Genomic DNA, 60,948 nt, shown 5'->3' on the forward strand with positions numbered 1-60,948 from the left:
AGTGACAGTGATGGACTGAGCTGCTGCAGTGGGCATCAGAAATCCCGTAGGACCTCACAGAACATGCTTGTACCTGCAATGGGAGCCTTGGGGGCTCAGCTCTGGAGCGTGTGCTGCCTGAAATCTAGTAAAAATTTAAAGCTCATAGAGTGGAAACTGGGGAAGATCTGGTGGCGGGCTGCTGGAAGTGGCTACAAAGAAGAAGGAGGTTAAGGAGGGGACACATGGGTGTCTGAGTCCCCACCACGGAGATGGACCACCTACTCCAAGTCAGTGGCATTAGTCAGGTAGAAGGGGCGGATGACCACATGGAAGCTGCTGAAGGCCCCTGAGGTGCAGGGAAAGAGGGAGGAGATCTTGGAACTGTTGGTGTCCAGGGCACTGGGGATAGGGGCCTTGGAGCCTTCAAAGTTGGTGACATCCACCACACTGTACCCTCCACACAGCATCAGCACCTTGTTTTCGTAGTCAATGCTGGAATCGGAGTAGCCGGACTTGGTGAGGCCCAGCACAGGGAGCTCGTCAGGGGTGCAAGAGAAGCCATAGTTCCAGCAGCTCTGGACGGTGGGGAGGTAGTTGGCTGACCAGGAGATCAGCCTGTCCCTAAAGAGAAAGCTGGGGTGCTGTGGGGTCTGGAAAGACTGGTAGGGGCTGTACTGGCCTCTTGAGCCATAACCGTAGGAGTAGTACTGACCGTAGTTATACATTTGGACGTCCCGTGACCTTGAGGACCGGGCTGTCACGAAGGCACTCCAGGTTGAGGAGGTATAAAGCCGGGGCTTGTAGATGTCCTCGGTGAGATTGAAGCCTCTGTACCTGATCAGCACTGAGAAAGGCACGGTGTGGAACTCCAGGGCCTGCATGATCTTCCTTTGGAACAGCGCCTGGTGACCCTGGTACAAGGACAGGTTGAACTGCAGCTCAAACAGCTCCTGGGGCAGCATCATAGGGAATCGGACCTTCTCCACCAGGCGCTCTATGTCCGCGTGGGAGACACCACTCTCTCTGCTCCACTGATCCACTGCCTTCAGCAAGTCCAGCTCGCTAGACACGGCCAGCTCACTGTTGGAGAGGAGATCCTGGAGCAAGGCGGTGGGAACGGTCAACCAGGCCTCAGCCTGCGTCAGAGGCTCAAAGTTCCAGGCCAGGAACTGTACACACAGTTCTTCCAGCACAGAGTCTCGGGTGGCTTGTGCATAGGCATAGAGGTCTAGGGGCGTGTGGAAACTGGGGTCCTGGGGGAGGAGCGTGGCGAAGAGCCGTCCGCAGTAGTCCCGAAGCTGTGTGGCCTCATAAGCTGAGGCTAGCTTGTGCAAGCACTTGACAGAGGACATGGTGACCTCGATTCTTCGGGTGTAAAAGTACCTGGGAGTGGGAGGTAAGTTAGGAGTTTGAAGCCTGCCCCGAAAGACAGCAGGTGTGTTTGACCTGCTCTCCAACACAGCTACCTGTTACAGCTTCCCCGCTGACCTTACTCCAGGATGCTCCCACTGGGGGGCTCTGTCCTCCGCAATCTCACACTGACAGCAACTTTAGGGTGTCAGGCCTCGGGGTGGATGATTGTTGGCAGGCACACTCACAGCCACTTTCTTCCTCATCTGTGAACGCCCTCCCCCGAGGGGCTCCCACCTGCATCCCCTGCTCTCTCTGATGTCACCATGAGCCTTGGTCAGTAGAGGTTCAGGCATGGGTCCCTGCTGCGTTCCTGTGGGTACCTCTTTTCCCCAAGCATCTGCTCCCTGACAGGTGACAATGGCTCCTTGGTCACCTTTTATCTGCTTCCCTGGGACTCTGAGCCATGCAAGGGTCTGAGTCCACCGTGCCCAGAGTGACATCCTCCCCCTTTGTGCACAAGTGTTCAAGTAGAGCTGAGGGTCCCTGCCGTTGTCTTCACAGCACCCCAGAGGTTGTGAGGGCCACTTTTTCCTCCGGACTGACCTCTCACACACAGCCTGAGATAGACCCTTCCTGAAATCATCTCATAAGGAGAACATGGGACAGAAGGGTGCTGCCACCACTCCCCCTGCTGTTGAAGGAGGGAGGACCAGGAAAAAGGATTCACACCAGTTTTTAATTCTGGTCCCACACCAGAGTGGTCCCTCGGGCTGCTGGCAGCTCTAAGTGCTACGGGAGGCTGAGATGTGCCCGAGTTCTTGTGAGTGTCTGTCTTCATGCCTCCCTCATGCCCACATGGCCCAGTCTTAGGTTCCGGAAATCAGAGTGGGTCTCCCAGCCCTGCCCATCCTTTTCAAGAAAAAAAAATCACATATCCAGAGAGGGGAAAGGCCCAATGCTAGCAGCAAGAAGTGGCTTGAGGGACTGCAGGAGGAGCCTAGGGGACTCCTGTGTCTCCTGCAACTGAGCCCAGGTGTGTGTGTGTGTGTGTGTGTGTGAGAGAGAGAGAGAGAGAGAGAGAGAGAGAGAGAGAGAGAGAGAGACTTCAGAGGGAAGCTGGGGGTGGGGGGGATGGGAGAGGAAGAGAGACAGAGAGAGAGAGAGAGAGGGAGGGAGGGAGGGAGGGAGGGAGGGAGGGAGGGAGGGAGAGACAGAGAGACAGAGAGACAGAGAGACAGAGAGACAGAGAGAGAGAGACAGAGAGAACAAGAGCCCAGACCCCAGGCCACAGCTGGGGCGGAGGGAGGAGCAGGTAGGCAGAGATAGCATCTGCTCCACCCTCCACTGTGTCTTAGACACAGAATTCACCAGGAGGACACAGGATCCCTGCCAGGTTTGCATACTAGGCTGGGAGCGAACGGTTCTAATCTGGGCTTAATCGCCAGTATTGTTCTCATAAATGTCACGTTCTGTTATATAAAGCCTCGTGTCATAAGGACAAGAGAGAATCCTTTTTAATAAACGCTCTGTTTTAAAGTCCTAGGTGGGGACCCTGCGTGATCTTGACAATACAGCAGGGAGGTGTGCAGAAAAGGGTTGTGGCAGAGGCCGGGGACGGATGTGGACCCCACTAATTGTCTCTCCTCTCATCCTGAGAATCCTGACCTGACCCGACAGGAGCCAGGGGTAGTCTGTGAGGACTCCCCAGAGGAGCGCGTTTTTCCTCCTCCCTTCACAGACAATTCTGAAGTCATGCTTCCTGCCATGGGAAGGGAAGAGTCTTAGCTGAAGCTGGCAAGATGGTTCAGCAGCCAGTCGATCACTACCAAGTCTGATGATGGTGGAGGGAGAGAAGCTACTCTGAACTCCACATATGCCCTGTGGGGCCCACACAAACAAGCACACAAGAACCTAGGTGTGTGTGTATGTGTTTGTACATGTGTGTGTAGGTGTGTGTATGTGCGTGTGCGTAGGGGTATGTGTGTGTATGTGTGTGACTTCTTTTTTTTTTTTTTAAAGATTTATTTATTTATTATGTACACAGTGTTCAGCCTCCATGCAGGCCAGAAGAGGCCCCAGATCTCATTTCAGATGGTTGTGAGCCACCATGTGGTTGCCGGGAATTGAACTCAGGACCTTTGGAAGAACAGGTAATGCTCTTAGCCATTGAGCCATCTCTCCAGCCCGTGTGTGACTTCTAACGCGTCTTAGATACATGACAGAGAGAAGAGTGTGTCTTACTTGCACTATCTGTGCCTTCCTAACGGCCCGGGCAGGAAGCCTTTCTAGCCTTGCTGTAGGAAATCTTTGCTGCCCAGTGCCCTCACAGGTGGCTCACACACAAGCTCCAGGTCTGGTACTCCATGCTAAGTCATAACCTCAGAATATCAAAAAAAAAAAAAAAAAAAAAAAAGTTCTTACACGAGCACATGATGGTTTGGAGAGAGCATTTAGAGCTGCATGGTGAAAATGCACGTATCTGTGTGCGCTGGATGTGGGTGAGAGCACACGTGTGCACACTAATTCAGTGTGCATGGATGCTTGCACACTAGAGTGCAGTGGTGGGCTGAATCAGAACAGCCCCATAGGCCATGCTTGGTCACCAGGGGGCGACACTGTTAGAAAGGATGGGAAGGGCTGTGAGGTGTGGCCTTGCTGGAGGAGCTGTGTTACTGGGGTTACATGCTTTTAGCTGCAAGCAAGCCCTTGGTTAAACGCTTTTATCTGAAGAGTCACCTTGGTCATGGTGTCTCTTCACAGCAAAAGAACAGTAACTAAGACGAGCAGACAAACAGGCACACGGAAAAGCGAGGCTCAGATGCATGAGCATGTGTTTCTACAAGTGCAGGATGCATTTGGACGCATACGTGCACGTATGTGCGCACGCGCATGCACTCACGCACATGCGCACGTGCGTAGGCAGTTGAGTATTCGGACGTATGAACATTCGATGCTTCCATGCAAGTGCAGGGAGCATCTGGGTGTGACTGTGTTTACACAAGTGCAGCAAGCATTCAGATGTGTCTCCATGTGACTGCAGGTAGATGGGAGAGTTTGCTACTGCTTGTTGCTGTCCCTCTTTTTAATGGTTGATAGCTACGGCTATCCTAGCCAGCAACTGCAACTCCACCGCTACTAGCAGCGGTTAGCCTGCAAGAGCGGTTAGCCTGCAAGAGCCACAGCCCGAGGGTATTCCCTCAGCACCAACTCCTTCAAAATTACAAAGGGAACTTATCTAAATCTCTGTCCCTCTAAAGAACTAAAGATCCAAGGGTTGAGGTAGAATCCAGCTTCCCAGAGAAGCGGAATAGCAAACGGCTCACCTAGTTCATCTTCTTACTGCTTGTACTTCTCACCCCGCCTTATAAACCCTTCTCCACCTGGTTCCTCCTATAACTTCCTGTCAGCTAGTTACTGACGCAGCCTCCTGACCGCAGGTGAATTTTACTTAACCAAACACATCTTTGCATTAGTAAACAAATGTTCCGGAGCACAAACAAAAGCAACACACCTCAAAATAATATTCTACAAAATTTGCCTGTGAGTACAGCCGTGTGCAGTGGGAAGAAGCATGCACACGGCTGCATGGCTGCGTGATGTGCAGGTACATGTGTATGGGTGTTGCACGAGCACATGATCAGATGTGCAGGGCCCATCTACTCACCTTGCTGCCCCACCCTAGCACAGTGGACGCTCCAGCGACTAGGAGGCGCGGCGCGTGCAGCCCAAGCACGACCGGAGCTGAAGGTGTGGCTTACCTGAGGAAGTCTCTGACCACAGGCATGCACTCCGCATCCACTCTCATGAGGACACTTCTGCCCACCGCCTGCTGCAGGGCCTGGGCCTCCGGGTTGGTGTTCAGGATCAGCTTGTGGACACAGAGGGTCAGATCTCCATGCCCCTGCCCTGTCACCTGGATGAACAGGTCGCAGTCCTGCTGACTGTCAAAGATCTGGCCCAGCGCATCTGGGAGATCTCCAGAGAGGTCCAGGACGTGGACACCACTGGTTTCTGGGAGAGACAGAGGGAATTGCTGTGTGAGGCTTTGGGCTCTGTAAACCATTTTCTTTGACTCAAAACTGCATTTGACCCTTGGGAGTCAGGTTCTTCATCTGTGCCAGCCATCCTGGTACCTGGCTTTGCTCAGAAGGGCTTATGGGAAGATGCAGGATGGAACAGGCTGTGAGGAAGGGTGCAGCTGCCCTCTGAACTTCATGCAACAGGAGTAGGCCCTCCTGGCCTCTCTGGCTACGTGTGGCCCTGTGCCCTGATACACCCAGAGGCTGCTCCCTGGACCCCACTCAGGCACTGTGTTCCGTTTGTGGCGAGCGCTCTGGAGTATGAGAACGGCCCCCATAGGCTCATATATTTGAATGCTTGTCACAGTGAAGTGGCATTGTTAGAAAGGATGAGAAGGGCTATGAAGTGCGGCCTTGCTGGAGGAGCTGGGTTAGTAGGAGTGGACTTTGAGGTTTCAGAGGGAGAGAGACGGAGCATTAAGTCTATCTCCTACACCCAGTGAACAGCCTGAGAAGCCAGCGTTCCATAATCCCACACTAGAACTTGGGCCTCCCCATTCCCGAGGAGACAAGTCCTTGAGGGGCTATGGCATGCCTCTGGGAACCCCCACTTTTCCCTGCCTCCCAAGGCCTAATCCAGAACCACATGGAACATCACTGGTTTCCTAGGAGCGTTGGCTTGATTTTTACGTTTAGACTGGGTGGGCTGGCTCCTTGGTGTCTCCTCTCACTGTGGACCCTAGTGTCCACCTCCATCTTCCTGTCCACATTGTTCCCCAGCCGGAGGGGCCTCCTGCCCTCCCAGAAGCCTGCACAGCTTAGTCCACTCATGAGGCCCCTCCAGTCTGAGCCCTCCACCCCCGATCAAATTCTCCCATGCTTGTCTGACCTTGTGGGAGTCAATACCCTCGTGCCTCAGATTCCAAACTCGGGACAGAGGGGAGTCTCCAGAAACCCCACGGGCTAGCCCAGGCGGGAGCCACAGGTGGCAGCCAGGAATAAAAGCTCTCACTGCGCCTCAGACACAGGAGGTGAAGAGCTAGAATGGGGTCAGAGTTCGGCAGGTAGGGCGCTCTGGGCACCAGTGCCCTTGACCCCAGCCATTCAGAACTGCTGCAACCTGTGCCCGGGGTGCTAGGCAACGCAACAGAGCACATAATAACCTAAGACTCTGTGCCTTAGAGAGCCAACACCCTCACACAGGTGTCATCCATAAATGGGATACAGTCCCTGACACATAGCCCACTGCCCAGCTACAGAAACTTCCCTAACACAGGAAACACAATGGGCTCTCCCGGAGGAAGTGAACTTGTCATACGTCCCAGCCACACCCAGGGCACCACTCTCAACGTCTGTGTACACGGCGGGGGGGGGGGCACGGGCATAACCCTTGCTTCACCCAGGTGCTGGGCGGGCAAGAGCGGCTCACCGTTAGAGCAGATGACGCCTGCATCCTTCTCATGCCCGCAGCGGCTCTTCAGCCAACCCAGGGAGCTGCAGTTGGCCAGCGAGGGCTCTGTCCCTGTGCACTCCACCTCGTCCAGCATGACGGGCCCCCTTCCTGTGGGCACAAGAGGAAGTCAGGGGCCACACTGGAGGAGGAGCTGGACCCTTGGTGGAGAGCAGGTCCTGCAACAGTGCTGCTCACTAGCACAGCGGGGATGTTTGAGGGGCATTACTAAGCGACCTCAGCTTTGCGGGGGGGGGGGGTATAGCAGCCCACACCTGGCCCAAAAGCAGCTCTGCCCAGCGCCCGAGTGGCATTCTCATAGCCCAGGGCCCGGCAGACGACGTTGGCATCTAAAATGTTCCAGAGGTTGTCGCACACTGTTCCCCACTGCCCTCTGTAGAAGATCTCCACGCGGCCCTCGTTGGCTGAGGCCCCGTTAACCAGACGCATGTCCCCATCTTCTGTACCTGTTGGGAAAGTGGGGGTCAGCTGGAAGGAGGGTTGGCCTGTTTTGGTGCCCATCCCCATGACCTCGATGCTCTGGGCTGTCCTGTTGGGTGAAGGTTATCCCAACTAGGGTGCAGTGGGGTTGCTCTCAAACCACTTCAGAGCCCCTTCTCCATGTGTGAAATGCTATCTACTGAGGAGCCGAGAACGCTCTCTGAGGACCCCATGGAGGCCATGGCCTTTCGGTTTCTCAGCTTTGGGCCTTTTGCGCCAAAAGAGCACCTTGGCTCTCCAGCCTGCAGAGTAGATGGAGGTGGTTGTTGCTGGAAGGTCTGGGAGAGGAAGAGGCCTCTTGCTGGCTCTCTGGAATGCTGGCCTGAGGGGACAGGTGGCCCCTGGGCCCCTAGACACAGGCAGAGAGCAGATGCCCCTTGTCCCTGCAGTGTTGGTCTAAAGTAGACAATCTAAACCAGAGACAGTTTGCAATCAGGCAAGGCAGTCAAGGGGCTCCCATCTCTGTCAATGCTCAGAGGGTCAGCAAGTAGCTGGGTGCTTGAATTTGGGGCTCATTCATGCCAAAGAGGGCATCCAGCTGAGGGTGCAGGATGACCGCCCCCAGGGGCTCTCTGAATTCTAACCTGTGTCCCAAGGCCACCCACTCCAGGGCAGCACAGGCTCGGCACCCCCTCCTTGGCCACAGTTAAGATGGGAAGGTTTCACCTGAGTGCCCCCCGGGCCCAGGGGAACCCCAGCCACACACTACCATCATTTGGGATTGACTGGGGATCCACATGGAGAGACTTCCGAGATATGGTACCTCGCAGAATGACACCTGGGTTTTCTGTGAGGAGGTGACCCACAGGGCAAGGTGTAGCAGCCTTGAAGACTTCTGTTTTGGGCATTTGGCAGTGGGCATGACTCACCTTGAGTCCCTGGAACCAGCAACCACACAGAGAGGAGCCATAGGAAAGCCATGGCCTGGTCTAGAAGCCCAACCCTACAGCAGAAGGGACAGCACAATGAGTTTGGTTACAGTTCTCCACTGCAGACTGATGTGGGATCCCCTCTGTGTGTTGTGAATATCATTGGTTAATAAGGAAACTGCTTTGGGCCTATAGCAGAGCTATAGGGGAACAGAGATGGGGAGGGGGGCTAAACTGAATGCTGGGGGAGAGGAGGCAGAGTCAGAGAGATGCCATGTAGCCCCGCGGGAGACAGATGCTGAAACTTTACCCAGTAAGCCACTGCCGCGTGGCAATACATAGATTAATAGAGATGGGTTAAATTAAGATGTAAGAGTTAGCCAATAAGAAGCTAGAGCTAAGGGGCCAAGCAGTGATTTAATTAATACAATTTCTGTGTGGTTATTTCGGGTCAGAGCTACTGAGCAGCCGGGAACCAAGAAGCCTGTTTCAACAGCAGACCAGCAGTCCCACGGTCTCTCAGTCCTGCTGGTGGAGGACAGGGCAGTTTTGTGGGTAGTCTCTCTTCTGCAGGGCTCATATGGCCATGTGATGGCTCTCATGCAGGCCTCTCACATGCTCTGGGGAACAATCTTCAGGTCAGTAAGAGGGTGGAGCAGGTGGGTGAGGGCTCTGGGCAATGAGGACCCAGGAAGCACAAGGGCTGTGCCTTGGAGACAGACAGGGTTTAAGCCTGCTAACAGTTGGCCTTAAGTGACAGAGACAGTGCAGAAGGGTCTGGGCCTCCATGGTGTGAAGTGGGGGTGAGTGGGAGATGTGAAGTGGGAGGTGGGTGGGAGGTTTGAAGTAAGGATGGATGGGAGGTGTGAAGTGGGGGTGGGTAAAATGTGTGAAATGGGGATGGGAGGGAGGTGTGAGGTGGGGATGAGTGGGAGGTGGGAGGTGGGGTGTTAGGGTGTGCGGAAATGGGGATGGGTGGGAAGTATGAAGTGGGGATGAGTGGGAGGTAGGAGGTGGGGATGAGTGGGAGGTGAGGATGAGTGGGAGGTGTGAAGTGGGGATGAGTGGGAGGTGGGAATGAGTGGGAGGTGGGGATGAGCGGGAGGTGGGTAAAGGTCAACTCCCAAGAAGCTGCCAGCTCTAAGAAGCGGGGCAGAGGACTCAGTATTAGGCTATGACCTAAGCTCTTGCCTGTCTGTGCTCTACCCAGGCACTGTCCCTCAGTCCCTGCAAGGACAGGGATGACCCACAGAGCGGGCAACACCCACTCTACTCCTAAGGACAGGAATGACCCACAGAGCAGGCAACACCCACTCTACTCCCAGGCTTGGTTCTGGCTAGTAAGTTGGTAACCTCAAGTTGTTTCTTTGTTACTTAGACCAGAGGCCCAGGGACAGGCAAGAGAGATATCCCAGGGCCAGCAGAAACACCAGGATTGCCCCTCACCCCCACCCCAGTCCCCCTCCCACCACCCCATCCAACCCTGTTCCTGACACTTCTGTACTAGACCAGCATGAAGGACCTCTGCATCCCAGCCCAATTGTAGCCGTCCTGGAGGGTGAAGATGATCTCAAGAGACTTGTGCCCCGCCTACTTTGGCTATCAAATTACTGAAACAAGGCCCTCCAAGGAGCTGGAATTTTCCGAGGCATCTCATGCTGAGTGCGGTGACAGCTTTACCAGGGGGAGCTTGTCTCCAGGATAGAGATTTACAGCCCATGCAACGACAAGGCCAGCCCATTTATACATACCTGTAGCCCCCCATTTAAATCTAAACCTCATGTCAATACCCCAAGGGGCTCGAGGGGGAGGCCGATCTGTTCATCTTCTCAACGTAGCATGAGATAAAGCTCCATTTTATGGTTTTCCCTATATTGTATCTTTAACTGGACTACGGTAGATGGGTGGCTGAGCCTGGTTATCAAGGGAGCTGTCTGGGCATAGGCTCTGACCATTGCATCCTGTACCGCATCACTGGGTGGGAAACTTGGCCCTTGCTGCTGTGCACCCTCCCCACCCCACTCAGCAGGTTCCTGCCGGCGCTCTGAAGCCAGCCATACAATAAACAAGACCCCAGAGCAGTAAGCCAGTTCACATCCCAAGTGAACACGCTGAAGTGGGAGTCAAAGGACTCCAGATCGCACAGCTAGCGAGCTCTAGGTGGGGGTCTGCCCAGGGGTGCCCTGGCTTCCGGGAAACCTGAGTCCCACAGCAGACTACACCGGGTGCTCATTCTCTCCATTCATAAGCTGTGGCCAATAGGTTTGTGCGTGCTGAATCAGGAACTCGATGCCTCGGGAACATTGCGGGTATGTAGATGAGGCTGTCCTCTGCCTGACTCCTTCATGTGGGAAGTTGAGACAAGTCTGCCTATGCTGGCTCATACAGTAGCCCTGCAGGTAGGCACAGCCCTGGGTGAGAGTCCACAGACCCAGGAGAGGGCCGAGGGCTCAATTCCAAGCCACTTCTCCCTTCAGCTGATGCTTGTTCAGCAAACATCCCGCCCAACTGTACAGCAGCCCTGCAGGTGGAGGAGGAGCACAATGGGTCCCGTGCTCAGTGGCCGGCTAAGGATCATGCCGCGTGGACTGGGGACTCACCTGGAAGTGAGAGACAGTAGTTACCTGTCTGTAGGGGCAGCTGCTGAAAGGGGTCCCGGAGCCTCCCTGCTGGCTGCAATCAACAAAAAGACTGCTGTAGACTGTCCGCCGGAGAGAGGCACCACCATGCGGTTTTTCTCAGCCTCGTCTCAGGAAATGCTTTATAAACCTAGTCTGCTTTCGATTTCCAGAAAACACATGACAGAAGCCTCTCCTGGGGTTGGCTGCTGACAAGGCTAGCAGCCCTCTGCTTGTTCACTGCTCTGCTTGGGGGGGGGGGGGGTGGCAGGCACCCAAGTGCCCTGTGGCTGAGCAGATAAAACAGCCATGCTCAGGCAACTAGGCTACGCTGTGTTTGACCAGCCAGATGCACGTCCAGGCAGGCACCCTGGGTGGGGTGGGGGTGGGGACAGCATGGAGGTGCTGGGAAGGTAATTCATGTGGGCTTGGGAGCAGAGGCTCAGGAACAGACTGTGTCTATGAGCATGGATGTGGGCTGCCCAATCCTTGCCTGGACCTGGGGAGGCGGCTGTGATCATGCACAAAGCTACTGTGCTGGTGTGTGGACCAGAGTGCATCACACCTGAGGGTCAGGTATAGAGACAAAAAGCCAAAGGTAGAAAGCAAGGCTGGGATCTTGGGGTGGACTAGTGGTTAAGAGTATGGCCTGCCCTTACATGGGACCTGAATTCAATTCCCAGCACCCATGTTGGTTGGCTCAGAACAGCCTGTAACTCAACTCCAGGGAGATCTGACACTTGTGGTCTCTGTGGGCACCCACACTCAAGTGTACACACACAATACACACATTTTTAAAAATTAAATCTTAGAAGGCTCCTACAATACCTAGTTTAAAGGGGAAAAACGGCTAATCAGGCATGGCGGCACCCACTTTTAATTGGGGGGCAGAGTTTGCATAGCAAGTGGGTAAGGGCACTTGCAGCCAGTCCTGGTGATATAAGTTTGATACCTGGAACTCACCACAGGGGAAAACTGACTTATTTAAGTCGTCTTTGGATCTCTGCATGTGTACCATGGCATGTATGTCCACACATGTGGGCACAGATGGTAAATAAGTGTAAAAAGTTAAATAAAAATCAGAGAGGACTGGGGAGACGGCTCAGTGGCTAAAAACACTAGTTGCTCTTGCAGAGGATCTAGGTTCAGGTCACAGCACCCACACGGTGGCTCACGACCACCCATAACTCCAGTTCTAAAGGACACAACGCCCTCTCCTGATCTCCATGGAGCACCAGGCACACTTGTGGGGCTGACAAAAACAACTGTACGCATAAAACACATTAAAATAAAAACATTAAAAAGGCTAACTTCCCCAGACTTATGATAACGCTATGCCTCACCCTTGCCTCTAGAGTTACGACCTCAAGACACTGAGCTGTCCTGGTGAACTCTGCCCTAAGGATCTGTCACTGACAGCCCAGGAGGCAAGACCAGGTGACTTCTAATTGGTATACAATCACCTGCTCCTTTTCAGCTGTATGATTCTTTTACAGTTCACTTGCTGTTTCTGTCCTCAGCGTCCACTGTTTTCTAAGGTTCACTGATTTCACGTGTGTGCGCATTTTGTCTGTATTTAGCACACCACGTGCGTCAGATGCCGTGGAACTGGAGCTACAGATGATTGAGCTGTGGGTGCTGGGAATGGAACCCGGGTTCTGTAAGGACTCAACAGCTGAGCGTTCTCTCCAGCGCCATCTCCAAGTGTTATTCTTTACTAAACCTTTTACACCAATTCTAAATCCTTTCATCCCTGTGCCCTGGGCTCTGTGACCCAGGCATGACAACAGGGAGGCCCTGAGACCTGGGAGCACCAAGCCCAGACAGGAAGTGGTGAGCAGACATGCTGAGTTCCCAAACATGCCTGACAGTACTGTAGTCTCCTGAGGGCCCCGTGCAGCTGGGTATAGAACACCAACTGGGGCTGGTCAGAATTACCTGTGACAGACACCAATGTCCACATCAGTCTGTGGGAGAGAGGCACTGGTGTTTTGGAAACCCCAGGAAATTCTGGAAAGCACTTTGGATTTACCCCAAAGTTTTGAGCCCCAGAGGTCAGAACTCAATGACTGGCTGAGATGCTGTTTCCAGGGTCTATGGCGTAGCAGTCCTGGAAAAACCATGCAGAGAGCTATAGGCAGAGACAGGCCTGACCCTACAGAGATGTCCAAGCTTGATGAACTGGGGGCTAACTCGTGGCTTCTGTCACCTTGGATCAGACTGTGAAAAGGAGGAAGGGGGTGCTGGCCTGCCTGATGTCTCCATCCCTGGTCAGCCCCATCAGACAGCGGGGGCCCAGAGCCCTATGCTTCCCATGGAGGGAAGGATGCTAGGTCATAGGGGTAGGGTCATCACAAGATGTGTGGTCTGCAGCAGGTCCAGCTGCTCTGTGGCCACTCCAAAGTCAAAGGATGGGTCTTGCATAGGCCCAGACATTGCAACACGGGGATTTCCAGGAGGCCAGGCTCCAGGAACTTGAGCTCCCTCCAGCCACTCCGTGATGCATCTGGAGTCCCAGAGTAAATGTAGGGAAGAACAAGCTGAGGGACAAGTGGCCCTGCTTCCAGTTCGGGGGCTGTGGACCCCCAGACCCTGAATTCCCTGTGAACGGCTTGTTTTTCCTGTGCTTGCAGCTGCTCTGAACAAAACAACTTGTTTTCCTCTGCTCTGAGCAGCACGCAGAGAGCTGGGGCGTGGCCAGATCCCTATGTAAGCTTCCTCTGACCACAATAAACTTGACATTCTTGTATCAAGGATGACCCATGTTCCTCTGTCTGTGACTGCGTTTTTAAGTCTTCAGCATAGTTCCTGGCCGCGTGCCGACCTGTAGCAGCCACAGGCGTAGTACCATATAGCGAGTAGTACAGACGTTGAGTTTTACAGCCCAGGGTCTCCCCCCAAACTGCTCATCTTTAACAGGGGCCTGGAGGTTACAATGGCCTCTTCGGGATAATGTCCTGAAGAGATTGGGGGCACAGTGAGTGAATTCTAGCATATCCCAAGTCCCCTCCCAATACTGGATGCACAGTAAGAGACAAGAGCCTCAGTGCCAAGACAGCTGTCAATCCCAGAGACCCTGGCAGAAGAGAAGCCTCCAAAAGAAATGCCCAATTCCCGGAAGACACGGGGCCCCCTGGCTTCCCGTTTCTTTTGCTTTGCATTTGTGGCCTCCCACGCCCAGCCTTGGAAGCCAGGCCCCACTTCTCCATTCTCTGGCCACAGAATAAACCTGTGATTTTCTTTGCTTTTTAACACTAAATGGAAAATGGTCTCTTAAGGTAATAGGGTGAAGTATGACCAAACAGTCTTTGTTTAGGGGAGTCTCTCGTGAAAAGGGGTGGTACACTGGTAACTTCCTCACTCCTTTGGGGTGTTCTTGGCCTCAGCCTGGGGAATTGTGTGCATCCTCGGAGGGACACGTCTCCACAAGCTCCGGGGTCATCTGTCAGCAAACTCCAGGCCTGATGCCCTCACACAAATGACCGGCATGTGAACATCATTTGTGTGCACGCTGGTCCCTGCAGCCCAGGGCAGTGGTTCCAGGATGATCTGCATAGAAGTTGGACCACAGGGAGGACAGAGACAGATACCCATATCCCTCCCTCTGCCAACCAGAAAACTGAGGTAGTGGATTACAAGAAACTGTAATTTCCCCAGGGGCTGAGGAAGGAAAAGCTGAGGCCTGGTGCCAGTTAGAGACCCTTATCTCCTGGAAGGAGTCCACATGGTCTGGCCGGACAGCCCAGGAGCCAGGGCCAGACACAATGATGGGTCAGTGATGGGCAGGACCACACCATGACCAGGCGTAACTCTTGCCCTCTATTTAAACCTAACTGTATGCCAGGAACCCAAAGACGAACTTGAAGAGCCACTGTATCTCTCTCTCTCTCTCTCTCTCTCTGTGTGTGTGTGTGTGTGTGTGTGTGTGTGAGCACAGGTGCCACAGGGAGGCATGTGAATATTAGAGAACAGGTTTTGGCAATCAGTTCCAAGGGGCAATCTGTCAGGTTCGTACGGCAGGCACTGTCCACGCTGAGCTGCTTTACTGGCCCACACTGGGTCTTTTCCTTGTCTCTCTGCCCAAGGTGACCACACTGAGCAAACCCTTCTCTGCTATTGTCTGTGGAGGTTGGGACACCAAGCCTGGCTTGTGACTGCTGTGGTCCAGTCTCCAGCACTTCAGGATCTGTCCAGACTCCAGTAACAGGCAGAGTGGGGAGATGTTGGAAGCTATTGGGGGCTGTGGACCCCAGGACCCTGAAGTCCCTGTGAGCTGCTTGTTTTTCCTATGCTTGCAGCTGCTCTGAGCAAAACAACTTGTTTTCCTCTGCTCTGAGCAGCACGCAGCTGTTCTGAGCACGGGACCGTGATGGCAGGCTGGTGGGTCTGTAGCTGAAAGATCCCGAGAGCTGGGGCGTGGCCAGAGCCCTATATAAGCTTCTCCTGAGCACAATAAACTTGGCATTCTTGTATCAAGAGTGACCCATGTCTCGAGTCTCTCTCTGTGCATGTGATTTTTTTAAAGTCTCTCAGCTGGGTTCCCTGGCTAGCATACTACAGGATGGTCAGGAGCTACAGGCGTAGTAATGTATAGCACATAGTACAGACACCGGGGTTTAACAGGGAGAGGTGGGGTGGGACAGAGCCTGAAGTGCTGGAGACAGCCTTACACATTGCTCTTGCCATGAGATCCGAGATCCAAGCCTGGAGCTGTGAGGAGCTTATCATGACCCCAAAGCTTGCAACCCCACCTGTTTAGACACAGCGGGACAGAGCCCTTGGCAACAGCCAACACAGACAGACAAGAGAAGCACAGTCCCCTGACACTTTATTGTTTAGAAAACAAATGGAGGGAGGGAAGGACACAATCACTCTGCTTCCGTCAGGGAAAGGAAGGTGAAGGCTGTGCTGTGTTGCCTCAGGGCCACACTGACTCCACAGGGTCCATTTTCTCCCTTTCAGTTTAGAAGCACACTCTAACACAGTTGACACACATCGAAGAGGTATGGCTTAGCTCTCAGCAACACACAGACAGTACACAAAGATGTCACCATCACCAGTCAACATGCTGCCATGTGGGTAGTGAGAGTCCCAGTGGCAGTGGTCTGCCTCGCTTCCCAGTGGAAGGGGCTTATGAGGGCTATCAGAGCCCTGTGCCCTCGGCAGTACCCGTGTCCTAGCCTAAGGGTGTTGCAGGATGACTAAGGTGGCTGCTACCTACAGGGCAACCTCTGACCCTGACTCTGTAGCCTTTGCTCTTGAGCACGAACAGGAAGTGACAGAAAACAGGAGAAGGCTGCTAAATGCTCACTGGGAGCCAGCAAAAAATGCAGGGGACAACAGGGACAGGTCTCTAGAGCCCTCCCTCAGCCACTGCTGGGAAGGGAAGACATGGCGGCTTCTGAAGTTGCTAGAAGGCAGAGGCCAAGGATCCAGAGACCCTTTCTGTAAAAGATAATTTCGCCATTGCGGCTATGCTGATGATTCTGTTGCTGCAGGGAGTAGACGTGGGAACTCCACCTTCACTGTGTGATAAGACTTGGTGACTGTTCTGTAGAAAAGGAAATTACCTTAATAAAAATAAGTTAATAATTCAAAGGCCTGCACAGCCCCAGATCCTCCCGAGGGCCATGGGAAGCAGCAATCCTGCGCTAGAATGGTTTCGGCAGTGTGGGCAGGTGTGTCCCAAGGGGTGGGGCCCTCGCCCTGCCGTGTAAACATTTACTTTCCAAGGGTCTGCACACAGGAGGAAGAGGGGTGCCTTGGAGTGCCTATCTGGCAGTCCCACCCTCAAACTGCCTTGTGCTCCCAGGGCGAGGCTGAGACTCAGCACACCTGTTGCCTCAGATACTTACTGGCCAGAGAACTCGGAAAGGCAAGAGACCTAGGCAAGAGATGGAGGAAAGGAGAGGCGTGGCTGGATTTTGAAGGCCAGTGCTCAAAAGGTACCTGCAGCAGTGACCAATCCCTACCACAAGGTGGCAGTGCAGAGTGAGGCATGGGTAGGCAGAGACCCTGCCTTTCCTGTACAGGACTCCTGCCTGCCCTTGCTCCCAGCTTCAGGACGTCTCCTGAAGCTGTGTCACATGGCCTGGGACTCAGTTTCCTATTCTGGAAACCTCCATCCAGGCATACAGCTCAGTTAAAAAAGAAAACAACAAACAAGTCAAAGTGTGTTCCTCTGGTTTTTATGAAATTGAGTCCTGGCGATGCCTCAGGCGATTTGCCCATGCCTTGCCGGGCATGGGAACTTACTCATCTAGATGAACTCTATCCCTTCATACTTGACACTGCCGATCTTAGTCTCTGGAAGCAGGAAGCGGCCATCTAGCGTGAAGGCCATGATGTAGGTGGCAATCCTGCCGCTGTCCTCTTCTGACTTGAGAGCCACGATGATCTGGTCGTCAGTGTTAGGGATGAATTTGAAAGATGAGAAGCCGTGTGTGGGGACCAGCTCCCCCACACGCCTCACGGATATGTCCTTGAAGTCTGGGGCTGCGCTCAGCAGGAGGTTGCTGCCCTTGCGCTCATCGGCCCTCTCGCTGTAGCGTTCGTGGCTGGCCCGGCGTGGCAGGAAGAACCAGCGCTGCAGCGTGTCACTCCAGCAGGCGGATTCGTGGATGAGGTAGCCTGGGGTCACAGCACAGACCCACAGTCACCACACATCACCAGTCTTTCCATCCCAGGGACGACATTTGATGGTCTCACTCCACCCTTTGCAATAATCCCCAGCCCTTTGGAGGATAGCCTACAGCTGATCTGGGTTATCTAGGGCAGCCATGTGCAGACACAGCACGGCAAGAGCCTAACGCTGAGTGGGCAGGGCTTCATGTCCCCACTAGCTGCCCTCAGGTCCCCATAGGGGCTGCAGCCTTCACCAGTTCTTTTTTTCCCTTGGTGCTGATCACAGGGCACACAGGAGGTCAGAGAGTCAAAAGGGGAAACACAGCAAGCAGAGCAGCAGCCATGAAGCTGAGGGGAAGCACCCACCGAAGAGTTCTCTGGGTCTTGGCTCCCTGCTGCACTTTGCCCCACACCTGACTCAGCCTCCTTCAGACAAAGGTCACACTCAGAGCCCAGGGGAAGGCACCTCAGTCCCTACCCATCTCCTCCTCTGCTTATGAGGGCCGTGACCCCCAAACAAAGAACACTTTATGTGGATGAGGGGACGTTAGTGGGCAGTGGGCAGAGGCCATCTGTTGAACTAGTAAGGAACAGAAACAGAAATGGCTTCTCTGCCTCAGAATCTACCCCCACGAGGAGTGACCTTTGGATACAGCGAATGACTGTCACCAACACACCTGTGCCAGCTGTGAAGTCTTTATACTTGGGACCTCTTAGGGAGAAGCCTTACCTGGCGGCTGGATCCCAGCGGCGGCTCTCAAAGCATTGTAGCTGGACACCCAGTTCTCGTGGTCCACGCTGCCCCTGTGGCCTACCACCTTCACCCACTCGGGGTTCTCGTTCATCACCTCCCCTGTGGTGGTGGTCCACTCCTTGCCCAGGCCACCAACATACAGGTGCTCATCCTTCACAGCAAGCCACTCAGCTTTGAATCCTGGGGCAACAAGAGGGGTGAGCCTGAGACCCTGGTCCCCGTGTCCCATGCCCAGCCTGGCTCTTGCCTGTGCTACTGTCAACTGCATCCAGAGTGGTGCCAAGCCTCTTGGAAATCACAAGTTACCACCCTTGAGGTTCACTGCAGGCTGGGATAAGAGGCCCTGAAGGGAGCCTGGCAGAGCCAGAGTGGGTCCCCGAGTCCACATCCTCTTCTTTTTTACTCCCTTCCTTCCAAGGAGCCTGTCTCCTGGGCGACAACTCAAGACCTGCATTAGACCATCCCAGACCTCCTGTGCTGCAGCAATCCGAGCTTCCAAGTGCTCTGTGGAGCCAGTTACCTGCCACTGAGGGCCACCCATTGCTGGCCTCTCACCTGCCACCACTGTGTGGGTCTGTTCTTTCCACAGCCAGGGAAGGAAGTAGAAAGAAAGGGTCTTTAGGCAGCAACCCTCACCATCCTCACCTTCACCTCAGAGCATTTACTCCAGAGCTGCCTTCCCTTTCAATCAAGTAGGCGGTGAAGCCTGCTCTGTGTCAGAGCTCTCCTTCCTGACGTTCCCACAGGCTTGCTCTCTAACTCCTGCACGCTCCCTAGCCCCTGGGAGGCCAATGCTGCACCTGCCTCCCCACTGTAGAAGGACAGAGGCCCGACACCCCCCGGAGTGACTCTGGAGGGACTGGCATGATTCCTGTAGCCCTAGTGATCGCATGAGTCTTCTGAGCTGCCTCCATGAGAAGCTGCTCCATCTGCCAGACTTGGGACCCTTCTGGATCAACAACCACAGATCAGCGCCCAGTACCCCATTATCCGGCATTCTTCCCACTCAGGGGAAAGCCACCCTACACCCCGAAGGTTACAGGCAGGAAATGGTGAGCAACACCTCACTGTACCCAGGTGGAGACGGCCTCTCCCGAGAGCCCAGCCTTGGACAAACACTAGTGATTTCCTCACCCAGGCCAGGCCTGGCAGGCAGTGAGAGGGCCAACGAAGGCAGCAGCCCTCCTTCCACCCAAGGAGTCTGCTGAGGGGCAGCAGCTCCTCTCTGCTACACATGGGGCTAACATCAGAGTCTATCCTCAGGTGTCACTGCTGCTCCACACAGAGACCCTTGGACTGGGCTCACAGCAGCCTGGGTAGCAGCACTGACCTGTGGCCCCAATAAATTGATTAGAGCCTGAGATCACGGTGAATCACTGAGTATCCAGTTTGAAGGTGAGTACCTGCCGAGAGTGATACTATCTATGACACATGTGTCTTAGGAGCACACAGATCCTCTCAAGACACGATGAAGACTAGGGTCCCAGAAGAAGCAAGGGGGCAATGGACATAGCCTTGGCTCTACTTACCCTTCTCCACAGTTCCGTCACCATCAGAAAGGATCACCCAGGGCACTGCTTTGGTGCCTTCGATCTGGTAGATGACCCCTGTACGGTCGTCCACGGAGTAGAGTTTCCCATTGAAGACAATCAGGTCAGAGAGCTCCATGCCCCTCCCCTTTTCTGCCAGGTGGGACTCCAGGACTCCATGGTCTTTATCCCACTCCACAGTCACCTTGTCCCCACTGTCTGACAGGGTCAGGTGGCCTTTCTTAAGGTAACTAAACCAAGTGTTCTCCTCCTGGGCCCTGGACCCTGTGTCCAAGTCAGCAATGACTGCGATCCGGTAGCGAGTCCCACCTGGAGTCCTCTGTGGCGGGGACAGGGGGTAGGTGTCATTGTAGCGAGACACATGATCGGGGCTGAACCTCCGGCTGTGTGCATTGTGGGCGGAGGATCTGCCCGGTACTGGGGCCTGATGATGGGAGTACAGAAGCCAGAGGAGGGCAGCACCCACAAAGGAAGTCAGGATCACCCTCCAGCGGGGGCGGAAGCGAGGGTCTGTGGCCTTGGTCATGGAAGCCAGCACAGGAAGGCCCCCTACAGTGATCCGGAGGGAGTGCATAGGCTCATTCCATTCCCGGTGGTCAAAGGGCTGGATGGGCATCAGACTGCGCGCTAGGCAGGACCTAGATCAGGGAGAGGAGAGCAGCAGTGAGCTCCGGAGGACACTTCTCCAGTCCTGAGTCAGACTCATTCAGCAGAGACAGCACTTCATGGCGGTAGTGTACTGGCCAAACCCTGACCCCAGCACAGAGGTCAGCTGTTCTTTAGCAGGATGACAAGTGTTTCCAAAGTAATAAAGCAGCGAGGGCTAGTGCCTGCAGGCTGGCAGATGCTCTAACAGACATGCACATATGAGCCTGATTTGTCTCTTGCAATCTTCTCTAACCACCCTGCTCTCTAGGCTAGTGCCCCGGCAGGGCCTCCCCCGTATCAGACTGGGGTCACTGAGCCTTTACTTCGTGGGCAGGTTCTGTAATGTTCAACACAAAGAAGATGTGTAGGCAGCACAAATGCTCTGCTACTGTTTTTGGTGCTGTCTCTCAGCACTGCCTACCGTACAACTTGGGGCATGCTTTTGGCTCCAGGTCCAAGCTGGACTCTATACCATGGCACAGCTACAGGTCCAGAGCACTGGAGGAAGCTGGGAATACTACCTCCTCGCAGCTGCCTGCCCTGCCTGCTCCTAGCAGACCACAACAGTTCAGTGCCACAAAGCCTCCACACCAGTGCTGACTGTGGTGGAGAGGTGTGTCTCCTGCCCAGAAGGTATGGCCGCCACTGCTCTTAGTCCTTCAGTCCTTCATCTGACATTTGTGGGTGCCACTGTACTCCAATCACAAGATCCTCTTGTCCAGGGGCTGCAGAGGTGCTCTCCCCATGCTGTAGGCTGCTCAGCAAGAGCAGAAGGCTCTCTGGCCTTTGGGACCGCTGTGCCATCAAAGTGTCCCAACCCCATGCTGGCAGTGCCTCCTCGGGACTCCCTCAGGCTCTCCTCACACACTCCCTATTGCCATGGCTTCGGCGGCTAGACCCAGCGTATCAGTATTATATCCTTATCCCGGATGTGGTACTGAGCTCTGCCAAGTGACAAATACTGCCACATTCCAATCCCCACTTGCACCTTAGACACTATTTCAAAATACAAGCCTGAGTTCCCCAGCCTCAAGCCAATTAACCCACAAGCACGACCACCAAGTCAAAATTCCCATAAAACCCACAGAAAAGGTGCAGCTTTTATGTAGATGTCATGCTTCAAACTGCCACAGTGACAAGAAGTGGCCTCCGCACCTTCCTCTGCCTTCCCCAATTGCGGCGGTTTTCCATCCAAAGCCTCTGACTCACGAGTCATCCTGCCATGCCAACAGTCTCCCTGGTCCTCTACAGCCACTCTCCTCCTCAGAGCCCTTTGCCACCCAGCAGCCAGCCCTACTTGCTATGCAACCTCTGAGGGCTCCCTGGTCCTCCCTGGCATCCTCTTGGTCCCAACCACTAAGCACGAGGGTCCTCATTTCCAGGGCAAACCTCACCACCCCCTTGCCCAGACCTGCTCTGTTCTGCATAGCTGATTCACTCGCACCCCCAGGGTTCCTGGGAGGCTCCTGACATCTGCTCTCTTTCTGTTGAGAATTCCATAGGGTCAGGGCTTCCTGCTCCATCTCTGGCACCCAGCTCAGAGCTTGCAGCCAAGAGAAAATTGGCACACATCTTCCGAAGGGGTCAAAGATCAACACCATGGTGAGGTTCCCTCCAGTCATTCTGAAAGTGCACTCCTTCAGATCAAGGCCCCGATAAACAAGCCACTCAGCTGCCCAGCGTGAGCCACAGGCCCAACAGATATGATCGCTATACAGAGTGCTATGCACTATGAACCGTCATCATCCTCAGTCTCTGCAACCCGCAAACTTGCCTGTGTTCAACACTCTGCATTCCTGTGAGCCACCACACCTTTACTTCTCAAGTCACCAGCCTGCCTGCTCCAAGAGGCCCCTGGAGCAGCTGAGACAGGACACAGCCCATAGCCCCACAACTCTGTTCAGGGAAAGGGACCCTTTGGGCTACCCCAGTGGGCTGACACGGGTTCCTCAGCTCCTGCTTTGGTCTGCAGACATCTTGTCCACCTGGCTGGCTCATGTGTGCTCCTGGACTGTCTTCTCTGGGACATGAACGGAGAGAGGAATGCAAGTCCATGTAGGAGCAGGGCTCCCCGGCCGCTCTAGTGCCTTGCTCAGCATCTCAAGAGCACCACACTCAATGTGCTCTCTTCCACCGTGCTGCCCTGGCCCGAGTCTGCACTCCTGAGCTACACTGTCCCTCCTATAGCCAGGGAGACTTCTCTGCTGGCCCTGGGGCTGGCAGGTGTCTTTATAGCCTAGACACCTCCCCTGACTGCAGACAAGCTTCTTGGCAGAACACAGGCCATGCAGGAGCCCTGGAAAGTGCCCTAATAGCCATGCTGTCACTGTGTGACCCTCTCTGGCCATGTGCTCTTGCCCAGCAAGTCATCCCTCCCGCGGGGGCTGCTACCATCACTATCCCCTACCCAGGAGCCTTCCATGCTAGTTCAGACTTTGAGGGAGCGATTAAGGACCTCAATGAGAAGGCTGTCCAGGAGGACAAAAATGCAATCATAGGTATTTCTTTTCTCTTTGTAGAGACAGAGTCTGGCCTTGAACTCGAGACAATTCTTCTGCCTCAGCCTTCTGTAGGATGAGCTTTTGTGTGTGTGTGTGTATGTGTGTGTGTGTATAAAAGGCAGGGAGGAATGGGTAGAGAGAAGGTCACATGACACAGAGACAGAGGTTGGGGTGTTGATATTGCCCCAAACCCAAAAATGCATGAGAAGCTGTAGGACAAAGAAAGAGTTCCTCCCTAGAACCTTTGGAAAGAGCTCTAAGACACCCTAATTTCTGCCCTGTAGCAATGACAATGACACCGAGAATTCTGGGTCACTGAGTCTCCAGACCTGTAACATGCGGGTCACCTCCGACTACTGTATATGTCATTCTCTATAGGACACTAGGAACCCAGACCCCTCTGGACAGTGGCCCAAGGACCACCTGCACTCAGCCAACCCATACCTCCCTTGAGAAGGGACTGTCCGAGAACGAGAGGCAGGAAACCAATGGGGCTCAGGCACCCTTGATTAAAGGGGAGGGGGTGCTGCTCTCCACAATATCAGGCTTCTAGAAACAGCTCCTGCCTTCCAGAAGCCTCTGTGAATATCCCCATCAGATGGCCTTCCGCTGGTCTTCCTTTCCTTCTCTAGGAAGACAGTTTCAGGTCAGTTCCCTTTCCACCGGTGTCCTTGGACCCCAGCTGCTTAGTGCTCAAGACTGACTGTGTCCTGTGGCTGTAGATGCTGACAAGGCCACAAGACAGGAGCCAGTAGATGCAAGGGACCAGACAGACCACAGTCCCAGGAAAGGACAGGTTTGGGGTTGTCTCCTGCCGCCCCCCACAGGAACCCTGAGGTCATTATGGAGTCTGCATGGTCGCAACAAGAAAGTTTGTCCATCTGACCTGAGCACTGTAAAGTCACAGTTCCTTCAGGACAGCCAGGGGCACTGGACCATGGCCTGCAGACGGGGTCTCCCCAGGCTCTGAGCCAGAGCCAACCCTACTCCAGCAGACATGACCAGAAAGAGCCATCAGAAGTGCCTAGCATCCAAAGGTCCCCTTCATCCCCACCCCTCTTATGCAGTGAGTCTTGAAGAGCTGACTTCAACAGAAAACACAAGGCCATATCTCACATTAGACACATGCATCTGTCCACTCCAAAGGACGTTTCTAGATGACCAAAGGAAAAGCCACAGCCAGAGGGCACCTACCTCCATGGGCAACCTTAGGTCTGTACAGCACTCTGCGGACTATAGCCAAGGTGGCCTGTTCCTCCCTCTTGCTTCCTTCACAAGAGGCCTGTGTGTATAAGAGGTGGCAGCTCAAACAGGTTTAAGGCGGCTGCCAGAGCTGACTCCTCCCCTCCAGGATCAAGGAAGGGCCGTTCTTAGTGTGATTTTCTTGCCTCTCTCCTCACTCCTGCAGAAAGGGCTTCCCACTCCTTCCACACCAGAGAGGGAACAGGCCTCATGTACATGTCTATTCAATCTGAAGCTCATTTCTTTACCACATGGTACCGCACAAAGCTCCTGACCAGCAGACTGCTGGGGAAGGAGGTGGCAGACACCCAGGGCTTCCCAGCAGTCTCTGATGGCAGGTCCCTAGGAAACACACCTGTGTACAGCCACCGCTTAGACACTTGGACGTGGAGGCTGGCTCCAGGTTTTGGGCTTTGCCAAGCTCAGCACTGTACCTAAGAATTCCATGCCCGATTTAGGGCAGGTGGACAGTCCAGGGAAACGGGAAGAAAGAAAATGTGTGTTCCAGGGACTACGGAGGCCACTCAGCTCCTCCTCAAAGACCACGTGTGGGATCTCTGACATCTGCACCCCACCCCACAGTGTCATGCACACAAGGCAGTGGGAATTCTCTCCTGAGTCAACTTCTGTGCTACTGGTGTAGGACTTTTTCCAGCCTGTTTTTAGGGCAGCTTCTCAGCAGGAGTGTTGGTTTCCTGGGCTGTAACTAGTTACTGGGGGCATAGTAGCAGAAACATCACACACCATTACTTCCCAGGCCTGCAGCAGTCTGGATTGGCCTCACCGGGCTACACCCAAAGGCTGATTTCCTTTCCAAGACTTCTGGGGAAGATCCACTTCCTGGTCTCTGCCAGCACCCAAAGGCTGACCTCACTCCAGCCTGTGGCTTCTTCCTCCCCATTTAGGGCCAGCAATACTGACACCCACCAGTGGCTTTTTGCAGCCTTTCCCTCTTGCTCTCCTGCCTCCCTTACAGTCTGAGGGGCCCTGAGGTCACATTTGCCCTTGAGAAAACCTCCCCGGTTTCAGGTGAGGCATTTCCCCCTTGATTCCCTTTTATACTCAATGTAGCATTCGCAGGGACAACATGGCTGACTTGAGGCTCACTACAGTTCACACCAGGCCTTTCCTAGGGTGGGCAGAGAAGCTTCAGGACCCTTCCTGGTTTGCATCTGTGGCATCACAACACCGTCCCATCCGCTTCATCTGTATCCCCAGTGCCCTGTCTGGGTCAAAGGGACACCCCACACACTGGATGCCAGGGTGCCTGAAACCAGGGCTATGACAGTCCCAGACCAACTGAGCCCAGCACTCAATTCCAGAATGCACGCTTGTACCCTGGGGGCACAAGCTGCACTGTTCTTCCAGAGCTTCTCTCCGTGCAGGCTCTGGGGACTGGATCCACTGATGGGCCATGCTCACCTGTTCCTCACTGCGCACAGTTGCCCAGTTGCTCACTCTTGATGCGCTGGCACTGACCTGAGCTTCTACCTCATTTCCTGTCCCTGCCCATACCGGTCACAGGTGAAGCACTCAATGGCTGTGCCTACTGGAGAGAAACTGGGATTCAAGAGAGAAATGTCCACCAAGAGGAGCCCTAACGCTGCTCCATGCAGACTTATTAATAATGAGTATCTGTGCCGGGTTATTATTTTTTTCCTAGCCAACTATCTTGTGTTGGTAAAAAGGAAAATAAGTTATGTGAAATCAGTATATAGGGCTCTAATTCCTTCGATGCTGGCATTTAAGACAAGCTTGCCAGGAATTCTCCACACACCCTGGCTTCCACTCTGCAGAAAGGAAGGCGTGTAGACGACAGCCCCGCATCCTGCAAGAGCACATGCTAACGCGCTGGACCACATACCTGCACAGCCACCTTGAGGACAGTCACACTGCTGTGAAGGACGGTTGGAGACTCAGATGACAGGGTCACACGTGTCTGTGGGAGCTCCACGGGCACACATGCCACGTTCAGGCGGAGGGTGAAAAGGGGGCACCTGCCGCCTGCACACTCTAGACCTTTCTTTCTACGCCCTCTGCTCCGCGGGCACAGCAGATGGGGTGTGCTGTTGGGCAGCTGGGTGAAAATGCTCTCACGTACTCTGTAGAGCAGCTGCAGGCTGTGGAAGCAAGGTCACAACTGTAAAGGGAAGGAGAGTTAGCTGCTCTCTGTGACACAAATCCCTTGTCTTATCCAGAAAGAACTAAGCTGGCTCCCCCAATGTACCTTCCACCAGGCCTCGGGGCACACAGAAGGTGGAGGTCAGCAGCAAGGGCCTGTGGACAGCAGGACTGCCACGTTGAGATCTGGGGAGCAGCTAAAAACGGTCTGTGGCTCAGTCCAGAAAGATGGTCCTCAGTCAAGCTCCACAGAGGGGCAGGGAGGAGGAGCTACCAACATAGCTCTGCATGCACGTCCCCTTGTTAAGTCTTAGAGGCTTGCCAGTTCTGGCCAACCAGATGCCACTGACATCATGAGACCAGGTTCCCAGGTCTCTGCTTCCTCAAGTCTATAGTCCTGAGACCGGAATGGGAAACTAAGCTGGTTACTGAGGTCCTCCTGAGCGACTGCAGGAAGGATGCTTGCAGGTGGAGGAGTGTCATGGGTGTCCAGAACAGGAAGGACGGTTAGGACACTAAGCAACAAGGATGGACCAGGGGTTGCCAGTCTTTTTTTTTTTTTTTTTTTTTTTTTTCGAGACAGGGTTTCTCTGTGGTTTTGGAGCCTGTCCTGGAACTAGCTCTTGTAGACCAGGCTGGTCTCGAACTCACAGAAATCCGCCTGCCTCTGCCTCCCAAGGGGTTGCCAGTCTTGAGGCTGCGAGAAACCAGCTGAGAATCGGGTTGCACATGCAGGCGAGGACTAAGGGGTGTGTGCAGAAAGAGCAGGGAGGGTGGAAAGCTGGGGAGTAACAAGAAACAGCGCATAGTGCTGCCCAGAGAAAGGTGCAATCTTCATTGAAGACGAGAGCCAGGACGGGGGCAGGAAGGTGGGCAGTTACAGGTGGGGACGGAATGGACGGATACGTGGCTCTGTTACAGTTGCGAGCGAGTGTCAGGCTGGGGAGGCCCAGGCCAGGCAGGGCGGGAAGAAGGGGCTGTCGTTAGGGGCTTGAAGCGTGCTAGTCCGGAGAGGAAGAAGAGGTCTCCCACTCCTCCGGGGCACAGCACTACACACTCATCAGAGGGGAGCTCTCCCGTCTGTGGCACCGGTCTCAGGCTAGCTGCGGAAGGAACCTGAGGTGCCCGGGGCCAGGCTGGACGGGTCCGGGCGGCGACAGGCCCCAGAACCCGGCGGGGGAGGGCACCCGGCCGCAGGCGCGCCTTCACTCACCCACTGAGAGCCTGGCTCCGGGGCCCGCGGGCTGCCGCCTACCTGCGTAGGGCTGGACGGGGCAGGCGGCCACTTCCGCCCCGCCGCGCGCTCCCGGCAGCCTCTGCTTTGCGCCTGCGCCCCACTCCAGCCGCGCGCTCCCGGCAGCCTCTGCTCTGCACCTGCGACCCATTTTGCTCCGCGCGGCCTAGAGCCACGTCTTCCCGACAGCCTTTGCTCTGCGTGTGTTCCCCTCCCCCCCCCCCGCTCTAAGCGCTCCGCTCTGCGCCTGCGCACTGTGTGTGGGGGCTGCTGGGAGTTGTAGTTTTTCGCTTGGTCTTGAGCCCAATGTTGAAGTGGAAAGCGCAGCTGGAGGTGGCTGTCATTCTCCAGCTCCAAGGTTCTTTCCCTGGTCCTCCCTGTCTTCGTCTCAGGAAGTTGTGAAGTTCAGACCCCGCTCGGCCGCCCTAGTTCTCTTTCAAGCCGGCTATAATGTAGTGCTGTCCGGTTTCCACAGCCAGCACCAGCCAGGACCAGATTCCTGCACTGGATGGGGATGACAGTGTGTCCTCATACCCGACTGTAGTCCATCTTTAACAACGGTGGCCCCCGATTCCTTTTTTCCCCGGTCTCCTGCCTAGCCCTGAGTTCTTGCGCTGTGTGAACAGGCATCCCATACCCGTGCAGTCCCAGACAGTGGTAGCACCGCAGGACTCTTCAGCCAGGGAGCATCAGCCTCATCTCCGGGTCTCCGAAAGCCTTCTGGGAAGTAACCAGTGCACAGTGAGGTCGAATTAAAAATATGCAAACCGCACACAGTGGGGAAAAAAAACAAAAACAAACAAACAAAAAAAAAAACCCAGCCCTTACTTCCACCCTTCCTGCTCAGAAGCCGTGGCTACTGCTAGATTCTTGTGATCCCTGTGAAAGATGTCCTATAGGACACACGCTAACGGCAGAACACAGACTAAATTACACATAAAACTGGAAATGTGCTGGGTCCCCTCCCCTGCTTGGGGTGGGAGACAGAACTTTCTTGAACTCTCTGTTGCCTGTCAGACCAAACCGAGCTCCAAGCATACATCGTTCTTCCTATAATTATTCTGAACTATGCACCCTTTATTTGTTAAAGCTTGTCCACTTAGGGAATAGCAGATTGTTCTCAATATTTTTAAAGCATCGTGGGTATTCCTAATCATTCCACATGCCTTCTTACGCCCTCAAAGGTCGACACGGTCCAGAAGATTGTATTCATCGTTCTCTTCTGCATTCTTACCACATAGCTGTGTGGCCCTAAATAATACATTGCTTAATTCTGCCTGGTTTAACTTTTATAAAATAAAATAAAACTTTGAGGTAGATGGCAGTCCCAGTGTTCCTCAGGCAGTTTAATTTTGTCAGTTTGGTGGTACCAAATGTCCTCTCCTTGCCAGACTGCAGAGTTATGTGCACAAGTGTGTGTGTGTGCAGGCACGCATGTGTGCGCACACACATCATACATAAACACATTAATATATGATTTGTTTTTATTGAGACAGGGGTCTTCCTGTGTAGCCCATGCTGGTTGCAAATCTGCAATGATCCTTCTTCCTCAGTCTCCTAAGTGAGATCATAGATGTGTTCCACCAGGTCTGGTGCTTCACACACTCACACACACACACTGCCTTTGTGTGGGTTTGTGCTCACAGGTACACAGGTGTGTGCACTCCCCTAGAGGCCAGAAGACAACCTTGGTGTAGCACCCAGTCACGACAAGCTCAATAGAAGCCTGAGTCTCAGTAGTTTACTCTGATTCCAAGAAAGACCACAAACTGAGACTACCCAGGCACCACCCAGGAACAGACCATCCAAAGGAAATTCCTACATTCCAACCATCGCAGATAGGATCACCTGCCAGCACACATCCATTGCTTTTCACCAGACACCCCTAGACAAATATCAGCCAATCAGGGGTCCTGAACTTTAGAAATTCCTCACCCCACCTTTGCTACTATAAAAACCCAACCCCAACTGAGCTTGGGGCTCTCTGATCACTCCAATACGCTGAACACACGGAGAGATTGAGTTTGCAAACTTGTGTAAGAATAAAGGCTCTTTGCTTTTACATACAGAACTTGGTCTCCAAGTTTTTGGGGGACTCCGTGATCTGGGCATAACACTAGGCTGTTCCTCAGGTGTCACCCCTCTTGTTTCCAGATGGCCTGTGAACTGATGGAGAAGGTGAGCCAGGGAGCCCCAGGCTTCACATACTTCTGCCTCCCTTGCACTGGGATTGCAAGCACACATCACTATTGCAAGCACACATCACTATTGCAAGCACACATCACTATTGCAAGCACACATCACTATTGCAAGCATGCATCACTATTGCAAGCACGCATCACTATTGCCAAGCACACATGACTATTGCAAGCATGCATCACTACTGCAACACACATCACTATTGCAAGCACGCATCCCTACAGCCATCTCTTTTGTAACATGAGTTCTGGGAGTCAAATTCACGTCTCTGTGCTTACAAGGCTAGCATTTTGCCAGCTGGTTTATCCTCTCGGCCTTGTCATATCTTTGAACTACAATAACATCTCTTTAAGAAGGAATCCATCCTTCCCCATTGCTATTGCATAATACTAACCTGATCAGAATGATGTCTCCATGGACACACAGCTCTCTTCAGAGGCTATTAGGTTGCTCTGGTAGACCTTTTTTTTAAAAGTTTGCTTCAATAGTTCTTATCATCATTTCTTTGTAAGCCTACATAAGCTGTTTGACACAATCTTTAGGAATGCTGAATAGATTGCTTTGAACCTGTAGAATTAGGAGACTACAGAGGTTTTTATGATATACAGTCTTCTACCCAATATTGTAAGGAAGTTATTTTATTCCACCCTAAAACATCCTTTTGGCGTATCTGTAATCTCATATTTCAACAACCCTTCGGGGGTAGCCTTGTGTTATCAGAGCACAACTATAAAATGGATCTAGGTTAAATTCCCAGAGGAAGAATCACTGGCGCAAAGGATGTCTTCACGCAGGAGTGAGCACATGTCCCCCACAGCAGTTGGTGCACGGAATGACCCTCCTCAGGGTCAGCAGCGGCTCCATGCTCGAGCACAAACAGGTGTGGTTTGATTTTCAGTCTTCTTTGCATCATGGGAGACTTCATCATGGCCTCCATAGGATCAGAAAAGGCATGCCGACTTTTCTCACCCCACCTAGGGCTAGCCTGCACTCCCGTGGCATGGCAAAGTCATTGAATTGGTTTAAGACAAGAGAACCTTTGGAAATGAAGATCTAAAACAACCCAGGGAACCCAGGAAAGACTTTTTTTTTTTGAAACATGTAGCTCAGGCTGTCCTCAAACTGTCTGTATATATGAGGGTGACCCTGAACGTCTGATACTCCAGCCTCTACCTCCTAAGTCTCTGGGATTACAGGCATGCACCAACACACCTGGTCTGTGTGGTGCTGGGCATGGAGCTTTGGGCATGTTCAGCAAGCTCCCTGCCAGCTGAGCTCCAGTTCCAGCCTGGGAATGTTATTTTAACGCTTGGATCTGATGGAGAAGGAACTTCGTATCTAAAGTGACTGGACCAAAGGGATCTGATCTAATGGGGCTAGGCGGAGCGGGAGGACCTGGCCGGAATGTGTGCTCAATGTCTCCTCGGTCTCTCACTGTAGCAATACTTCCTGTCAGGTGTGAGACAAGACTCCTTCTGGGATGAAATCATGTGACCTATCACCAAAAAAGATACCTTTAAAAAACATATAAGCTTTCTCTTTTTAAAAAAAGATGTATTCTGGGCTAGAGAGCTGGCTCAGTGGTTAAGAGCACTGGCTGCTCTTCTAGAGGTTCTGAGTTCAATTCCCAGCAACCACATGGTGGCTCACAACCACCTACAGTGGGATCTGATGCCCTCTTCTGGCATTCAGGTGTACGTGCAACACTCATACCCAATAAATAAAATTTAAAAAAGATTCATTTTGTTTTGTGTCTAATTGTTTTACCCATGTGTACATGCACCACATGCTTGCCTGGTGCTCATGGGGGCTGGAAGAGGGAGTTGGATCCCATGGAACTGGAGTTACAGATGGCTGTGATCTGTATGCGGGACTCAAACCAGTCTCCTGCAAGATTAACAAGTGCTCTTAACCCCTGAGTCGTCTCTCCAGTCCTAGAGAAAAACTTTTTTTAAAAGTATGCTTTATGTAGCTGGGAGGTGGTGGTGCATGCTCTTAATTCCAGCACTCAGGAGGCAGAAACAGGCGGATCTCTGTGAGTTCGGGGCCAGTCTAGTCTACAAGAGTTAGTTCCAGGACAGCCTCCAAAGCTACAGAGAAACCCTATCTTGGAAAAAAAAATATTGTGTAATAACTTTCTACATGTATACAATGTATCTTGATCAAATCCACTTCAGTTCCCTTCCATACTTAGTGCTGTCTGCAGGGGAGCTGATCTTGTTAGCTCCATCCTGTGGGAAACCATAACTGTGGTGAGCTCATAGGGCAACAACTGTGGCATGTCTGGAAGACAGAATTTCACAGAAATCCTCCCCTCCTCCTTCACACTCCTCCCTCCTACTTCACACACTCCTCCCTCCTCCTTCACACTCCTCCCCTCCTTCACACTCTTCCCTCCTCCTTCACACACTCCTCCCCTCCTCCACACACTCCTCCCTCCTCCTCCACACACTCCTCCCCTCCTTCACACACTCCTCCCTCCTCCCTCACACACTCCTCCCTCCTCCTTCACACACTCCTCCCTCCTCCTTCACACACTCCTCCCTCCTCCTCAGACTCCTCCCTCCTCCTTCACACACTCCTCCCTCCTCCTTCACACACTCCTCCCTCCTCCTCAGACTCCTCCCTCCTCCTTCACACACTCCTCCCTCCTCTTTCACACTTCTCCCTCCTCCTTCACACTCCTCTCTCCTCCTCATACTCCTCCCCCCTCCTTCACACACTCCTCCCTCCTCCACACACTCCTCCCTCCTTCTTCACACTCCTCCCTCCTCCTTCACACACTCCTCCCTCCTCCCACTTTCTTGCTGGCAAGCTTCCACACAGGGTGGGGAAGCTCATGCATGCGCTGTTTCTCGAGTTATGGCTGAATTTCGGTGGGGAAAGAGGAGAGACAGGAGAGCTGAAGAAAAAGAGAGGTGATGCTTCCAGGGGCCTGCCCGCCCCACCTCACTCAGTCTTGGGTGTCCTGTTCTGAGTGCTGCTCTCCACATTCTGAACAGCTTGGGCCTGGACTGGGTGTAGTAAGGAAATGAAGAAAGGACACACAGAAAAGCTAATGTCACCTGGGCCGTGTACTCTCTGATGAGGAACCAGCTTCTGCAACAGCCCCAGACTGGCGCATGCAGCCCAGGGACCCGAGTTAGCTGGTCTCCTAGGAGGGGTCTGCAGGCTAGCAGTCCAGGCTGCAAACACCCAGCAGGAGGAAGCAGCCGTTGCTCATTTCCGTGCGCACTGGTCAATTGCTTGTGCTTTGACCCCAAGAGGAAGGCGTTGAGCTCCCTCTGAGCCACACTCCCTGGGCCCGAGGCATTAGGGTTCTCGACGTGGCCATGTTCATGTGAGCAAGGCACGTCCGTCCCCTCAGGCCGTCACTCACTCAGGGCTTTCTCTGCTCCCTGCACACCTCCTTCCAGAGTGCTTTGGTCCCTGTGGCTCCGCATAAAAGGCGACTCATCCCTCTCTCCCACGGTCTTCGATTCTCTCACGGCTCCTCTTAGTTAAGTGCTTGGGATTGTACCTTCCACCAGGGGGCGCTCTCACTTTATTTATCCCGTAAAATAGTGCCTCAGGTTCACCCTTTGCCTCTGCGTTGAGAACGTGTATTACCAAAACAGAGGAAGCCTGTAGAGAGGGAGAAACTGAGGCACGGAGAGGTTAAACGTCTGAACGAAAGTCGAGAAGCACGTGAATGGCCCCAGGAGGCGTGTGCTGACCTTGGAGAGGGACAACCCTTACACTTGATTTCTTCCAGCTGTGAGTCCTACACAAGCCACGTGTCCGGCCTGTCCATGCAGCTGCTAATCCTGAGTTCCACCTGCCCAAGCCTCCCAGAATACAGTCGGCGCTAGGCGGGAGCCACGAGCTCGGGCCAGTGTCCAGGAGCGGGCTCGGGTGCCAGGTTTCCTTTCCCATCTCAGCAACTTCTGCGGATCTCTGAGAGGCTCCCCCACCCGCCTCTTGGCAGTGGGACACCACCAATGGGAGCCTGCCTGTCGCACTACCCTTTGGAATGGAATTCGAAAGTCTGCAAAACCAGCCTTTGCCTGTGGGATAGCCAGGCAGATGGGCCCAGAATAGCTGGGTTGGCAGGATGTTAGGGCCCCAGTGGGAGACGCCATGGAGCTGCTAATGACATGCTGCACTTATATCGGGAACCCAGTGCTGTTCCCTACTGCAACCCAGGCCTCACAGCCCTTTCCAGCAATCAGAAAACAGCGACAGGGATGGCATGGCCAGGGAGGAGAAAAGAATAGCCAAACAGGGGCTGGGGAATGGCTCAAAGTATGAGCGGGTGGGGGCGGGGGAGGACCACAACACCTGCTGGACAAGCATGGGGACTGAGTTTTCAAAGGAAATCAGGTGGAAAGTGAACAACATTCCCTTCCAGCCTCTGCCCATCTGGATACACACACACACATACAGAAACACATGTGTACACACACTCATAGACACAGACCAAAAAAACACCAGATGCACCACATATACACTTGCATATATATGTCACTTGTGTACACACACACACACACACACACACACATACATAGCACTACAATATGTCAAGGCACAGAGTATGCCCTCCACTGTGGGCTGCAGGAGATCCTCCAGTGACCCTCAAGTCCTTCTCGCAAGAGCTGCCCTGATCTAAGAGAGAGCCACTTGAGAATATGGAGGAAGCCTTTGAAGGTTTATCCCAGACACCCTTGGGTAGGTGCAGCCCCATGGAATTTAGGGCGGAAGCAGTGTACAGCTCATTTGGGAAATTGACAGGGAGATCCTGGGGGAGTGCTTGGTCTGATGTCTGTCCCATCTGCTCAGGGCTGATGACCTCTGACCCAGGAGCTGCTGACCACAGCCCTGCTGTTGACTTGGGCTTCATTTATTAGGTTGTTGGTGTGGTTCACCATGACCCTTGTTTTAGCCCTGGAGGGGCGGCTTTGGCTGTGTGGAAAACATTCAGGTTCTGGTTGCTTGGAGTGTTTGTGGCAGGGATGGAGGGAGACCAGGAAATCTGCAAAGCATTCCCCGTCTTGCCAAACTTCCTGTCTTTCTTACAGCTTCAAAGCAGAAATGAGGTTGATGACAAGTGGCTTAAGGAACATAGCAAGCTGTCCAGCTCAGTGACACATTTTGTTTCTTCTATTACAGTGGCGTGCGTTGGCCTTTGCGCCTGGCTTTGTGAGTCCCTTTTGTCTGTTGACCCATTGGGTTCGGTTGCCAGTTGTGACAGTCTTCAGACACAAACTCCATCTCTGTTCTCATCCCTTGGAATTCCCCTGAGCCTTCTGGCTTTCAGGCCTCATGGGAAGCCACAAGTTCCCTTTGCTGTGTTTGGTACAATGCTCCTCCTCTCCCAGCTTCCACCTCAAAGAAAATGAACAAGCCGCTTTTAGGTGTCCTGGAAGACATGGGGCTCAACCTAAGAGTCTGGAAGGTGAGAGGTTATGCAATACTAGTAGCTATCCTGGGTATTCTAGCACTTTCCATCCACTTCACCAACCTTTTTATTAACTGTGCAAGACCCTTCACGTGTAGGGATGCTTATCCAAACTTCCCCAAATACAGCAGGCACGGTAGTGCACATATGTAGTTCCAGCAACTGGGAGGCTGAGGCAGAGGGATGGCTATTAGTTGGAAGCCATCCTGGTTTACTGAGTGAAGTTCTGTCACCAAAGGAAAACCAGAAAGAAGAAGGGGGACTTAGCTGCTAAGTGCTTCTTTGCAAGCCCCGAGACCCGATTTCCAGTCCAGAATTCATGTTAGAAAAACAAAACAAAACAAAAAAAAGCCTGTGGCAAAGGGGTTTATAATCCCAGTGCTGGGGAGGTGGAGACAGGCAGAATTAGGACTTGCTGGCCATTCAGGTTTGCCTACTTGATGGGTTCCAAAATAGTGAGACTGTAGACCAAGATTCAAGGTCTTCCTGTGACCTCCACACTTATGCTCACACACATGTACACCCACACGCGCTCGCGCGCACACACACACAAACTTAGAGAAAAAGAGTAAATACATTAGTTACAGGTCAGTGTAGACTACATAGCAAAACAAAGAAGAACGAAACACGAGACAGCTGAGCTGGCTCAGTGGGTGAATACAGGCACTTGCTACCAAGCCTGATGCCTTGAATATGGTCCCTGGGACCCACATGGTGGAAGGAGAGAAACAGTTCCTACAGAAGACACTCTGACCTTTACATGTACACTGTGGTATGTATATGCATGCACAGGCACACACACACACACACGTAATTCTGCTTGCTTGTTTACTTATTTATTGAGATGGTGTCTCACTGTGTCTCTCTGGCTGGCATGAAAACTGCTATGTAGACCAGGCTGGCCTCAAATGCACGGGGTTCTGCTTGCCTCTGCCTCTGAAGGGCTGGAATTAAAGATATGTGCTACCATACTTGTCCAATATGTATAATTTAAACAAAACAAAAGCAAACCAAACAACTCCCACCCCAGATTTCCCAAATACAGAAAAAGATCTGAAACCATGGTCTCCCCTGAGTTTTATAGAAACTTGGTAATGCCTGTCTTCTGGTGTGTTTCTAGAACTTTCTACTGTTTTTGGCTATCTCAGAAGTTCATTAGAATGTTGCCATCTTGGATGTGTGCAGTGAGGGCAACTCCTCTGCCTCCACATCTTCTCCTCTCCCAAGCCACATTCCCCACTTTAGGAGCCCTGCTGTGACCAGGGCTTCCTTGAGTTGAGCCTTCTGGGTAGAACCTTGTGAGCTGTATTGTGACACCCAACCTTCACAAGACTCTCAAGGCTCTCTGTTGTCCCTGCAGCAGCCTAGCAAGGGTTAAGTGGTCTTTCTGCTTCTACTGGCTGCTCACCCAAGCAGCTCTACCACAAAGGATGTAGGGGACAGAGTGACAGGGGACTGTGATGTGCTGGGGGGAGAGCTTCACATCACTCCCAGGAATGAGAGTCTTATCCCTGTGCTTTCCCTCAGCTAAGATACGTGCTAAGCAACAGGAACTGTCTTGCTCGGTCAGGGCAGGTCACATCTCTGATGGGAACACATCTACTTATTCTCGACAAGCACCCTTAAGCGCCCCCCCCCCCCCCGTGGGTACCAGAGGGCTCAGCGACATCTCTCCTTCTCATGGGGTTGGCATTTGGGTTTGGAATTTCTGGAGAAGTCTGTGGGAATTCACAGGCTGCTCCTTGCCATCAGAATCCGCCCTCTTGTCCTTCCACGCGTCCCTGCCCATTCTGGGATCTGCCCTCTACTGATCTATATCCTGCCTTGGATGAGACGATGGGGGGGGAGGTACTGGGTTCGTACTCTCCTCCCTGCCCCCTTGGATTCTGTTGGCCCTACTTCATGCTGGCACAGCAAAGAATAGGAAAGTGTAGTCTGTTTATTTTGCCTGGGATATCCCAAACTAGCATCTCTAATTTTACATCTCCTGTTCATAGAGGGGAGGGAGGAAGGAAGGGATGCGGGGGGTGCGGGGAGAGAGAGAGAGAGAGAGAGAGAGAGAGAGAGAGCCTGATGTCATCAGGGCAGTTTCTCCATCCAGACCCTCTCTCTTATGGTTGTGATAAGCTTGCAGAGCAAGTATCTGACTCAGTGTTTGCAGATGGAAAATAGGAGGGACTTCTCTGGAGAAGCCTGGGACAGGATCCCCACGGGAGGAGACTCACGAGGGCATGTGTGTAAGATTAAGAAATATCAAGAGCGGAGCTGCCTAGCAGAGGCTGAGCAAGCAACTGGCCCAGAACTCAGTCCGGGGCTTCACTGGAGGACCTGAACCTTCTGAAGGCTGCTCCCTCACCTTTGCCTCACAGAGTTCTCTAGATTCTGAGCTGAACAATCGAGCCATACCCTTTCAATTCATACTTACATGAGCACAAAACCTGCCAGTCTATGGATGTCCTCAAAGGGACTATGGATATCCTCAAACCTACCCATTGGTCCCCAGATCGCAAGTAGACATCCTGCTGGGAAGTTTGCCGCAGATGGGCCACTGTTTGGACTCAGGCTTGCCCACATGCTCAAGTCAGTTCCCTAACCGCCAGTTAACTTAAGGCGCTTAGCTTTCCTGCAGTTCTCTATCCTGAGTAGAGCACTCTTGTCCTGGGCTCCCAGCCACCTCCACATCTGGAAAGACCTCTGGATAAACAGCAGTGTCCATCCTCATCCCCTCCAAGCCTGTGCTAGCTCCCAGGGTGTCAGAAGGAGGGAGCGCCAGCCAGCCAGCCAGCCAGCCAGCCAGCCAGCCAGCCAGCCAGCCAGCCAGCCGGGCACACACACAGTTAATCCTCTACGGCTGCTGGCTGCTGTTTGGATAAAAAGCGCTAGGAGCGTTCTAGGCTCCTCGGCAGCTCACATCTGGCTGGGGTTTGCTCTTTGTATTTCTCCTGCTTTCTTCCTCTCTTCCTTTACTTTTGAGAGAAACCACATTTCCGCTTCTGGCCAAAGAGACCTTGGAGGCTGCTGAGGAGATAAAGGTGTTGGGACCGCTGTGACTTGCACCGCCCCCTCTTCCTCACCCTTAAGTTCCCCCCTCCTCGGGAGACTTTTTCTCCCTCGGGCTCTCTCTCTCTCTCTCTCTCTCTCTCTCTCTCTCTCTCTCTCTCTCTCTCTCTCTCTCTCTCTCCTTTGACGTGTCTGCGCTTCCCCTCTGACCTGGCCTAGAAAAGACTCAGCCCCTGAGAGATGCTCTAAAAGTCAGCGCCCCAGAGCCCTGAGAGGCGGGAGGATTCGGTTGGCACAGCCGGCTCAGCTGGACGGAGGTAGGTGGCTTGGCCATCTGACAGACCAGGAAGGACTCGGTGCCTCTGAGCTTCGTCTTTGTGGCTTCATCCGGGCGCCAGAGCAGGGCTGAACAGACACCTTTCCTGCGGTGAGGTGTGAGGTGGTGCTTATGGCAAAGGGGCGGACAGAGCAGAAGTTTGGGGGACAACATTGTGCCGTTCTTGCTAACTCCCCTGCACAGATTGACTCTTCCGAGGCAGCTGCTGGGGCTCCCTGGAGCTTGCGGGCGCCGGGCTCCTTGGCGATAGGATGCTGACAGGATCAACTGCACCTTCTCTCATTGTTTTGTGGGGTGTCTCTTTCTTTTTGGGTGATTTTTAGAGGGCATGGAAGGAGAAAGCATATTTCTGTTCCACCTGGAGCCACGCTGTCCCTGCCATATCACCTGGGCCGTCTGAGGTCCAGGTCTAGCCCATCTGTCAGTGGTCAGCTGGAGCCCTGACACTGACAGGAAGTGTGGACTTTGGCCCCCTTTTCTAACAGGCTTGCTGTTCCTGGATGGCATCCAGCCTGGGCAGGAAAAAACAAATATCCCTTCTCTTCAGACCTTGCTGTGAAGTAAAGCTATGGTGCTAACAGTGGCCAGAGCGAGGGCTACAGTCTCTAAGATGCCCCGGGACCTTTGCACAGCCCTTGCCTACCTACTGCTCAGATGCCTGGGCATCCCTCCAGGTGTAGGTTGCTGGTTAACCTGAGCCCCACCCTGTCTATCTCTGGGCCCACCCAGGCTGCTCTCTGCCCTGGAGAGCTGGACTTCTTTGGGGAACCTCCTCCCTTCCCATTTTTGTTACTCCCTGGCCTGCACTTGTCTGTCAGAAGTTGAGGGGGCACCTCTCTGATTTCTTTCTGTCCTGGTTGCCCTGTGGAACGGAGACCATGTACATGCTTCTCTGGCTTTGGATTTGGGATGTATCTCAGTAGCATGGTGTGGTGCCGTGGAAGGCTCGGGTTGCGTCCCTGGTAATGGAAACAATAACAACCAAATACCAAATTTGATTTTCACTGAGCATGTTGGCTCAAGACTGTGAGGCGGGAAAGCTGCCGTGAGTCTGAGGCCATCCTGAGCCAGATAACCAGCTGACGAGTTCTCCGCCAGCCCAGGAGAGGTCTTGCCTCAGAGTAAAAAAAGAAAAACAACAGAGAAAGAAAACTGAGAAACGTCACACTGGGATCCCCCTGGGAGTGAGTGACGCTGGGCTCTGTCTCTCATAGTGTGACGGGGCAGTGTGGCAGAAGATGTACAGTCTCTACCAGGCCTGCACCGGTGCTCACTAGAGAGGAGAGAAACCTGCAGAGGGAAGCAGAGAGCCGAGAACAAGGAGCCCACCGCTCCTGTGTGTGCCTGGCTGTCCTCTCCGAGGCCCTGCAGCCATCACAGGAAGCATCCTAGCTAAACAGTGTCTTCACTCCCCAAGACTCAACTTGGGTTCTCTGCCCGGGCAGGAGATGCTGAACCTCCTAAAAATGCACACATACACCACCTCCCCTCCATTTCTCATCCTCTGTGATGTCCATAGAGAGCAGGCTAGCCCAGGAGGCCTGGAATGCAGGCCTGTCCTGGAGCGTGAGGGCAGCTCACTGCTCGTCGGGGCTGTAACCTCCCTGTTCAGAACAACCAGCACAGCATTATTTTTTTCTGAACACACTCCTTTCTGTTATTCTTCCTGGTGCCTGCCTCCCTCTCCACCCCCCCCCCTGTAATTAGCATGACTCATAAACCAAATATTCTGGCATTGAACAGCACCCATCAAAACAAAGATGAAAAGAATTTCGTAGAAACTACGGGTCCTACCTCAGGGCGCCCTCGACCATTTGTTTCTTATCCCCAGGGGTCAGGTTGTTTTGTGGGTCACAGTTCCTAGGTTTGCGAGTAGCTGAGGCTCTCCTGTTAAAGAAAGTGTGAGGCTGGAAGGGCAGGCAGATGTCCCCTGCAAGCTGCTGCTTCTGACAGGCCACCACCCTCTCTGGAGGGAAGGGACTGTTTGGGAGCAGCCTGGGCACTGGCCTTGAAGGACCCAGAGAACATGGCGTTGGGGGGGAGGTAGGCTCCAGAGAACTGCTCTTTTCTCTGGTTCTAGTCCTTGGAAATCAGCCTTCCACTACTGCCAAGTGGCCCACGGTGGTTGTTTGGACAGGACCCTGTCACCTCTCTGACTCATTCATGAGGTGCAAGAGACATTCTGGCTTCTCCAGAGAGCAGTTTCCTGAAACCCGGAGAACTCCACACGTGTCTGCCTCAGCTCTGGCTCTGCCTCTCAGGGCCCTGCCCTGGGTCCTTGCCCTGGCAGGACCTCTGTTGGGAGGCTGCAGTCTTGGAGGCCTTCAGAAGTGGCTCCTCTTTCCCTCCTCCCCAAGCAGGAAGGGACATGCCGAGTCCCTGCGGGCCTGTTTGGCTTGGGGAGGAACAGGCCTGTGTGCAGGGTGAGGCCTCAGAGCCTGGAAGGGTGCGTGTCTCAGAGCTCTGGTAAGACACGGTGGGTTATGCTGGTGCCCTGCCAGCAGTAGCTCTTCATGTACCAGCCGATACCCACCGCAAGTCACCCTTCCTGCCCTCACTGGGCACATGAGGTTTTGGTACCCCATCACCACAGCTCACTGAGGTCTGCTTCTGAGGCCTTTGCAGACTTACAGTCCTCTCCTTGGGCATCTTCCCAGACTTCTGGGACCCCATGCACTGGCTGGGTTCTGTGTCCTACTGTCTTCATGGCCGCTGTAGGAATTTCCCTTGAAATGAGACAGTTGAGCAGGAGGCAGAGAAGCAGGCAGGGAGCTGAAGCCCAGGCAGCCAGGACGGGAGCAGAGCCAGGCAAAAAAAGAAGCCAGGTTCCTAGTGCCCAGGACTGGGTCAGACATGCTCCTGGCTGCTGTGGCCTCATGTGGCGGAGGAGTCTCACACCCTGGGGGCTGCAGCTCCTCCGCACCCGGGGGCATCTGGTTACCAGCTGCCTGCTGCCCTGAGTACCAGGGAAGGAAAAGACCTCCCTAGGGGAGCTGCCAGCCGTGGGTGGGCTTAGGGAAGATGCAGGCTAGAAGCTAGACTGGGTCTGCAGCCCTCTCCCTTACATCTCTGGGGCTGGCTCTTTATAGACAGGGTTGTTGCTGAAGTTGTCACGGTCAGAACCTGGGCCCTTGGAAGCCATAACAAACTAGGTTCAGCCTCTGTCCTCAACAGGCCAATTAGGGAATCCAATAGTGAGTGACAGTCTTATTCATTAGAACAATCAAGGGGTCCAGTGACCTCTAAGTCTGTTTTGGGGTCCTGATGTGAGGTTTAGATTTAAACAGAGGGCAAGAGGTGTGCAGAGCCAAGCTCCCCTGGTCAGAGCATGACAACCCAAGTGTAGCCCTGCTCACCACTGTCCCGTTCACAACTGACTCCTGACACCCCAAGGGAAGGGAGGAGAGCATCGGTCCTTCCCTTAGTATCTTGATTCTTTACGCAGTTTCTTCTGGCTGACCGCTGGGATGTGGCCTCAGGTCCTCCCGATCCAGAGTGCACATTTGCTTTTGCTGTTGTTGTTGACAGAGTCTCCCTATGTTTGTAGGGCTAGAATTCAGTATGTCCCCTCAGGGCAGCCTTAAACACCACACAATCTTCCTGGCCTTAGTCATGCCTGATGACTCAGGTTGGCTCCTCTGCGGGGCACTGACAGGCAGAGGAACCCCTTATCCCTAGCCACAGACCTCTCCTTCTGAGCTTACTAACGTACTGTTTTCTCTCCACTCTGTTAAAAACAAGGTCCTAAAAATGATTCGAGCGGATGAGATACCGCCCATTTGAATGGGTGAGGGGGCCATTCTTGGTCACTCTGTGTCCACAGGAGTTGAACTCTAACGTCAGCCTGCTGGCACCACAGAGATTTCTGACCATCGAACCAAAGACGCCAGTGATGGATCCTGGTGCCCGTACTATGCCTGGTATGTTGTAGGTGCTCAGATGGGCATTTCTGTCACCCCAAGGGTGGCTGCTGCTGTTCCAGCTGTCACTAAGCAAGCTAATCAGGTAGGGACCCCAAACCCAAGCCCAGTGTGCGGGAACAGCCGATGCCCGAGGAAAGGTCAGCATCTTCTTGCTCCAGATGTTTCTAGCATCAGCCCACTGCCCGGCATGTTGCTGGCGTTCATAAACACCCACTAAAGGAATGAAAGGATGTGAAGCCCAGCCCTGGGCTATTGAGCCCAGCGACTCCACGTGAGCCATACCATACATGCATCACAGCCCCGCCCCCGCCCCTCCTCCCCTGCCATCTACTTTCCTATGTGAAGTCAGCTTCCCTGGAATAAACAAAACGCTCTCTTGGTCCCCAGGGTGGGGCTTATTTTGTAGTCTTCTAAGTGGAAAATAATGTGTACTTACTGTGAAGAAAATGATGGGATTGTTACGGTGGCGGGTGGGGGGGGGGGAGGAAAGCCTAGAGAAGCCAAATAAGAAAGTGTCAACAGTGCTGTTTCCAGTCCCCATGGCGGCTGTGGGGAGAAGCTGGATGGGAGGGCTTCAGGGTTGTTGGTGGGTGGGTCTGGGGGCACTACACTTCTAATCTGTGTTTTCCCGCCTCATGGTGCTAGAGACATCTGTGTCAATAGATGTTTGCACTGATCAGCGCTGTGGGTGGATTTGTCTGTCCCCTCCTCTCCTGTCCTCCATTGTCTCTCCTTCCTCCTCCTTTAGACAGAACCAGGGTTTCCGATTGGTATAACCCCTATACTTCCCTATGGGTGAGTTTACCTCTAACCAACAGCCTTGGTCTGGGTTTCCCACCCAAATGATTATTGTCATCTAATGGCTCTGTCTTCCTGGTGGCCTCTGGGGTTTGTAACCTTGGCTAAGGAGGTGCAGAGTTGGGGTGTCTTAGAAGCAGACAGCTTTTTGAGCGCAGAGAAGAGAGACGTTTGGAAAAGGCTAGCTCCAGGCTACAGCTAGATTCACAATTCAGGTCACACTTAACAGCATATGGCTCTCTCTCATGGACCTTGCCACATCTGAACATTTGAAGATACGTGGTGGTTTTGCACTTGGGATTGACCGCAGTACAAACCACACAAAGTGACGTGGAGGGATGGCTCAGTGGTTAAGTGACTGCTGGTTTTGTGGAGGATTCAAGTCTCAGATTGGGTGGCTTACAATCACCTGTCACTCTAACCCAAGGGATCCAATGCCCTCTTCAGGCTTCCCTGAGCATCCCTACACACACACACACACACACACACACACACACACACACTAAAAATAAGTATTTAAAAAGTGACATCAGATGCCAAAGGTTGTAGGAACGAAACAGTCCCATCTCCCAGGAGTTCATAATTCCTGGGGACTCACTCAGGACACCAGTGATAACAGAGCAGCTCTGTACTAGATGCTGAGGAAGGGTCAGCAACAGTGGAGCAGTTAAGAAGGCTGCTGAGGGAGGCCGGTTCTGAAGACATGGCTGGGGAGGAGGTAGTGGGGCATCCATCTAAAGACCTGTAGGTAGCTGAGTGGTGGGGGAGGAAGCAGTCAGTGTTGATGCTCAGGATTTACATTTCCTTTCTTGTCACTGGACACCCTTGAAATCAAGAATGATGCTCCAATTTGCATCTTAAAGCTGCCTCTGGGAGGCAGGGAGACCCTGGACCATCTGGGGAAGACTTGATGTAGGCGGGACGCAAGGGGCAGAGACCTTTGGGAGCTTGGCAATGGCTTAGGTGTGGAAGGTGTATGAAAAGTGTGGGTCTTAGCAGCTCCCACGCTTTCAGCCCCAGGGAACAGTGCCGTCTCTCACCCAACTGCTAGTCCAAGCACGGAGAAGCCAGGTTTGTGGGAACAGAAAGACAGCGTGAGTTAATTGGAGTTAATCCCATGGTAGGGCAGACTAGGGTCACCAAGCAGATATTTGGGAACACAGATACAGAGCCTCCCTGTTCAAAACCATAGTCAGAAGTCCAACCAGCGGGCTGCCCAGTGTGGTGGCCACTAGTCTGGTGGGAAGCTTGAATGCATCTGCCACAGAACGTGAAGTTTTATAGTGTTTAGTCTCAACTAATTAAAAGAGCCCTGTGGGCTGGTGTGTTGGAAATCACAGACGTGGGAGGCTCAGCACTCCTGGGAGAGGATGGGTTGGGTTGGTGTCCGTTAAAGGCATGACAGGCAGGAAGCATTTGGAGCAAGAGGAGTTATGAGCTGAGGAAGCGGCCTTGGAAAGCAATTGTCTTGTGGGGAGACCAAAAAGGGAGATCTGTGGGTGTTCAGCACCAGGGAGGCTGAGGCAGGGTGGTGGTGAGCTCAAGGCCAGCCTGGGCCACATAAGTTCAAGGCTTTTTTTTTTCCTTTCTCTCTTCCTTCTTTCCTTCCTTCCTTCCTTCCTTTCTTTCTTCCACAAGGAAAGGTAAACTCAATAGACAGGGTAGGTCAGAACCTGGTGCAAATGAAGGGGGTGCCCAAAATGGAGGTGTTTTGAAGATTTTTTTAAGGTTTATTATTTATTTATTCTGCCTGCATGTATGCCTGCACACTAAAAAGGGCGCCAGATCTCATTACAGATGGTTGTGAGCCACCATGTGGATTCTGGGAATTGAACTCAGGACCTCTGGATGAACATTCAGTGCTCTTAACCTCTTAGCCATCTCTCCAGCCCTTATTTTTTGTCCTTATGTATGCGTATGTACATGTTTCTGTGTGAGTGCATTCTACACGTGTGTGGGTGCCCCTGGAGGCCAGAAGAAAGGTCCTGTGGAACAGAAGTTACAGGGGTTTTGCTGGGAGCAGGAAGTCCTCTTAACCTCTCCAGGCCCAACTGGTAGATATTTCAAAACCTTTACATTGGGCAAGGTTCTCTTACGCCTGTAATCCCAGCACTCAGGAGGCTGAGACGGGGGATTGCCATGAGAACAGAGTCTACATAGTAAGTGGGCTATTATTTCTCAAGATAGTAACAACAAAATAAATAACTAAAGCACTCAGACATTGCAGAAAACTTGGTACCACCAGGTGGCGAGTGTGGTGTGAGCAGTCTGGGCTGGAATAGGTAGTAGCAAGATAGACAGATGCTGGCCAGGTGGCGCTGGCACAAACCTTTAATGCCAGCCCTTGGGAGGCAGAGGCAGGTGGATCTCTGTGAGTTCGAAGCCTGTCTGGTTTACAGAGCGAGTTCCAGGATAACCAGGGCTACACAGAGAAACCCCGTGCTTACTCACTAGGTAGAGGGCAGCCTTCCCTCTTGGAGAGCATCCTCAGGCGGTTCCTGTGAAGTGCTGGGGGATGTCCAGGCTTGGGGGACCCAGACAAAGGCCAGTCTGTGCTGCTTGCAGAGGGCTGGGCATGCTAGAGCCAGGGCACAGAATCCCCAGGTTCTCTTTTCCCTGGGTCTTGGGAGTGGTCAGCCCCCAGGGCAGCATCATTGCTGGTGCCAAAGAAATGGGCCGTGGGCCAGGCCACCTGCAGAGTGGGGCCCTGGCACAAACTCCTGGGGCCTCTTTTCTCTCAGACAGTTCTCAAAGAAGGGTGAGCTCCGAGCAGGAGGGGACCCAGCTGGGAGGTGACCTAAGGACAGCTGGGCTCCTCAAGGAGATCTTTGTTTTCTTGAGGAAGCGTGGAGCCCTGCAGGCTGGGCTGGTCAGGTGCCACTGGGCTGGTGGCCTGACAGCCACATGGCAGGGCCTGGGCAGGCTGCTCCAGGTGAGTCTTCCTGGACAGGGTGTAGACGAGGAAGCTGCTTTGGGACAGAGAAATCCTGATCTTTCCTTTCTTGGTTTTGCCCCAGACAAGACCTCACTCACATCCAGGGACAAAGAGTCCTGAGCTCAAAAGCTGGCTGTCCTGGAAGATTCCCCCTTCTCCCTCCCTGGGCTTGGGCTTTGGAGGAAACCCCCAAACCTTAAAAAAGACAGGAACAGGAAAAGATTATAAAAGGGAAGGACGGTGATTTCGGGAGGAGGTAGGCTCTGAAACACATGTGAGGCCATCTGCCATCAGGAGTCCAGGCTCCCTAGCTGTCTCCATTAAGAATCTGGGGGAAGGGCTGGAGAGATGGCTCAGAGGTTAAGAGCATTGCCTACTCTTCCAAAGGTCCTGAGTTCAATTCCCAGCAACCACATGGTGGCTCACAACCACCTGTAGAGGGGTCTGGTGCCCTCTTCTGGCCTGCAGGCATACACACAGACAGAATATTGTATACATAATAAATTAAAAAAAAAAAAAAAGAATCTGGGGGAAGAGGCAGAACCTCTGACCAGCCAGCGTGGGCTGCTGAGTCCAAGCAGCAAAATCACATATTGAAGAGGCTTCTAGACCAAAGCACGTTCAGGGCTTACCGCGGACTGGAAGTCACTCCATCACACTCTAGCTCTTCCCGTTTGGGTATTTGAGGGATAAATGATCTCATGATAAAGGAGATGCCCAAGCACTGATGTCATGTTAGGAAACCTGAAGGCCACCTCAGTGTGACTTTTTCTCTTCCTTGGCTGAATCCGGTCCTCACATGGGTGCTTTACACTCCTCAGTGGTTGAAGTCAGTTCTACCCAGGGCCAAGGCAGAGGTGGGCAGGCCCTGGCTTCCCAGTGCATACAGGAGGAAAGCGGCGGTGGTGGAGGGCTGGCAGTGCCCTGCTCAAACAAGGAGCAGCTTGAAGCCATTAGGGGCGCGTGGGGAGGGATCCAGTCCTATCTTCGCCAGGCTTCCTGGGAAATGAGTGTGAAAGGCTAGGGTGCTGTCCAGGCCCCGGCAAAGCTGGACAAAGATGCTTGTCTGGGAGGCAGCCAGGACCCCTGGAAATCATCTGGTAGGTTCAGTGACAGGAAGGACAAGTGACCTACGAGGCTGTGAAGGAAGGCTGGTGGTGGATTAGATGTGCCGGATACAAGGGAGGAAGAAGTCTAAATGATTCCCAGATTTCAGTTCATAACTCCTGCCTCCTCCCCCGCTAGCCTCATTTTAATCTAGAACAGAGTCCCCCTTGGACCTGACAGCCATGCCCAATATGTTCTGCACTGTACTTTCCAATATGGCAGCAATACCACCATGCACGCAATTGCCCAGAGCTTGGGACGTGACTGGCCTGCCCGGGGAGCAGAACTTTGAATTTCATTTTATTATTATTCTATGGATAGAATCCAGTACCTTGTCCATGTTAGTCAGGCGCTCTACAGCTGACCTAAACCCCCAGCCCCTTTGAGATCGTCTCATTAAATAGCCCAGACTAGCTTCAGACTTGAGATCTTCCGGCAGGTGCGATAGTCCAGTTGGCAAAGCGCTTGCATTAAAAGCACAAAGACAAGAGTTTGATCCTTAGAATCTGTGTAAAAAATGCCAGTGCAGTGGCCTGCAGGAGTAATCCTGGTGAAGGGGAGGCGGAGACTGTCCTGAGCTCTTTCTGCCTCTTCCTGGTGCATTCTGGGATGACAGGTATGTACCCCATGCTTAGTGCTTAACTGGAGTTTTATTTTAATTGGTTTTGATACCACAATGGCCGCTGTTCTGAGAGCAAGGTTCTAGAATGTTCCCTGCCCATCTCTTGTCATCCGTCTTGAGCGTTTGTCTGTTTCTCTCCCTGGACTGTTAGACAGTTGAGATGGGGAATACATTTAATTTATGGCTGAATCACCTCCTCTGCCCTCACCCCCAACTCTCGCACAATGACATGCCATAAGCCATGCCTGTGTTAAATTGCCAGCTGAGAGGGCGGCTCTGACTCCTTCCCAGGCTTCTGGCCGCTGGAGGAGATTACAGGCTTCTCGCCTCTCTGAACTGCTGGCTGCTTACCCGATGAGGATTAAGGAAGAAAACAGTGTTTACAAAATGCTTTTGTCAATGGCACTGAGCTGAGGTGGGGAAGTGTGTGTGTGTGGAGGATACCAGGGCCAAACCCACACAGACAACTTCACACTCCAGGAGGCCACCATCCACACACACAGGCGCGGAGGGGCCAGAAACAATAGGCCAAACTGAGCTTGTGGATGATGAACACTGGTTGCCGTAAAGGACCTACCACATGAGGTCTGGGAAGGGATAAGACATCCCAGCAAGGATTTTTCCCATGCCCTCACATGCCCCCCCTTCCTGGAAGTAACTGTACTTCTTCTGCAAAGGGAGATTCCCCTTGCTGGGGTGAAGGTTGGGTGGGCTGAGGAAGGGTGCTGGGCTCGGCTCTGCAGCTTCTGTGGAACTTAGAGGGAGGAATAAGATAACGGAGTTTCCCACGGAACTCAGCTCTCCTTGACAGGAGACAAGGACAGGAGAGGCTGCGAAAGAACTGGAGGGTCATGCTGGGGTTGCCTTGAGGGACTCTTAGTACAACACAACCTAGAGACAGGCTGTATGAGTCCTGGTTGGGGGCATGACGCCCATGGTCAGGGTGTCCTGGCCTTCTGTGAACCTACCTCTCTGTGTGGAGCGCATCCCACGATGGTCTTACTGCAGGGAAGCGTCACCCCTTGTGGGGAGACCGCTCTGTGCTGCGAATGGAGACAAGGGATCTGTGGGCTAATTAGGTTAGGTGCTGGGCAATATTGGTTTTGCCCAAAAGTGACTGAAATGATCCTAATCTGACCAGGCTGATTTTGCTGTAGGATTTGGCTAGGTGGTTGTTAAGAGGGCGTGGAGGAGGAGAATGTTTCAGCCCTGGGTTGATTTGAACTTGCAAAGGAGAGAGAGCATTGCGCAGGCATGTTGGGGGACCACTCTGCCCACCTCACTGCCATCAGTGGAGCCCCTGAATACCATGGGGGCTGTTACCTGACACTCCATCCATGTCTCATTTCTAGCCCAGCTCTGGGCACCTCTTTTCTGACAAATAGGTTTAAAATTCCCTTTCTTGACTGGAAAGAGACACACCAGCATTGCATGGGGCCACAACACTGGTTCCCGGATGGGAGTAATTTTGCCCTGAGGGGACAGACAGAGGGCAGTGTCTGGAGTCCTTGGTTGTTACAAACTGACAAGGGTGCTAACAGCATTTTGGGGTAGAGGCTGGGATCCCATAAAGCGCCCTTAAATATACAGGACAGGGTCCAATATAATGGGGACTGACCAGCTTCAAATGTCAGCAAGAACCCTTGGGTTAGGACAGCCAAAGGTAGCTTTTTGTCTGCTTCCATTCATATGTCCCCAAACATACATGGAGTTTGTTACATATGTATACATATATGTATGATTTTGTTACATATATGTATATATTTAAATTTATAGAAAATCAAATTTAAACTTAGTGTGGTGGTACATAACTACACTAAGACAGGAGAATTGAGAATTTGAAGCCAACCCGGGCTACATAGTGAGGAAAAAGAAAAGAAAAGAAAAAACAACAACAAAAAACCCAAACTGACCCAAGCTTAAAGAAAGAAAAACTTCCTTTTGCCAGATGCAAGCTTGACAGTTCCAGGGGCGGGGAACATAATTAGGAAGATACCAGGGGAAACGGGAAATACAGAAATAGAGAAATAAACAGATCAAGAGAACTTACTCGACAAATATTTGTTGAGTACTGACGGAGTCCAGGATGCTGCAGGACACTTGTCTGGGCCAGGGACATCCGTGTGTGATGGAGAGTCGCAGGGCCAAGCAAAAGTCCCCATGGCTGGAGAGAGCCTGATGTAGGAAACTATGGAACAGGGAGGTTCTCCCAGGTCAGGCTGGGGAGGCATGAACAAGAGGCAGCATTTAGCATGAAGCGGGTCTTCACAGGGCCAGCTGGGCCGGTGTCACCTGAGTTTAGCTTGTCTGTGCTCCAGGGGAGCCAGGAGCCTCAGGGTAGGCCCTAGGCCAGCAGTTCTGTCTTCTCCCCGTGTGTCCTGGACGTGTGCACACGTGTGCTGTGGATGTCCAGGTTTGTGGAGGAACAGGTCTCTGTGTGCATGTGTGAACATGTATGAAGGCTAGAGGACACACTCGGCTCTTCTTCCTCAGATACTATCTACTTTTTTTTTTTTTTTCCAAGACAGGGTTTCTCTGTATGACCCTGGCTGTCCTAAAACTCACTCTGTAGACCAGACCAGGCTGGCCTCAAACTCACAGAGATCTGCCTGCCTCTGCCTCCCGAGTGCTGGGATTAAAGGCGTGCGCCACCACTGCCACCACCGCTGGCTGCCTTATCTTTTGGACAGGATCTTCCATAGGCGTGGGACTCATCAAGCAGGTGAGGCTGGCTGGCCAGTGAGCTCCAGGCACCTGCCTGTCTCTGACTTCATGATCTGGGGCTGTAAGTAGCTACTACCATACTCAGCTTTTATTTACTTTTATTTTGTATGTGGATTCTAGGGAAGGGACTCAGTTCCTTGTGCCTGCAAGGCAAGCGCTTTGCCGACTGAAAGATCATCCCAGCCCCCTCTCTTCTCATTATGCACGGAACACTAATGAATGAATATCGTCTCCTGGAAAGATTAGCCACAGGATCACACGAGGCCTGGGTGGGATAGAAGTGACTAATGAGGACATGTTCCCAGACCTACCCTTACCTCACGGGCCCAAAGAATTAATTGCATGGACGCAAGACTCGCGCCCCGGTGCCTGGTGCCACTGCCGGGGCCCCTTCGCTGCTTATCAATCCAAGCAGGGCAAAGGAGCTCCAGGCTAAGGAGCAGGCATGCAGGCCTGCTGACAGGTGCCAGGGCTGGCGGGGGTGTGGGGGCGTGACTAGAAGGTGGCATGCAAACTGCTATCTGTCGGCAGACCCTCGGCAGTACCCGGATATCCTGAAAACACAGAGACCCCGAGGCCTTGCCCTGGGTAGCTGAACCAGAAGCTGAAGTTTAAGAGGAGTCCTAGGTTTGCGAAACCAAGGGCTGGACCACCGACTGTGGTGTGCAGCCAAAGGGGAAGAGGGCCTGGTCCTGCTTTCCCCAGGCCATGCACTTAGACAGAGATGATGGGAAGATAGAGTATTTAAACGTGTACTCATACACCCCCCTCACTTTCTTTAGCCAGTGGTGGGGGAAGCATCTGGGATTGAGGAATGGCTTGAAGGATGATCTCCATATCGGAAGAGGAGGGTCCTTCCCAGGTTTTGCTTGGCAGGAGGGGGGCTGTGAGACAGGGGTGCTGAGAGTTGACTGGGTGACTTTCTCTGCATCACTTGCAAATGAACACTCGCCCAACGCCCCCTGCTGGCAGAAAACAGCAGCAGCCAGTTTTTGCCCACAAATCCCTCTGGGGAGGGACTAGCAGTTGCCCTGGACTCACTTGGGATTATTCTGCTTATTGTCGGGGGCCGCAGGTGATGGACCACCTTCCTGAGAGACTGGCACAGTGAAACTGTGCTTAGTGAGTCTGTAGTTCCTGTGGATCAGTGTGTGTGTGTGTGTGTGCACATGTGCCGTGCACAGGCAAACAGTTCTCACCGTCGGTTGTTTCTCTGTAGAGTTCCTTCCTGACTGACACCCTCTTCTTGTATTTTAGCAGAAAGATGGGCTCCTATGGACGGGGATTCATGCTGGGATGCTGCCTGCTGCTGGCCGTTGCCTGGGGCCCAGCCCTGAGCCTTGTGCCCCGTGGTCAGCAGGAACAGCTGGAGTGGGAAGAGAAAGAGAAGCTGCCACCTCCTCTGGACCATGAGAAGAGGTGAGGGGCTGTGACTCCATGCTGGCAGGGGTTCTGAGCTGACTGGGTCAAGTGTGTGATGTTTGGGGAGCTCCAGTGCTGGTGGCCTAGAGCTGCCAGGGGGCAAAGCGGAAGCTGCAGTGTGGTCCTTAGGGAGGTTGGTCCTGGAGGTCAGAGAAGCAGTGAAAGAGTTAGCTAATAAGAAGCCAGAGCTAATGGGCCAAGCAGTGATTTAATTAATACAGTTTCTGTGTGATTTTTTTTGGGCTGAGCAGTCAGGAACCAACAAGCGGCTTCCTCCAACAGTGACTTTCTCCTTATGTTGACTTGGACATCTTGTCTGACTCTGAGGATGGTGGTCCAGCCTCACTCTAACCCCAGGGTAGCCGAGTCTGCACGAACTTTACATGTCTATAATGAAAAGGCACCTGGTCTGTTCTTCCAGTTGCCTTTGCCTTCTAGCTTAGTCTCCAGGGAAAGTGCACCAAGGCTCTGAGTACAGGGGCAAGCAGGAGACAGGGACAAGTGGCCTCAATGACTTATTCCCTTATAAGATGGCAATACCGTCTAGGGGTCTTAATCAGGATTGTTTTCTCTGCTAGTTAAAGACTTAAAACAACAGACAAAACCCAGGGAAAATCTCAAGCACAACAGGTGGCAGCAGAGAAATCTCAGACACCGCAGACAGCAGCAGCAGTTGAAGGATGGCATTTACTGGGGGTGAGGAGACACACGCAGGAAGCAGGCATACACACAGAGATGCAAAACACATCTGCTTTGCAGAGGGAGATCTCTGAAAGCCAAAACATCCTGTCTCTTCTCCAGGGCTGAGGTTTGAAAGTCTCTCGGGAGTTTTCCTCCCCAGTTCAGGGTTGGTCAGTTTGAAGACAGGATGGTTGATTGGCTCACGACTGTTGTGACCACGTCCTGAGCTGGCCTTGAATCTGTTGATCTAGTCGGTCAGCAGGGGGCCTGCTGGTGGGGGACCAAAGCCTACAATGGTTTCCTGAAGCTGTCAGGCTTTGGTCTCAGGTCAAGAGGATGAGGAAGAAGCCAGCCATGGAAATTCGCCACCTTTAGTACTTAGCCATGGCCTCTCTGCCTGTCTGCTACCCACCAGGAATTCTGTTGTCTGTCTACCCACCAGGGATTCTGTCTTTCTACCCACCAGGGATTCTGTCTGCCTCCCAGGTCAGAATGTGCTGGTGAGGGTGGACCAGGCAGGCCAGGTGTCAGCTTTTCCCCAAAGGTTATAAAGGACATCATGGTGTCACTTGCCTTTATGTCTGTGACCTCAGTGATATACAGACCCATGGCTATGGGAGATACTTTGTAGGGACATCAAATATGATATTCTAGAAGTCTATGTTGTGATACAGCCAGAGTTGGGACCTTAGCGGCAGGTGAAAGAATACACCATACAGACAAACTTGAGTGCGGCAGGTGAGAGACTACACTGCCGTGCAGACAGAGCTTGAGTGTGGAGTTTATTGAGCTAAAGGGGATGGGAAGGGAAGAGAGAATGGGGGAGAGACAGAGAGAGACAGAGAGAAGTAGAGGGAGATGGAGAGAGGCAAAGACCTGCCTGCCTCTTCAGAAGAGAGAACTTGAGTAGGCAGAGCTTGTCTTCTTAAAGGGACAGGCTACTGTCTGCCATGCACACAAGTCTGATGTAGGGCATGAAACACTCTCCCAGGTCCCCAAATGACAGTGCCTGGATACTAACAGTTTGCACAAGGCTCCATGCTGACTTTGGATTTCTTCATGCTCCTGAGCATTGGGTCAATTTAATATTCAAGGTTCCAGGGCCCGAGAAACCCCATTCCTTTGTTTCTTCTTCCTCTCCCCTGTTTTCATTCAGCCAACATTGATTAATTAGCAGCTGTCAGCTGTCAGTCACATCATCTCTTAGATCCTGGAGACGCACTTGCACTTGAGGACAGACTCTGGCTTCTAGAAACCTAAGGCCACAGGGAGACAGACAAACACACTGCAATCCAGGCTCCGAAGCAGGGCTGCACCCGCAGTGCTGGGAGGAAAAGGCAGAGGGGGGTGGGTAGTGCAGGAGGGGAGGGTGGTTTGGGGTGGTGGGAGCTGGAGTCTGGGAAGCGAGGATGTGAAGTGTGAAGCTGAGGTGGCTGAGCAGGGTGTGTGCCAGGGGGACTCTAATCCAGGCTCCTTCTGGAGGGACCAGGGAGTCTGCAGGAGAGGTTTGTTTCAGAGGGTGTTTTAGAAGGAATGCTAGAAGCATCAGAGCATGCCTCGTTGCTGGGAAGACAACTCCAGGACTCCTGTCCTGTCCACATGATGCCTTAGACATGATCAGAGCCTGGGGATGCCTGGGGGTGCCTGGGGGTGCCTGGGGGTGCCTGGGGTAGAGGTTGACTCCCCAGGACGTGCTGGATATGAAGGGAAGTTCAGGGATGCAGAAGGCTCTATTATGGGCCACTAGAACATGGCAGAAAAAGCATTTGGAAACAGCAAGTGTCACAGGCAAAGAGTCATTATGAGGCCGCCTTCAATTCTGGACACGTGATGTCATCTGTGGGGCCTGCTGAACTGGGTGGAATGAAGGCTTCCCGCAGGATTTCTGAAGCTTAGGAGAGACGTGTGGGTGAATCTTTCTCCAGGAACTGGGTTTTCATGTGGTTGAACTCAGGATGTATGTGGATCCATGCTCCAGATGGTCCTGGGGGGAAATGTGTATCAGGGTAGGAAAGGGAGGGGCCAGCTTAGACACCTCTCAGGTGCAATGTCGCATGTGGCCATGAGATGGCGGTGTAGAGCCATTGCTGTCCACAGGCTGCTGTAGCTCAGGGGCACCGGAAGATGAAGTGAAATTGTTTACGAATGAAGTTGCTGGTAGGTTGTGCTCTAGCTTCACAGCCCAGCTCATGAGCATGAAAAGTCCTGGTCCTGCAGGCAAGATCTCTCCACCGAAGTTCTGAGGTCATTGTCTTTTGCTTTGTCTTTGTTTTGTATATATCACTACTATGATGGTGTGTATGTGCATGTGTGCATGTGTGCATGTGTGTTTGTGTGTGTGCATATATGTGTGTGCACATGTACGTGCGTGTGTGCATGTATGTGCATGTGTGTGCGTGTATGCACATGTGTGTGTGTTATCTGCAGTCAGGATCTCGGGATTCTCTCCCATGCCTATGCTAATCAGAGTATTGCATATCCAGGGGAAGGCAAGCCAACGGGAGCCAAGCCCTGGTCCACAGCGACAGAAGAGAGCTCCTAACTCAAAGAGTTTATCATTTTGTGGTGGTTTATTCCCTCAGGGATGAAGAAACACATGAGAAGCGTACCCCCAGCCAGGGCGAAGACCTCCCCACGTCCAGGTGCTACCGATGCTGCGACCCCGGCACGCCTGTCTACCAGACAATCCCACCACCCCAAATCAACATCACCATCCTGAAAGGTGAGACAGCTGGGGGCACTTCCGGGGGGGCTGCTCTATATTGACGGAGAGGGAGATCCTGCGAAGTGGGGCTGGGTAGGACCAGGGGTCTCAGATAGAGCGGAGATGGGCTGTCATCTAGAGGGCTGTCATCTGACTGTTTTCCATGAGCAGAAGAGGACCTCAGAGGATGCCACAGAAATGGCTCAGTGGGTAAGAGCACTTGCTGAGAAAGCAAGAAGACCCAAGTTCAAATCCCTACCACCCACGTAAAAACCAGGCATAGCTACAAGTGCCTGTAACCAGCACAGGGAGGGGCAGAGTCAGGCAGAGTCAGGCAGATTCTAGAATCCAGGCTTTCTGAAGCAGTGGGACTCAATGAGGAACCTGACATCAAAAGGTAAGGTGGGTGGCTCAGTGGTTAAGAGCACTGATTGCTTTTTCAGAGGACCAGGTTCAATTCCCAGCACCCCCATGGCAGCTCACAACTGCCTGCAACTCCAGATCCAGGGAATCCAACATCCACGGGGAAAAAAAACACCAACGCACATAAAATAAAAATAAATAAATCAAGGGAAAAAAAGGTGAGGTGGAAAGAGAAAAGAGGACACCCAACATCTTCTTCTGGCCTCTCCACGTATCTGTCGGGTGTGTGCACATGCATGTCACACGTGGACACAAACACCACACATGCACATACATAAGCAAGGGCCTGGGGATTCCGCCTCCACCCTGTGTGCATGGGGCTTGCAGACCTTCGAAGCTCTTTGTTTTGACACAGTGCCCAAGCTCGTTCTCTGCGGTGCTGTGCCCTCCCTCTAGATAACGTCACACAACCCCAGGGGACGCTCGCAGCCTGGACCCTGCTCTGACTTCTGACATCTGCAGTCCATTTTCTCAGAGTGAGCCCAGGCCTGGCCGCGGAGCCTGTTGCTGGTGGACAAACCCATATGTTCCTTTGTCTTTGCCAGGACTTTGCAGAAAGGAAATGAAAAGGCTTGCCTCCTGGATGAAAACAGAGCAACCCTTGACAGGGGAAACGTTAGCTCTAATGATAGGAGAACCAAAATGTCCCCACGCCCAGTAGGGGCATTAGGCAGGATGCCCAGGTCAGGGCTGGGATGTGGAGTCACATGACTGACCTCTTTTGGGGCTTCATCTCTTCTTGTTCTCCCTTAGGTGAGAAAGGTGACCGAGGGGATCGAGGCCTCCAGGGGAAATATGGTAAAACAGGTTCTACAGGTGCCAGGGGCCATATTGGCCCCAAAGGGCAGAAGGGGTCCATGGGGGCTCCTGGAGACCGCTGCAAGAGCCATTACGCAGCCTTCTCCGTGGGCCGGAAGAAGCCCCTGCACAGTAACGACTACTTCCAGCCCGTGGTCTTTGACACGCAGTTTGTGAACCTCTATGAACACTTTAATATGTTCACGGGCAAGTTCTACTGCTACGTGCCAGGCATCTACTTCTTCAGCCTCAACGTGCACACTTGGAACCAGAAGGAGACGTACCTGCACATCATGAAGAATGAGGAGGAGGTGGTGATCCTGTATGCGCAGGTGAGCGACCGTAGCATCATGCAGAGTCAGAGCCTGATGCTGGAGCTGCGGGAGCAGGATGAGGTGTGGGTGCGTCTCTTCAAGGGCGAGCGGGAGAACGCCATCTTCAGCGATGAGTTCGACACCTACATCACCTTCAGTGGCTACCTGGTCAAGCCAGCCTTCGAGCCCTAGCCGCCACCCTCCGCAGGACTGTCCCAGACTCCTCGCCTGTCACCCCTGCCCATCCCTGCATTCCGTGGACACTGGAGTCCTGCCCCAGGCTGACCCCATCGCCTCTCCTCTCAGTCCTGGCCTCTTTGGCCTCGGTTTTCTCAGTTTTGTTTTTTTTGACAAGATGCCCGTGGCCGCTGGGAAGCCCAAAGGGCCGTGTGGTCCCAGGTCTGGCTGCTGCTCTCCGTAGATGAAATCATTGGGCGGGGTGCCTGTGAGGACGTTGGGGGACCTCCAGCTCCTGTGTACAAAGCCTTAGACGACCCTGTGGTGTGTGTCTTGCGGCCACAGGGTGCTCCAGAGCACAGCCCCTGTGTGTTCCCATTCTTGGACGTAATTAAGTAAATGCCACGGGTTTTAAAGCAACAAAGTAAAACAGAAAAGAGACAGGAAAGCAGTGTTAGTTTTGGCCTTTCAGCCAGCTGGCTCTGACAGAGAGAGAGAGAGAGAGAGAGAGAGAGAGAGAGAGGAGAGAGAATGGATCTAAAGGATCCATTGGATGGATCCATGGATGACAATGAAGGAGCCCTCTATTAGGCCATGCATGAGCTTTCTTGGGGACAGCAGGACTGACCTCCAAACTCTGTGGACTTGCTGCAGCCTTGCCCAGGGGCCTGTCAGTCTTTCTGAGCCACAATAGTGAAAGGATGAGGGCAGGGCAACAAATGTCAGCTCCCAAGAGGGGCAGCAGGCCCACTGTTCTTGACTCTGAACTGGGGGCAGTATCCGGCTCACTCCAACTCACAGGCTCCTGGCCAGCGGCTGGGGACCTCAGGGATTCCTGTACCTGCAGATTTCTCTATAAGAAGGAAAGCTCCTAGCATACCCTAGCACCCCTCAGCTTTCCTCCACTTCCCTGGGTTGCTCTGGAACCCCAGCGGGTTGGCCCCCTGTCTGTTGTGGGACCAGTTCCCCATTTCTCCTTCCAGATGGATCAGCCATGGAAGGCAGCAGGCCTTTGATTTGGGGTCCATCTAGCTGCCCCCAGCAGCCTGTGTCCCATCTTCTCGCTGGTTCGGTGTCCTGTCTGGGTGCTTGATACGTTAGCCTGCAGGAGCTGATGAGTCTGACAGGACACCTAGCCTGACGCAGCTCTAGCCAACCTATGGCAACGTGGCCCGGAGCTGGGGAGAGCCAATCAAAGCTAGAGAGTACATCCTATGTCTGAGTCACTTCTGACGTGGTAGAAGAGGAAACATGAAATTCATATCCTGCCACCAGACTCAGGGACAGCTTCAGGGCTGATTCTCAGATCTCAGAGAACCCGTGTCCTTTGCGCATCTCGGTCCGTGTTGATGACCAGGGCCTGGGTACTGGCTATTTTGTGCCAATCAAGTCTTGTTTGCTGCTGCCTGCTGGCCCTGGGCGTCTGACTGTTGGGGCTCAGTGTTTGCAGAGACCACCTCTGAAGGGGCTTCTGCAAGCCAGGTCCCCTGGGTGTGCCTGCAGCAGACGCCCACTGCCACCTGGGCTTTGCCCTGCTCTGTTCAGAAAACATTAAACTTGCCATTGTGACCTACAGCAAGCTGGCCTCTTTGCTCACTGGATAGTCTTCCTCCTTCCCTCATCCTATCTGGTAGCCACTTCAGCCTTTTTAAGGCCAATTGCATTCTTGGCTTTGTACTCAGGGCCCAAATTGCCAGTTCCTACCAGGGAGGTGTGGATTTCCCGAGTATGGTTCAGTAGCTGTTTGGTGTGTGGACAGGGTCTGGGGACTCACGGATAGTGATGGGACATAGTTTGTTCTTCTGTGCTGGAGTGCGGGGCCCTGGGACTAGCAGAGCGGGTAGCCCCCTGGCCTGACTGCAGCCCGGACATCTGTATGACCGTCCTGGGGCTGTGGCGCGAAAATCCAGAAACCAACCAGATGCCTTCAAACAGACAAATCTCTGGAGGTCAGAGTTCAAAATCCAGGTGCGAGCAAGCAACAACATAGTGCTCCTAGCAAGGGTGGGGGAGGGCACTTCCGGCCACCCGTGACTGCAGGCATTCCATGCCTGGAGGGAGGGACCATATCAGTCTTCCTGCCCTGACTCCAAGTGACCTGCCTCCCACAGCTTGTCTGCCTTTCAAGAACACTTAGGGCTGCATTTAGGGTCTCCCCTAAATTTCGGATTCATGCTCCAGATTTAACTTAAACACACCTGCTAAGGGATTTGTGAATGGACTTACTGACAGGCGCCAGAGGTCGGGTGTGTGTGTCTTGGGGATCACAGTGAAGCTTGTGACGGCTCATGGGCTTGGACACTGTTAACAGCCCCTCTCTGGCCCCGCAGTGGAGGGTAGGCACTTCTTCCTTCTGCTGGCCAACAAGGTTGGCAGGCAGCCCTCCTTTCCACCTACCGGCAGCTGGCTTGGCAGCTAGAATCAGCAGCTTGGCAAACAGCTGGTCTTCTGACTTTGCCTGGTGCTGGGAGCCCATGTGGCCACGCTGGTGCCGGGAGCCCATGTGGCCATGCCCAGTCTTGGGATGGGGCCAAAACGGAGCAGGTGGACTAGGGCCCTGATCAAAAAGCGAGATCCCTTCTCCATAGTGTGGAGGCTGCTGGACAAAGGCCCTGCAGGTGCCTGGAAGTGGGGCCCAGTGCTTTTCCTAAAGGGGCGTGGAAGGAATGTGTTGGCCCCATTCAAGGGTCATGGCTGCCTGCTCCCCCATCCTGTGGCCTGGGTACACGTGATCCATAGTTGTCCTGGCCACAGTGGGGAAGAAGGCAGCATTTGCTCTGGGGCCCATCTGATTCTTCTCCTTATTCCCCCCTGCTTTTTCCTTTTCTAAGAAGGGTGTCATGTGGGCCAGGCTGATCTTGAACTCACTATGTATGAATAAGCCTGACCTTGAATCCCTGATCCTCCTGCCTCCACTTCCTGAATGCCAGGATTACAGGTGTGCTCCAACACTCCTGACCTTTCAAAGTGTTAGCATATGTTAATTATATATAATAAAGAGTTTCCTTATGACAATTGCATACATGTGCAGTGTATTTCATCATATCCATTCCCCAGAGTCCCTTCCTGCTCCCCTTTACTTGGACTAATTCCATCTTCTTCCTATCTAGTCTTCTTACTCTGTGCATGTATGTGTGTGTATATGTGTGTATGTGTGTGTGTGCATGTATGTGTGCATAGCTGCATGTATATGTGTTGTATATGCATGTATGCATGCATGCATGTGTGTATATGTGTGCATGTGTGTATATATGTATGTGCGTGCGTGTATATGTGTATATATGTGCGTGTATGTGTGTATGTGTGCATGTGTGTATATGTGTGAATGTGTGTGTACATGTATGTGTGTATATGTGTGTACGTGTATATGTATGTATGTGTATTCATGTATATATGCATGTATGTGTGTATATATGTGTGTTTATGTGTGTATATGTGTTTATGTGTGTGAATGTATGTGTGTATTGTGTATGTGTATATGTGTATATATGCGCATGTATATGTGTGTGTATGTGTGATGAAAGTGGGTCTTGTATTAATCTGTTGCTTTCATTGGTTAATTAATAAAGAAACTGCCTAGGCCCATTTGATAGGCCAACCCTTAGGTGGGTGGAGTAAACAGAACAGAAAGCTGGGAGAAAGAAGCTGAGTCAGGAGTCGCCATGATTCTCCCACTCCAGACAGATGCAGGTTAAGATTATTCCTGGTAAGCCAGCTCGTGGTACTACACAGAATATTAGAAATGGGTTAGATCAATATGTAAGAGCTAGCCAATAAGAGGCTGGAGCTAATGGGCCAGGCAGTGATTAAAAGAATACAGTTTCTGTGTAATTATTTCTGGTAAAGCTATGCGGGTGGCCGGGTGCCGGGGACGCAGCCCC

The 60,948-nt window shown here is 52.9% G+C and overlaps 3 protein-coding genes across 8 annotated transcripts in view; 1 reads left to right on the plus strand and 2 right to left on the minus strand.

Moving 5' to 3' along the window:
- Lgals3bp (galectin 3 binding protein) overlaps positions 1–10,941 on the minus strand; it is a 10,969-nt gene extending 28 nt beyond the window's left edge. The window contains exons 1-6 of one of the 2 annotated variants that reach the window (XM_057776636.1): positions 10,799–10,941; positions 8,175–8,248; positions 7,080–7,271; positions 6,784–6,915; positions 5,094–5,346; positions 1–1,365 (exon numbers count right to left, since the gene is read on the minus strand). The exon at positions 1–1,365 is cut by the window's left edge and continues 28 nt beyond it. In XM_057776636.1, coding sequence (XP_057632619.1) covers positions 261–1,365; positions 5,094–5,346; positions 6,784–6,915; positions 7,080–7,271; positions 8,175–8,248; positions 10,799–10,902 — 1,860 coding nt within the window. In that variant the 5' untranslated portion in view covers positions 10,903–10,941 and the 3' untranslated portion in view covers positions 1–260. Of the gene's footprint in view, positions 1,366–5,093; positions 5,347–6,783; positions 6,916–7,079; positions 7,272–8,174; positions 8,249–10,774 lie in introns of both variants that reach the window. The other variant, XM_057776637.1, reaches the window with a different exon arrangement.
- Positions 10,942–15,617: 4,676 nt separating this feature from the next.
- Positions 15,618–27,573, minus strand: Cant1 (calcium activated nucleotidase 1). 5 transcript variants are annotated; one of them, XM_057776566.1, is made up of 5 exons: positions 27,488–27,573; positions 25,976–26,231; positions 19,700–20,358; positions 18,147–18,350; positions 15,618–17,422 (listed from the first exon to the last, which is right to left on the minus strand). In XM_057776566.1, exons 3-5 carry the CDS (start codon positions 20,334–20,336, stop codon positions 17,052–17,054), a joined length of 1,212 nt encoding a protein of 403 aa, XP_057632549.1. In that variant the 5' UTR covers positions 20,337–20,358; positions 25,976–26,231; positions 27,488–27,573; the 3' UTR covers positions 15,618–17,051. The 5 variants fall into 5 exon arrangements, with proteins under 5 accessions (XP_057632549.1, XP_057632548.1, XP_057632547.1 ...); XM_057776565.1 differs by having other exon boundaries at positions 27,446–27,543; XM_057776564.1 differs by having other exon boundaries at positions 25,976–26,251; positions 27,446–27,536.
- A 10,446-nt stretch (positions 27,574–38,019) lies between these two features.
- On the plus strand, positions 38,020–60,049 carry C1qtnf1 (C1q and TNF related 1). The gene is made up of 4 exons (XM_057776890.1): positions 38,020–38,419; positions 51,806–51,967; positions 55,234–55,373; positions 56,532–60,049. Exons 2-4 carry the CDS (start codon positions 51,813–51,815, stop codon positions 57,080–57,082), a joined length of 846 nt encoding a protein of 281 aa, XP_057632873.1. The 5' UTR covers positions 38,020–38,419; positions 51,806–51,812; the 3' UTR covers positions 57,083–60,049.
- Positions 60,050–60,948: the final 899 nt, after the last annotated feature.

The sequence above is a fragment of the Chionomys nivalis genome, chromosome 7 (genome assembly GCF_950005125.1).
Source record: "Chionomys nivalis chromosome 7, mChiNiv1.1, whole genome shotgun sequence".
NCBI classification, from domain to species: domain Eukaryota; kingdom Metazoa; phylum Chordata; class Mammalia; order Rodentia; family Cricetidae; genus Chionomys; species Chionomys nivalis.

Excerpts from the sequence above, each read along its gene's own strand:
- Cant1 (XM_057776566.1), bottom strand. The coding sequence starts at position 20,336 with ATGCCCATCCAGCCCTTTGACCACCGGGAATGGAATGAGCCTATGCAC. Across the intron at positions 18,351-19,699 it reads TGACGGAACTGTGGAGAAGG|GATTCAAAGCTGAGTGGCTT; the intron begins GTAAGTAGAGCC and ends TTGTTGCCCCAG. Across the intron at positions 17,423-18,146 it reads CGCTGGGATCCAGCCGCCAG|GCTACCTCATCCACGAATCC; the intron begins GTAAGGCTTCTC and ends CTGTGACCCCAG.
- C1qtnf1 (XM_057776890.1), top strand. The coding sequence starts at position 51,813 with ATGGGCTCCTATGGACGGGGATTCATGCTGGGATGCTGCCTGCTGCTG. Across the intron at positions 51,968-55,233 it reads CCTCTGGACCATGAGAAGAG|GGATGAAGAAACACATGAGA; the intron begins GTGAGGGGCTGT and ends TTATTCCCTCAG. Across the intron at positions 55,374-56,531 it reads CAACATCACCATCCTGAAAG|GTGAGAAAGGTGACCGAGGG; the intron begins GTGAGACAGCTG and ends GTTCTCCCTTAG.